The sequence below is a fragment of the Macaca fascicularis genome, chromosome 20, assembly GCF_037993035.2.
Source record: "Macaca fascicularis isolate 582-1 chromosome 20, T2T-MFA8v1.1".
NCBI classification, from domain to species: Eukaryota; Metazoa; Chordata; class Mammalia; order Primates; family Cercopithecidae; genus Macaca; species Macaca fascicularis.
The window spans coordinates 46,867,312-46,939,400 of NC_088394.1; the positions used below are offsets into that span (position 1 = coordinate 46,867,312).

Sequence of the window (72,089 nt, forward strand, 5' to 3'; positions counted from 1 at the left end):
GGCTGCCCAGCCTTCTGTGTGAGCCCACTCACATCAGCTTAGAGATAGATAGAACCTCTCCCAGCCTCAGTTTCCCTCTCTGTCACAGGGAGGCTGGGGAGGCCTCCCTCATGAGGCGAGTGTGAGGATGCAGGAAGACCTGGATTTATTCAAGCGCCAGGCCCTCCTGGCCCTCGCCCTCCTCCCCACTTTCTGCCGCTTTCGCCTGCGGTTTCCGTTTGGGGGGATTATCAGAGGAACCCAGTCTCAAAGTTAATTCTCTTAATGAATTGTAAATAACCAGGCCAGTATGGAAAATGCTAACGATCCCCTTTGAAATTCTAAGCATGTCTGGTTCCAGTTTACAGGCAATCCTCTGAAGAGGCTTGGGGTTGATGCTGTCACTGTCTTAGGAGGGGTGTGTGGAGCTCTGGCCGGCATGGCCCAGTGGGGCCCAGCAATGCCAGACAAGGCCGGGGCTTTGAAGAGCTCCGCTCAGTGCCCTGCAGGGGTGCGTGTCCATAGCTGGCGGGCAAAGACGCTGGGACTGTCTGCGTGGCCAGCCCACCCTGACCTTCCCTAATCCCCCACTCTTTTAAAAACAATTTTAGCTTTTATTTTAGGTTTAAGGGGTACATGTGCAGGTTTGTTACATGATTATATTATGTGATGCTAGGGTTGGGGTATAACTGAATCTGTCACCCAGGAAGTGAGTATAGTCCCCATTAGTTAGTTTTGCAGGCTTTGCCCCTCTCATTCTCTCCCCTATCTGCTAGTCCCCGGTGTCTACTGTTGCCATCTTTATGTCCATGAGTACCCAGTGTTTAGCTTTCACTTATGAGTGAGAGCGTGCAATATTTGGTTTTCTGTTCCCCCATCAATTCACTTAGGATAATGGCCTCCAGCTGCATTCATGTTGCTGCAAAGGATATGATATTGTTCTTTATTATGGCTGCATAGTATTCCATGGTGTGTATGTACTACATTTTCTTTATCTGATTTACCATTGATGGATACCCAGGTTGGTTCCATGTCTTTGCTGTTGTGAATAGCACTGTGATGAACATATGAGTGCATGTGTCTTTTTGACTGGACGATTTATTTTCCTTTGTGTACATACCCAGTAATGGGATTGTTGGGCCGAATGGTAGTTCTGTTTTAAGTTCTTTGAGAAATCTTCAAACTACTTTCCACCTTAGCTGAACTAATTTACATTCCCATCAACAGTGTATAAGAGTTCGCTTTTCGCTGCAGCTTCACCAGCATCTGTTGTTTTTTGACTCTTTAAAGATAGGTAGGCCCCCACTCTTTTCCAGGTATGTCACCCACCATTTTGGTATCATCTTTTTCTTTCCCATCAGCCTGTGAAGCCAGAGGTAGGGCTGGTTTTGGTCTTGAGTTTGCCATTAATTGGCCTGTGAACTTAGGCAGGTCATTTTCTCTCTCTGGAGCTTCAGTTTCCTCATCAGTACAAGAAATTAGATCAATGATTGCAAACTTAAAAGCCTCAGAGCTGGGCAGGTAATGCAGAATGATGAGAGCAGGCTGTGGGCCAACTGCCACTCAGTGAGAGTTTCATGGCTGTCACATGAAAATGCTGACCCAACAATTTCAGTTCTTGTGATTTTTTAAAAGAGAAATTGTAATTTTTATCCAAAATCTCCTCACTGAAAAATATTGGCAACTAATTTTTAAGCATTTGAACACCGCATAGGTCAAGCAAAACATGGGTGTACGCTGATTACCGTCTGTGGATCTCTAGTTTGAGACTCTGGCCCTGCAGCCCTGCCCATCAAAGGTCTTCGGATTTATTTTTAAGGCTGAGGCCCTCACTCTGCCCTCATAACCCCAGGTACCCCCAGCTCTATTCCTCCTGCTTGGGGCACTCTACTAGTTGTGAGATTGGTTTCAGATATTCGTTGGTGGTTTTTTTGAGACAGGGTCTGGCTCTGTTGCCCAAGTTGGAGTGCAGTGGCATGATCTCTCCACTCACTGCAACCTCTACCTCCCGGGCTCAAGCAATTCTCCCATCTCAGCCTCTCAAGTAGCTGGGACTATAGGCTCATGCCACCATGTCCAGCTAATTTTTTTTTGTTTTGTATTTTTTGTATAGACAGATTTTGCCATGTTGCCCAGGCTGGTCTCGGACTCCGTAGCTCAAGGGATCTGCCTGTCTTGCCTCAGCCTCTGAAAGTGCTGGAATTACAGGTGTTAGCTACTGAGCCTGGCTGGTCTTAGATATTTGGTTTCTACTTTTGCATCCTCTTGAATTCAGGTGCAGTCATGTGACTTACTTTGATCATTAACGGGAACAGATGTAACAAGTGCCACATAGAAACAGAAGCATGGAGAGCTAGCAGAAGCAACCTCATACTCTATTTCCCTCTGCCATAGGGCCTAGGATTGTTCCAGGTGCTGGCAACCCATCTACCGGGCTCCCAGACAACAATAATGCAAAGCAGAGCCCGTTTTGCCCTGCAGGGGACACATAGAGTGAATGAGAGTTCATGTATGTTTGTTATTGCAGCATAACGGATCCTATCCTGACTGTTACCATTTTCCTCTTACCCATAGCTGTTGGGCTCATGGTTGGCCTTCCAGAGGCCAGACAGACAGCTGGACAGTAGCAGCAGATGGCAATAGCAGCCCTTGATTTGACTTGTTTTGTTCTCTTCTGTGTCTCCAGTGTGTGACCCAGGGCTTGGCACATAGCAGGTACTCAATAAATATTTGTTAAATGAATGAATGTATTGGCACGTAGGAGGGTTTTAGCCATCTGGCTGGGTGGCCATGAAGGCCAAGGGAGGCTGCAATCAACTGTTGTGTATGGGTGGAACTTGGCTGGGTCTCTGACAGTCTTTCCTTGGTTATAAACATCTTCCAAAGTTCTGGGGAAGTCAGGCCCTGCCTTCAGGGTTCATGCTCCTAATCCCTAGGCTATGGGCAGACTGGAAAGGTCCCTGCATGTGATTCTAGGGCAAGCTCTGTTCTTTGCATGCCATGAGGCCCAGGACAAATCTCTTGTCCCTTCTCTTCTCTGCTTCCTCATCTCAACCTGCACTCATTTGAGTGCTGCCTTCACAACTACTATCACAGTCACGTGCCACCTTGATGACAATTGATTTAATGCTTTTTCTTTCTTTCCTTATACTTTATTTACATCCTAAGCAACATTTCTAATATGCATTAAAATAAATCTATGGCTGGGCAAAACTTTAGCACCATTCTTGAATCATTTGTCTCCTTTTCATTTTTTTTTTTTTTTTTTTTTTTTTTTTAGGATCAGAGTCTTGCTCTGTTGACCAGGCTTGAGTGTAGTGGTGTGATCACTGCTCACTGCAGTCTTGAACTCTTAGGCCCAAGCAATCCTCCCACCTTAGCCTCCTGAGCAGCTGGGATTACAGGCATGCGCCACCATGCCCAGCTAGTTTTTAAATTTTTTGTAGAGACAGGGTCTTGCTATGTTGCTGAGGCTGGTCTTGAACTACTGAGCTCAAGGGGTCCTCCTGCCTCATGTTGGGATTACAGGCCTGAGCCAACGTGCTTGGCCCATTTTTCTGCCTCTTATACCACATTAGATTCCAATGTTCTGTCAACACAGCCTCAAAAACATGTCCCTGCTCTCTGGCTGCTGTCATTCTTTGCCCTGCTGCTGGACCCACTTAAGGTCCTTAACGCCAGCCACACTGGCCTGCCCTATGCCCCTGAAACTCACCAAACTCCTTCCTGCTGTGCCCCATTCGCACAGCTCTTTTCTCTGCCAGTAATACCCTTGCCCCAAGTCTTCTCTTGTCTCGATCCTTGGCATTATTTAGGTTTTGGTTTAAGTGCCACCTCCTCAGCGAGGTCGTCCCTGATCTTGCTGTCTAAAGTAGCTTTAGAATCTCCATTTCACCTCCTTATTTTATTTGTTCATTGCCTTTATCACTGTCAGCTATTTTCTTCCACATTTATAGGTTAATTGTCTCTTTCCACTAGAACAGGATTTCTCAACCTCAGCTCTATCGACATTTGGGGCCAGATCATTCTTTGTTATGGAGGATTGTCCTGTGCATAGTAGGTTAGCAGCTTCCTCTAACACATTCTCTACCTCCAGAAGCCAGCAGCACCCCCTCCATAGTTGTGACAATCAAAAATGTCTCCTGCAGGGGTGTGGGTAGTATTATGCCTGGGTGTCAAGAATCACTGCTGTAGAATGTGAGTGTCACCAAGACAATGGTCTCCCTCGTTCAGCTCTGCACCCCCCATGCCCAGGACACTGCACGGTAAGTAATAGTGGAACTGAATAAATTGGTGAAAGAATCATTAAAATAGGGGGAAATAACTCGAGTAGCACCTGAAGTCATGTGGCTTGCCCCCAAGGGTCTGCAAGTCGCGTTAGGGGAAATGCAGAGTGTCGCCTCTAAGATCACGTCCAACTTAAAGAACAACTCTGAGATTCTCCCAGACCAAAGGTCTCCATGGAGGCCAGGGCGAGCCTGAGAGGGTTGGCTCTAAGCATCCTGACGGGCTGTCAGTTTTTAATGCAAAACTGAAAGAAAAGTTTGCAGCCACGACAGGGCACAATCTGAAGAAGATAAATCACAGTTACTTGCGGCCAGCTGACAGCAGTTTAAGCCGCTGCAATCATCGGGCTCCGAGGGAGAAGCTTCTTTTATCTTACTAAATGCAAAAAGTAGAGCTGAAATTGGCAATATCGTGGCCCTCTCAGCGGCTGGGCTTTTTACATAAATATCAGCAAGCAGTAAGTAAATTCTGTTGACGAAATGTAATAAAACAAAGACTGTTTCAAATATGACCATTCCCTGATGCATTCTGAAACCTCGTCCCACTCACTTATTGCACGCTGCTGAGATTATAAGGTTTGCTTTTATCTGTCAGAAATCAATATTTCAAACATCGGATAAAAGAGGAAATTGAACTGGGAATAGGCTGAAGTGCTGTAAAAACTACAAAGCACAATTATCAAAAAGCACTTAAAGTGCTTAATAGGACACACATATAAAAATGCTCAAATTAATGTCAGGGAGCCATAATGAGAACTTTTCCTATGCTTTTTCATCTCCACGCAGTGTAATTTGAAGGCTGGCCAGTCCATCAATATGGTTTTCAATTTCTATGATGCCCTGAGGACCCTGAGCTCTGCATTTGTTAGAAATGAGCCATTACATATGATTGGTTAATATTTCAGTTTATTGAAGATACATTATTTTGTATGGAGTGTTTAAGTTGTTGAGGTTTAACCATTACAAACAGTTATGACAAAAATAGATCCAGGGGTAAACAGCCTCCACAGTCATGCTTTTAATAAGCACAGCCATAACTAGGAAATTGGATTTCCAGGAGCTGGGAGACAGCAGGGGGAAAGTTGCAGAGACATGGGAGGGAATGGGAAGGACCCTCAGTTCTTCTCTGCACCCATAACACTTATCAGAAAATTGATGAGGATATCTTTTTTTTTTTTAAACGAAATATTGTTTGTTATTTTGTTGATTTCCTCTTAAAACAGAGGAACATTTCATTCCTTCTAGTGATCGTAAACATATTTGCCCCTTTCTAGAGAGGAATCTCTTCTCTGGTGTCTTTCCAGGCCAGGGATCTGCAAACATTTTCTGTAAAGAGCCAGATAGTAAATATTTTCATCTTTGTAGCTCAAGAGGCAAAATCAAGGATACTACGGAGGCACTTACATGAGAACCATTAAAAAATGGAGAAGCCAGTCTTTGCTCGTGGGCTGTATCAAGATAGAGGGCGACCCCTGTTTGTTTGAGGATCCCTTTGCTAGGCAGAAACGTGTGCTTACATAACTTTCATGATAGTTTGCGTCATTGTTGGGGCAGAGGCATAGGATAAAATAAATCTACAGCTGCTTGACCTGGCCTGTAAGACCCTGTGACCTGTGACCCGCCCTGCCCGACACCTTCCCCTCCACAGCCACACCCCTCACCACTGTGCTCCAGCCCCGGGCCCTTTGCTCTGCTGCTTGGTTTCTCTTCCCAAGACTTGCATTTTTTCTTCCTTCTGCCTGGAATATTCTCTCCCCGACACCCTCTGGGGTAGCTGATTCCTTCTGGAGTTTCAGATCTTGGTTCAAATGACCCCTACTTGAGAGGCCTTCCTAGGCTACCTGGTTCCGCCTTCCAATGCACTCCAGCGTGCATTCCCATTCAGATTTTATGTATTTGTTCAATTGTTTCTTATCTATCATCTCCCTCCTTCAAGAGCAGCCACCACATCTGATTTGTTTACCTCTGTATCCTCTGGACCAAGCACAAAATGGTTCTGAATGTGGTTTTCAATGTCTATTTCAACTGTTTCAAGTTCGGAGTCACCAGGCGCAATAACTATATGCTGAATAAGTGAATGAAAGAATGACAATTTATTATCCCTCTTGGGTAGCTGGTCCCACTTTGCTGACAAGAAAGACCATAGTCAAGAGACTTTCTCTCATTCCTAGGTGTGTGTCTCCCTAAGGAAGATAATTTATTGCATTTTGTTCATGGTGTTCCTTTTGCCTGGGGTCCACTTTTTGTCTCTTCCTTCCAACCCCAGCTCATCCATGAATATCCTAATTCTCCTCATTCCTTACCTGGATAAACGACCATTCCTCCAGGAAGCCTTCCTTGATCCTCCAGTCACGATGATGCTGGCCTTCTTGGGGCTCCTCATGTGTCCATGCCTCACACACAGCCCATCACGTGGCTGGGCTCACTTGGGGCCAGGGTCCTCTCCATTCCTCTCCCTTACAGAGCCTTGCACGCAGGGGTTGGGTCAGGGTCAGGACTAGCAGCTCGACAGCCAATGGGTGATGGCACCAAACTCCAGAGTCAAAACCTGCAGTCGGATCTGTCTCTAAATCACGCTGCCGCGGATTCATACAGCAAAATTGGTCTTGGAGCTCAAGCCATGATCTATGTCGTGGTGTCAATAAATGTTCTTCAGGCCTGCAGTCAGGTGTGAGATCTATACAGGGTTCTGCATGGAAGGGAGGTGGGAATGGCTAAGGAGAGTCACTCTGGAAGTTGTCTGGAAAAGAGGCATGAAGTTAGGGAACGTTTGTCTATGTGTTTGGTACCTGGCCTCTGACAGCTGAGCCTTTCTGTCTACACCTCTGCAAACATGCAGGTCTACGTCCTTAGATTTGAAGGTGTCCCTCTTAGCATGTAGACTGTGGAAGAGGGAGGCTCTATTGCTGCTGGAAGCAGGTGAAGGGGAAGGGTAGAGGTGAATCCTCTTTGCTCAGTTGTGTACTTGAACATGGGATGCAGAGCCTGTGTCTGCCTGGAACTCATGTCTTCTCCAGAGGAAGTTTTCTCTGGCTTGCGGGAGAGAATGCCGCTGTTCAGAAAGAAATTGCCTTTGGTGTGAGCAGAGAAAAGGGAACGATGTCAAATGTGAACAGGGGCTTTCCTCAGGAGGCTGGTGCAGTGTGAGCCTTACCTTTCCTTGGTGTTCCATCAGTCTACAACAGCTGGCAAGTCCTTGCATCATTTTTGTTTTCTTTAAAATGAGAAGGGAGAGGGTGAACCTGGTGCTCATAAGCCCTGCCTCGCCTGGTGCATATTTGCTGGCATGATGTGGAACAGGGTGGGTATTCACCTAGCTGCAATATCGGAGCTGTATAGATTGCAATTGGCAGAAACCAAAGTCCAACTACCAGAAGCGCAGAGAGGCTGAATCCGAGAAGGGCTGGACAGTCAAGTGCATAAAAGGATGGAGATACATCTGGGCCTCAGGACAATGAGACCAGGGGCTCAAACTCTGTCCCCCATTCATTCAGCAATGCAACCAGCACCTGCTGGGTGCCTTCTATGTGCTGGGCACTTACCAGGATCTGAGTAGACAGGAGTGGTGGCCCTCGCCCTCATGGGCTGACAACCAGCTTCTCTGTGTGCATCAGCATCTTTCATGCTCATTCCTTCCTGGCCAGCCTTCTGCACCCAGTGAAAACATGGCTGCAGACAGTGGGGACATCTCACAACTGCATGAAACTCTCTCATTCTGGGTCCAAACATCCGGGAGAAAAAAGGAAGCAGTGCCCATTGCGGGACCAATCCCTTAGGATCAGGGCTGAAGTCTCACTCTATGAACATGGAGGTTTCACTAGGTACTGTGGATAGAACCCCATTTTAGAGTTGGAGAAATCAAGTCTCCAAAATGTGATTAGCTTGCCAAAGATGACACAGTGTTAGAGTCAGGATTCAAACTCCAGTCAATCTGACCCCATACCCTGTGCTGTCTCTATAACAATATAATCAAGGACATTGGATGCTACTAGTCTGCAGACTTGGACAAGAGGGTTGGCTCCTCCAGTAGGAGGTGCAGGGCCATGGTGGAGGTGCGGAGGAGAGAGAGGAGACTGCTAAGTGAGGTAGCAGGGGCAGTGGCCGGGCATGTCTTTGTCTAGATAGGGAGGGGCAGGTTGCAACCTTAGGGTGGGTCAGAACACGGGTGAGAATGCCCCCGGGTGCCATGGGGCCAGTGCTCGCCCTCCAGATGAGAGACTTTCTGCAGCATCACACCCACCCAGAGAAAGAGCCTTGGCACTGCAGACCTGGGTCCCATGCATTGTTCCAAAGTCGCTCTGCCCCACAGCAGAGTGAGGTGAGCTCGTCCTGCGGGGACCATAGAATTGCACTTTTCAAAGCTGCGAAGTGCCTCTCAAAGAGGAGATAATGAAAGAAAGGAGATGTCTGCACCCACAAAGGAGAAGCATTACACTAAGTAGAGGATTTTGTAATTACATTCATTTGAAATAATCAAGCATTTCCCTATTAAGGGAACCTAAAGGAGGTGCTGGAGAAAGTGATCCAACCATTTCCCAGGGCTGCTCCTCATTGTTCGCATGAAGAAAAGGAGCTGCAAATATAGATTGGGCTCTCGGTGAAAGGAGGCGGAAGTCGATGGAGCAGAGGAGGAGGGAGGGCTGGGTCACTGTGCCCTGGCAGCCACAGAGCCTGCAACAGGCCAGGCGTTTGCTTGAAAGGGACGGTTGGGCACTGTGGTGGGGCCAGCAGGGTCCATGGGGGGAATTTAGAGCAGTGCTGTCCGAGAGAACTTTCTGGGATGCTGTACATGGTCTCTCATACTGTGCTGTGGACAGGGTGCCCGCTAGCCACCAGGGGTTGTTGAGTACTTGAAATTTGGCTAGTGTGACTAAGGAGCCAAAATTTTAATTGTATTTCAATTTAATTCAGTTAGTGAGTTAAACTAGTGGCTCCCGTACTGGACAGTGAAGAGGCGGAGAGAGTTGCAGGTGGTAGGCTCTGGTTGGTCATCTCCTAAGATCAGTACCTGCAGGGGCGAGGCCTCAAGTGTCCAAAGAGTCTGGACAGGTGATGTCAAGATGAGTGAGGTTATTAGGCAAATAAACAAAAATCTCATTTCTCTTGTAACATGCCACCCTTTGGGCCCATCTTTGGTTTTCCCATGTTCGAGAGACATCAGATAAGCAATAGGCCTGGTTCTCTGTTAAAAAGGGGCCTCAGGGCTACAGAGATCAGGCAGAAGTAGAGGCTCACACCACGAGGACTAACAGAACTTCTCTGTGGTCAAATCCAGAGCAAAAGTCTACCAGTTGCAACCTCTGCTGTAACAGTCCTTTCCGTCTTAGAGAGGAGGAAGAGGAGGGTCAACGTGGGTCAGAGACTTGGACAAAGTTGGTGGTAGACCCACGTAGGACTAAAATTCAGGTTTTTTTCATTCTCAGCCAGGGTGAAATATTAATAGTGAAAAATCATCACCATAGCACTAGAACGATTGTTTTTCACTGTGGTCTAAAAAATGGGAAGATTGTTTACTGTGCTCATGCTATGTGCCTGACCTTGTGCTAGGTGCCAGGAAATCAACCATGAATTAGAAGCATGAGAAGCTTGACAGGCATTCAGCATCCTGGATCCTCCTCCAGCAAAAACAAGATCTGGCATGAGATGAGAACTCACCCCACCCTTCCAGGGACCCTTCTTCAAGTGTGTCTTTTGGAGTCATAGCACTAGAATGAAAAAAAAGAAAAGCAAACCCTGACTTAGGTGCTTTTAACCTGTGTGATTTTGGGCAAGTCCTTTTATCTCTCGGAGCCTCAGTCTCCTCGCCTGGAAATTGGGATCATAGTCCTGTTTCATCAGGGAAGATCGAATGGCAAAACATATGTGAGAAAGCAGGTGCTCTATAAATGTTAGAGGAAAGGGAAGTTAGGACATGATTTAAGTGTATCCCATCAGTGGAGGCCAAGGCAAAATATTAATAGTGAACAATCATCATCATTATTAATATTTCTCTCTTTCTGGGGGATCCCCAGCCATAGCCCTCTTCATATGCTAGGAGATGCCACTCCATGTGACCCTTGGGGGACAGAGTCCATCACCCACCTGAGTGGCTGACACTTTCCTGCCCTGCTTGCAGGAGGCAGAGGCTTATAACCTGGTCTTGACCAATGACCTGCATCTGCCACAAATTTACCAGGAAGCGTGCCAAATAGAAGCAGAATGGACTGCTTCAGCAGCGCCCGCAGTCCTGGGTGGTCAGAGCCTGGATCCAGCTGTGGCAGCTGGTATTTTGTGGTGGCAGCAGGGACTACCCTACTGAACTGGGGAGACCTTCGCTCTGGCTCCTTGCACACACTTCCTTCCCCAGCCCTCCCGAGCAGTCTGGGATGCTTTCAACATATTTTTAAAAATTCTCTCTCTGTTTAAATCAGCCAGTCCATTTCTGTTGATTGCAACTGGGGTTCTAAGTGATACGCTTTCCTTTAAGGTTCAATCTGAGCAACCATGTGCATTAAGTGCAGGAAACAGGTTCAAGGGCACTTGACTGTTTGCCAGCCCGGGCCCCTCTGTCATGAGGTTGCATAGGTAAGTGGGCATTGCTAGAAGATACAGAGACGTTCATTACCAAACCGACCCCTTGTCAAACGGGTCCTCCTCAAACAAACAGCCCTCTCCTCTCATCTCGATTGATACCCATTTATTGTGTTGAAGAATCCTGGGCTCCCACACCAAGCCACTGGCCAATGATGGCCTGGTAGAGGAAGAAAACCATTGTTGGGAACAGCAATAGGCAAAGGGATTCAATATTCCATATTCAATAATTGATTGCCAAGTCGTTTAAATGTCACAGGTGAAGATTGGATTTTGGAAAACTGATGCAGCCTTTGAATAGTTTTCCCCAAATCTCCCTCTATATAACTGTGTGAAAATCTATCATGAGGGGAAGGATGATATATATTGCGGTGAAATAGTTTGGATTTAAAAAATAAACCCCAAATCGATAGTTTTCTTTATTCTAAGAATTAACACTACTGTATTACATTTATTGCCTATATTTTATTTCATAGAACATAAAATGAAATTTTTCTAAGTTTTACTTTCAGTTTTCAAGATAAGGCCTCAATTATTTATCTACTGACGACTAAGAAATGCTGGCTTCCATGTTAAGTAGCTTTTAACAGGAACCTGTTGCCCTTGGGCAACAAAGATATTTGGGAACAGCCTCTCTGTGCCTAACCCTAGCCAGCCCACATCCCAGCTGACCACAGCACCCTCCCAACTGTGACCTACTTGTCTTCTGGTACGTCATCCCCCTAATGAGGCCCATCCCAGCCCGGCTGGTGTCCCAGCAGATCTGGGCTGTAAAGACCAAAACGCTTGGCTCTCTGGCTGAGTTTGCCCCTGGCCCTTCACATTACCGCCTGACCCCTTCATCTCGAGCAGGAACTAGGCAGGGCGGCCGCAGCTGCTCAGCAGCCCCGGGCCACCCAGGAATTCTGGTCACTGTAGCTGCTCTAATTACTTTTTCCTCCTGCCTCCTGCTCAGGCCGTCTGCATGCTGATGGTGCAGGGCTGGGTCTCCACTGGATTGGAGTGGTATTTTTTTAGCATCCCAGCCAGTGTGTCCGGTTGACTGAGACATTTCGGGGAAGAAGCAGGTGCATTTACTTTTCAAGTATTATTTTACTAATCAATTGAAAAATTACCTTCATGAATGACAGAAGTGCAGACCTTTGGAGTATTTCATTAAAGGGAGCAAACATTAATTACGAATCTAGCCCAACCTTGCACAGACATAAATTATGGGCCTGATCTATTTTCTCTGTGCTTAATTGCAAGCAGTGACTAGTTCTTTAAATTATTATCTGCTAGGCCTCCAATGAAAAGAGAATTTATGGAGTGATATCCCGAGGCCTTGCTGGTGCCTACGCTGCTGCTCTGTGGGGATAGATGGAGAAGGAGAAGACCACATCAGAGGAGCCGGAGTGGCATAGGTGCCCCAGGGAATGTGTCACATCCTTTCAAAGAATGGAGAAAGGAACAATTTCCACCACTGTATTTCTAAGTCTCTGATCTGGTGTCTCAGGAGTTGGCCTGGGTCCCACTGAAATGGGTGAATTAGAGACAGATGCCCCTCCCTCAGTTCACTTACAGCCATCTGCCAGAAAGCAAAGGCATAAAAACTGTAGCAATCTAGGTTAACCATGCAGTAAGTGGCGCCCCCTGCAGTTGTGCAATGCAACTTGCACAGCTGTACAAGGTGGCCCTTGGGAATGGCCATTAGTCCAAATTAAGCTCTCTCTGCCTTTCAGATGATATCTCTCTTGCTGTAACCCCCATCCTTGCTTCACTGACACAACTGGTGGGTAAATATCCTTGAGTGGGCAGAAGTTTAGGATTTTTCCTTGAGGAACTGACCTCTACTTTAAAGGCATGACTCAAATCATAAAGACCTTTGAGTTTTATGGGAGCACCCACTCATAGGTGGGGCCTGGTGGTAGTGACTCCTGTCTTGGATGCTTTCTCTGGAAGTTAGTAGTCCCCAAATTGGGCACCCCAGACAGCAATATGGAGGATCAGGATATCCTTAGGGGAGAAATTTGGCCAGAATTGGAGATGAGATGGGGAGGAACAGCTGGCCTGGGCTCCTGGCTTTTGCTAGGGGAGTGGATGCTGGTCTCTAGTGGGCCTGGAGACCCAGGCTCCTCTGTGAGCCTGGATCAGGTTATTTGCTGTCCTAAAAATAGTCCCGGTGAATGTGAGTCCATTGATTGGGAAGCACACTCACAACCCCTTCTCTCTGAATGGGATGGGGGGCACGGTGAACAGTCTCAGCTGACTCCTTTACCACCGGCCTGAGGTCCCTGGACCACCTGGACTCACCAGAGAGGGCCCCAGACCACAGAACTGCAGGGCAGGACCAGGGTAGGATGAGACACTGCCTCTCACTTGTCTGAGCCTGGGCCATTTGCTATTGGGTTGAATGAAGAATGACCAATGGGAGAAACAGTGAGTGACCCTCTTCCATGTGGGTGTTCAGGCATCTACAGCCCCAGGTATGTCAAGAAGCCCTTCCAAACCTGAATCCAATCATGGCTCAGCTCTGGCCCTCTCATCATCTTGGTGCCTTTAAGGGTTTGGTGTCTCAGGCTATTTTTTAGCCCCTGGAGTGGTTGTTTCCATGACGTTTTCCCTCAGTCATTTGGTTTATGGCATTTTCCCCAACAATGACAGATCTAAGGCCAACTGGACAGAGCCCAAAAGTAGCCAGAGTACTGCAACAAGATTACCAGGTGCCAGGGGTCTACAAAAAAACCACAAAAGTTCTGGCACAGGTGTGTTTGACTGCCTGAAAAAATAGACAGAAAACACGATGGAAAATGATATTGCTCAAAATCACGATCTCTTAGTGGGATTCACATTTCCTTCTATCAGTCAGAGTCTTGGCTGGAACCAATGGCACACTCGGACTGGGCAACTAAGATAGTTTAATACAGGGGCTCTTTACAGAGGAATGGGCCCACCTGGAATGGAGCAGCACACAGGGCTCAGAATAGCATTGAACGACGACCTCTCCTAGACCTAACACAGTGAAGGAAGAGTACAGTTGCTAGATGCTGGAGGCAGAGAGCTGTGTGAAGAGGGCAGCTGGCAGGACCTTGGTGATCCTGGTGGGGGCAGGGATGTGGTCATGTCCATGACAACTCTAGGGGACAGGTCTGCTAGTGCTGCCCATCGGTTGAGTCCAGCTAGAAGCCAAAAGGCATGGGATCCCAGTTCTCCAGTTCATTTATGTGAAGGGGCCCAGAGCTGAGCAGGAAAGGGTGGAGAGAGGATTTGAGCAGCAAATGAAGATGCCCAGCATATTTGCCCTTGACTTGGTTTGAGAGTACCACTGATGTTCACATTGACATTGAGATGTTGAGCTCCACTGGCTCTTGACCCCACCTGCTGCCACACGGCCTCCCCATTCCTGTAAATCTCTCCCTCTCCAAGTATTTCAGAGAGTTCTCAGGGGAAGTCTCATGTGTGCTCACAAACAAGTCTTTTCTAGTTGGGTGTGACCGCTGCTCTGGGCACCACCGACAATGCATTGGAGCCTTGCTCTGCAGAGCTTCATGGTGATCTGCAAAGAAGTGAGGGAGAAGGCCTCTCCCACCCTGAGCTACACCTGCCAGAGGAGTCCCAAAGCAATGACAAGTTCTCCAACATCTTGAGTACAGTCTGGAGTGAAATATCCTTTGCAATTTTCACCTTCAGCTCTCTTGCTGTCGGGACTCTGATGCTAGTGCGCAAGGCTTTCCAGTAGACATGTCAGGGACAAACTGCTCCCGTCATCATATTCAGAATCTTAATTCCTTCCTTAATACCCTATAACCAAGGTTTTATTCCTTGATCGAGCTGGTCCTACTTGAATCTCTTTATCAGGATAGGCGCTCTCAGGAAGCCATGGAACTCTTAGACCCACCACCCAGTTTTCAAATTCATCTAAATCCTGGTGTGGTTTCAACCCAGGAACCTCACTATATAGGAAACTATCACATGATCCCTTGTCTTTTGTGTTACAAGATTTCATCATATCCCTGCTACATGAATTCACACAAATAAATTTTTTCTTCAGGACTCAGTTTCTTCATTTGCTAATTGGGGATAATAGTTTCTACCCTCTTGGAGTCATTGTGAGGATTACCTGAGATAATATATGTCAAGTGCTTAGCACAATCTCTAGAACATGTCTATTTTCTGTTTTGCATAAAATTTGAAGCATGTTAACAGTACACATTATCAGTCAGTTTCTTTCAGGGATAGAAGCCCATCTCACAGTGACTGTAGCATACATTTGTCAATCCTTTAGGCTGTCCTATGTTTGAACTCCCTTCTCATGTTTGGAAAATTTCCCACTTTTTGAAGCAAAGCCTGTCTTCCACTGTAGTAATGGGAAAATGCCCTTTGTTCACTTTCCCAGCCTCCATTGCAGCTAGAGTATGGTTCCATGACCTAAGCCTCCATCGGTAAAGATATAACTGCCCTAGACTTTCCGAAAGACATGGAGAAGCAGGGACTTTGTGGAATCCATTCCACAAAAGACAGTGACCGTGGTGGTAGCTATATTCAACCCCAGCAGCATCATCAGGGGTGCCAATGAGCAAGGTGAGATATGAGTGCTCAGTGTCACCTTCAATGGTGTCCCCCCATTCCAGTTTGATGGCATAAGTCTGGCATTGTTCTGAGCCATGTAGTCCCAGTCCTGGCTCTCCTGCCCTCGTGGAGTGTCTATGAGCATTTACTATCCTTTTAATGCATTCCTTCTCAGTTTAAGTTAGCCAGGGGTGATTTTTACTGTTTATGACTAAAAGCCCTGATTGAAACAATAGCTGAATTAAGGAAGATAATGGTAGCTGTTATTACGAAGAGGCTTCGGAATTTTGGTGGCTTAACATATAGGAAGTTTACTTTTCATTTACCTCAGTCTAAATGGCAGTGGACACCAACTTCCAATGTCATTTTCAGTATGTGACTCCCAAGATCATCCTAGATGTTTTGACATTTAATCAGTGGATGGAAGAAAAGAGTGTGAAATATTGCAGGGAAGGTTTTGGTGGAAGCGCTATACTTCACTTCTGCCTCCAATTGCATTGTCCAGAACTCAGTTGCCTGGTACCACCTAGTTGTAAGGATGCTGAAAAATATTGTCCTTAACTGGGAAATTGCTTCCCAGTGAAAACTCCACAAATCTCTGCTGGCTGTCTCTGCCATTGGGTAAACCAGTTATAGGGAATTTATTGCCCCCTATGACAATGAAAAGTGTAGAGGATTTAATTTCAGGAATGGCTGCATCTACAAGTCCAAAAAAACATATTCAGTCAAGACTCAGTGGCTCCTCAGCACTTATTTCCCTCCCCATCATTGTGTGGACTCATTAAGAGAAAGGCTCTCTAGCCCAGTAGCAAGATACCTGCCAGCAGCTCCAGAATAACATCTTACCAGCATAACAAAACCAATGGAAATACAGTGTCTCTTTCTCAATAGTTTCAGCCAAAGTCCCAGGACTGACTCTCATTGGATCATCTTGAGTTGCATGTCCTTCCCTGAACCAATCACTATGACCAGGGAGATGGAACAAGCTGATTGGCAGACATGTGCTTACCTCGCTTGGAAGCAAATAGATTCAATTGGTACCTAAACCTCATGGATTCAGAGTGGGAAGGAAGAGGGTGACCCCCCAAAGAGAAATGCGGATGCTTTTAGCAGAACAGAAAGTGGTGAAATCAATCATTGTCTACCGAATGTACATAGACATTTGCTCTTGGCTGTGGCCCTTGGAGGAATATTCCTGGGAATCATCCTGTAGTAGAGCCTTAATTAATAAATGGAAGATGTTTCCAATGTCGGGATTTTTACCATAGAGAATAATAGCCTAGGCATGTCTAGGCACCCAAAACATGTCCTTTTTTGTTGTTGTTGTTAATCTATCATCTGTGTCCTGGCTTTGGCTCTATCACTTTTCCCACATGTGACCTTGAATAACTTTTTCCTATTCTGTGAAGTTGGGGAAGATATGATGTGGTAATATCTGAGCTCCCTCCAACTCTGACATTCCAGGGATCTGTGGAAAGCAGTCTTTCTGCTGGTTTTTGTTTAAATCCAGCAAACCCAGCCTGTGTCTTATCTGCACAAACAGGAAAATTAAATGAACACTGGATTGGTGGTGGGGATTCTTGTTAATCCTTGCTTTATTTTTGTAGAATAATTCAATTTAGTAATTCAATTCTACAAATATTTATTGATTGACTATCAGAGTCAAGATAAGCCCAGCATTTGGATAATCATTTTTATGTTTTAAAAATCTGTTCTCTGTTAATTTCCAGTGTGAGCTGTGCAGGTGGGAAGGAGCTAGGGCAAGTGAGGAGACTCCATTTTACAGATAAAGACGCTGAGGCCATGTGTAATGTTAAATCCAGCTGGTACAACCATTTGTGTGCCTCTCCTGGGCATAGCTGTGATTTTACATTTTTGCATGTGATGATTTGATTACTGCTGGTCTTTCCCACAAAGGTGTTTGCTGTAGAAGGGGGAGGGATCTGGGTTGTTTCTGCACCTAACACAGTGCCTGGCACATAGCAGATACTCAACAAATGTTTGTTGAATAAATGCATGAATGGAAGAGAGAAGGAAGGAGGGATGGAGGGAGGGAAGAAGGAAAGAAGAGAAGAAAGGGAGGAAGGGACGAAAGGAAAGACAGAAGAAGAGAGGAATGAAAGAAGGAAGGTAGGAAGAAGAAAGGAAGGAGAAAAAGAGGGAGGATGGAAGGAAAGGAGATAGGAAGAAATCAAGAAACTATTAAAAGATCTGCTTGTATCTCTCTGTGGGATCTTGGTCAAACTTTTTTCCTCTGCGACTCAGTTTCCTTCTCTGTCAAATGAATAGTGATTTCCCAGCAGGCTTTACATCAGGGTTGTGCCTGACACTGAATGGCAATATGGCTGCACTGGCTGTGCCCCAGATTTCCTAATTCAGAACCACGAAGGGTGGGATCCAGTTCTCTGCATTTTTAGCAAGCTCCCAGGTGATTCTGAAACCATCCCCACAGAGTTGACAAGAATTGCATGCCAGCTTCTAGACAGAAATAGAGTTAGAATTAAGCATTCATCAGACTGTACTTTGGCTCACTTCCTTGTTGGTGAAAGTCATGTAGCACTAGATCCTGACCATTGCAACCCCATTGTTCCTATAGATAGGGTTTGTGACACTGGAATCCTAAGACTCTTTGAGAATTGATTTGCGTCCTCATTGTTCCTACAGGCAAGATCTCTGACATTAGAATCATAAGACTTTTGCTTAAAGATTGCTTAAGATGTTTTTTAGACCCCGAATTCCAGCAACCATTTTGGAGACCCTTCCAGAGGAAGGGGATCAGCATGAGAACACAGCCTCATCCTCTCCCAGCCCCATGACTTCACCTGCACTCCTCAACCAACCGGCCCACTCCAAAACTCTTAAAACCACAACTCCAAACTCCTCCGGAGATGGATCTGAGGTTTCTGCTCATCTCCTCATTTGGTGACCCTATGATTAAACCTGTTTCTCTGTTGCAACCGGTGTTTCAGTATATTGATTTGCTGTGTACATCACGCAACAAACCTGTTCCAGTTACAATTCTACTGCAGCTTGCTAGTGCCCAGACATTTGTAACTAGTAAGCAAGAAAGCCTCTCGAAACCCGTCCAGTTCTGACATCCTGGGATTTCCAAGCGATGCCCACACCAAGTCCACATGAGCTCCTCCCCCTCCCCTGCCCCCCACCTGCCATGCCGGCCTCTCTGTTCTACTGAGATGGTAGCAACCAGACTTGCCCTGGCTGCTGCCACTGCCTCATCCCCCTCCAGAAAGCACCAGGTAATTTGTGTCAGATTTTATTCTCATCTCTTTATCTTTCTCTTTCATCTCTGCGTTTTTTTGGGGGCAAACTCCTGAATCTCACCTTTAGATGACAGTAGTCTCATGCTTTGCAAATTATATGGGGACTTGCTCACATCAGCTGGGGCCCTGCCACCTTCTCAAGGAGCTGCACACTTTAATCAAGGTGCACAGTAGAGCTCAGCCATTTCCATAGCTGGAGAGAGACAATGGGGCCGGCGACTGGTGGGCTGCAAATACCAGGAAAGGGAGGAGAAGGCACAAAGGCATCACAACAAGCGCAAACGGCAGTATTTGTCAAGCCCGGAGTCTTCCCCTTTGGACAGACAAGCAGCCCTGGGAGGGATCATAGCTCAACATGTAGCAACACCTACCCTTTCTGAGTGCAGAACCTTCGGCTGCACTGTTCCGACGGTGGTGTGGGGAGTGGGAAGAACACTGCAGGGGGCATCGGCTGTACTCGGAGCCTCAGTTTGCAATCACACCCCTTGATCTGCCCACATCACGGGACACATGTGACAGCAAAAGAGAAAAAGATGGAAATGTGATCAAACCGTCCACGTGGTGCTCATGCTAACTTATCTCACCTTCCCAATCAGGTTGTACCCCCACTGTCCACAGCCCAGTGGTATGAACAGATGGCTATTGGTCCTCATGTTGTTCATCTATGTTCTCCCAGAATATGTCAGGCAGTGCGGAAAAAGTGACTGAGGACAAGGCTGAAAGTCAGTGGTCCTGCCGGCTGACTTTCTTCCAGGGTGACTGACTATGGTTCCAAAGTCCCGCATCTCACTCTCAGCAGCCATGAAGCAGACACCCTGGATTCAGGGAAAATTGACTTTGGATTGAGTTCAGACAAAACCAGGGAGTGGGGAGCAATGTTTCTCAGAACTCAAGTGAAAAAAACATACTGTAGTTAATATTAAATAAGGCGATTGGGCAACCCTGTCCCCCCGTTTCTTTTTTATGGTTTGTGCTGATGTGCCCTTGATCAGGGCCTGTTTTTCTTATGATTAATGAATGACTCACCTTGAGCTGCTTTCTGCGTATTCCATACTCATTATGAATTTGAAGCAGTCATGTCAAACTTGGCACCCAAAAGAAATGCTCAGGAATTTGGGGAAAACGTGTTGATAGCTCAGAAGCCTTCCAGGGGTAAAAGGATGTTGGGAGAGCACCTTCCCAGCCTGCAAGTTCCCAAGCTATGATCTCTAAGTTTGCACTTATCCCAAAGCCGTGAACTTATTGGGTGTGTATCCTATGCCAGTTACCGTTCTGTCCTCACAGAAGGCTTGAAATAAAGAAATGCAATCGCCACCAACATGCACACACAAACAAGTCACATTTTAGCTTGAGCCCTTGTTCTGCCTGGTACTCTCTACTTTCTGAGTGAACTTGGCAAGTTTTTTCCCTTCTGTGGCCTCAGTTTTTCTGCCTGTATAATGGGGCTTTCTCTAAGGTTCTTTCAGCTCTTCTATGTCCAGATTTCCTGAGCTGAAAGAATAAACAGAAGATGGTCTAGGTGTGGGCAGAGCTGGGCTGGCTCTCCTGCTGCTGCCCATCCCTTACCACTAGGCCTCGAGGGGATTCCATGAGTTTCCATCAGGACAGTCAGGGAATTGGATTAGATGGTCATGAGACTGAATCTGACCCACCAGGCACTTCGTATTTTGTTCAGCACTAAAGGTAATGATGACTGAATGCATCCAGTCTCCAGGTGGGTCCATAGGCCAACTACTCACTGGAGGCCAAACACTACTTGGTCCAGTCATCCATACTGCTTACCTGTCTGGTCCTGAGTGTGTGATCCTGGATTAGCCATCTCTTTGAGTCCCCACTTCTCTATCATTTTGTGGTTCTAAGAAAGGGTAGAGAGAGGTGTCAGATATGGCAGTGCCCTCCCTGCCAGAATGAAGGTCTGGATTCCAGCTGTCCGGTCCTCCTGTCTGTGGTCTCCATCCACCAAAGCTCAGGGGTACTCAGCAGCTCCCAGCCACCTTGCTCATCTCCTACCTGCCTGCTCTGGAGGACTGCACAGCCCGGAGACATGGAAAAAACCTGAGTTCAGAATGAATGGTGTGCAGTCATACTTGCTTTTCCAATGGACCTTCAGACTGGCTTCATTAGGGCAGAGGCTGGGCATAGGGAACCCTGAGGCCTGATGCAGGTGTGCAGCGAGGCTGGAGCCAGTCTCCAGAAGCAGCGTTGGAGCGTGATCTCCCATCCCTGCTCCAGAGCTCCCTTGATCTTATACAAGCCTCAGGGCTCTGTCTTCTGATCTGCTATAGAAAGGGCTTAAAATTGACCGACTCATTCATTCCTCTAACAATCCTGGAGTCTGAACGTCAAGGTAGGAGGGGCCTTGAAGGTCCTTCGGCTAAAAACCCTCTTATCCTGGAGGACCTAACACACCCCGCTGAGTGCCCACACAACTCCAACTTATTTATTAAGCACCTACTGTGTGCCAGACAGGCACAAGACACTTGGACTAAGAAGTTCCTGCCTCTCAAAGGCAAAAACCTATGTGATGTCAGGGAGAGGCATTCTGTATAGGACTGAAGTTTCAGAGGAGAGAAGAGCTCCATCTTCTTGGCAGATCAAGGCTGTGGCATTTGAGGGATGGGTTTTCTGATGTAGGTAGGGAATGACCTGAGCAAACGTATGGAGGCAGCCCTGTGCCCAGTGTTTGCCTGGAAGAGTGAAGAGTTCAGTGTGGCTGGAGCCCAGGATGTTTGGAGTGGGTGCTGTGAGGCAGCTGAAAGGTGATTTAGGGACCCGAGGGCTTGCATAATAATCTGCTGAATGGATAGAACATGCTCCAGTTTCCTAAGTTCTTCATAGATATTCTCTCATTTGATTTCTGAGGCAAGCCTATAGGATTTGGAGCTGGGCTGGCTCTCCAGTGGAAGGGATTCCCTAGAACCACAAGACTGGTGGTTCCTGGAGCCAGGCTGGCTCCTGCATGTGCAGGACTGATGGTTCCTGGAGCCTAGGGGCTGACGTAACAAGGGATGGCACACTTCCCTTTTTGTCGTTGTTGTTGTTGTTGTTGTTTTTCAGACAGAGTCTTGCTCTTGTCGCCCAGGCTGGAGTGCAATGGTGCAATCTCAGCTCACTACAATCTCTGCCTCTCGGGTTCAAGCGATTCTCCTGCCTCAGCCTCCCAAGTAGCTGGGACTGCAGGCGTGCACCATCACACCCAGCTAAGTTTTGTATTTTTGGTAGAGACGGGGTTTCACCATGTTGGCAGGCTGGTCTCGATCTCCTGACCTCAAGTAATCCACCCGCCTCAGCCTCCCAAAGTGCTGGGATTACAGGCGTGAGCCACTGCACCCGGCCATGGGATAGCACACTACTGGTGTATGAAATTGAGGTGATAGCAGGGCCATGCTCCGTCTGAAGGCTCTAAGGAACAATCCTTCCCTACCTCCTCCCACTTCCGGTGGATGCTGGCAATCTATGCATTTCTTGGCTTGCAACTGCATTGCTACAATCTCTGCCTCCGTCATCACATGAATTTTTTTTCCTCCTCTGTGGCTGTCTCTGTATGTCCTCTTCTCTTCTTTTAAGGACACCTCATATTGGACTTAGGACCCACCCTCAACCAGAATGACCTCATCTTAACTCCAGAGGATCCTCATTCTTCATGAATTCCGTATTTGCTATTTACTTCCTCACTAAAATTTGTATGTTAAGCTCGAAACCAATACATGTGGTCATCTGCAGATATACACAGAGCAATGAAAAATATGGGTTGCCCACTGTGCAAGTGCCCAGCTGAGGTCAAATAAGGTGGTGCTCTGCTTTCAGGGTTCAGCTCTCTCAAAAACAGGTGCCTTTCTTTCACTTTATTTAGTGCTGTGTTTTTTGCATGTTTGTACTTTTTGTTGGTGACTCTGCTGTTTGAAATGACCCCAAAGTGTAACGCTAAAGTGCTGTCTAGTGTGCCTATGTGTGAGAAGGCTGTGATGTGCCTTATGGAGAATATATGTGTTAGAGAAGCTTTGCCCAGGTACAAGTTATAGCGCAGTTGGCTTTGAGTTCAATGAATGAAACAACAATACATATTAAATAAGATGTCCTCAAGTAGAAGCACGCAAAAAAATACACATGGGGCCAGGCATGGTGGCTCACACCTGTAATCCCAGCACTTTGGGAGGCTGAGGAGGGCGGATCACCTGAGGTCAGGAGTTCGAGACCAGCCTGGCCAACATAATAAAACCTTGACTCTACTAAATATACAGAAATTAGCCAGGTGTGGTGGCACGTAGCCTGGAATTCCAGCTGCTCTGGAGGCTGAGGCAGGAGAATCGCTTGAACCTGGGACGCAGAGGTTGCAGTGAGCCAAGATGGTGCCACTGTAACAGCCTGGGCAACAGAGCTAGATTCCATCTCAAAAAAAAAAAATATGCATGGTTGGTTAGAGAAAACACTGTGACCGAGGCTTGCAGGAACTTCACTCTGTTTCAGCTAGGAGAAGTGGTTTAGAATTCTCTAACTCAGTGTTTGCAGTGACTTCATAGAGCATAACTACTGTAATAACAGAAACAGACTGAAATCACATTTCCAAAGGCCCTGAAATAGGATAAGTTCCCATTCTGAGGTTCCAGATGGTCATGAATTTTGAGGGGACATTATTCAATCCAGTCTAGACTCCAATTTTAGGCTCTGTCTCCCTTACACCAGTAATTTTCCAAACTGGCCAATCATCCAATTCTCCCTGGGACCTTGTTAAGAATGCAGAGTTTTAGGGCTCACACCCAAGATTATAATTCAATCAGTTTGGAAAATGCAATTGAAATCTACATTTTCACAAACCCCTGGTCAGTGTGATGACTGCTACTCAAGCCTGGGGACCCCTAGATGTCACTTACTCCTCTCTGAACTTCACTGTCTCTTTCCGTTTCCAATTCCTGCAAGAGAAGGACACAGGAACAACCCTCTCTCCTGGGGAGTCTCAGGACTCAGCCTCACCCCCTGAGTTTATGATGATGAGGAGATTCTAACAGTCCTTTGGACCCCACTGCAGCCATAAGTGGACACAAAATTATGAGCTTGAACTTGATCTCAAGCCTCCCAAGCCAGTCCTGCTATCTCCGGACAGTTGATGGCCTCGTTTTTGCCAGGGTGGCTTCTATAGGAAACATAGCCTGTGCTGAATTCCTCCAGGGGAATCTTGGCTGCTGACCATGAGAAACGCAGCAGCAAGTACTCCAGCTCTGTGACAGGGACCTGGTGTGCCAGTCTCAACTGAGCGAGCCCCTAGCTACTGCTGAACCGGCGTTTATTTCTGTAATATGAACATATTGAAACTAGCTGCCGCAGAGGGTTGTGTGAGGATTAAATTAAAAAATGCCATAAAATCTCCTTGGCAGCATCATGAGCTTGGGATAAAGGTTAAGCACTGGCAGCAGTACCATATTCTTAAATATCTGTGTCTTCACATTGCTGTGTTTTTTTTTCCCAATGTACTTTCGTGTTTATTTTCTCATTTGGTTCTCTTGGGAACCCTATGAAACAGGCAAGATGGTCCTTTCTTATCTGAATACCACCTCCTACCCGCATTTTAACTCTCTGGATTCACTTCCTGAAACCAAAAGAATTTGTAAAAAAGAAAGACCTCTGGAGGAATCAAAGGAGATTGCAACTAATTCACAAATGCCCCTTCTTGCTTAGAAACTCTTGACTCTCACTTTACACCCAATTTTAACAAGAATTGTTTCATGTTAAAAGTAATTAGAAGTGGTTCCTTAGAGAGGAATTGGTGTTAGGTGAAGGTTCCTGGATGACAGCAGCCAGGAAAGACGACTGAATATGGAGGCAGGGGAGAGGTAGATGATGCTTCAAAAATAAGACAAAGTGACTCAAGAATGACGATGTGGCTTTTTTGTTTAAGGGTAAGGAGTTTCAGGCTTGTGAATGACCATGAGGACCTCACTGCATGGTCACTTTTCGGAAGATGAGAACTTTGGAATATGGTGTAATTTTGGGAAGAGCATAAGCCTTCAGTTAGACTTACCTGGGATTGAACCCCACCCCTTCAGTGACTTCAGTACCAACCCTGTGATCTTAGGCAAGTTAATTGACTTCACCAGAGCCTTTGTTTCTCCATCTGTACAATGGGTGAATAGTACCCATGAGGCAGAGTTAGATGATTGGAAGTAATGATGTTTGCAAAGCATCTATCACAGTGCCTGGCACTAGCATTTTACAATGATGTATGACATTAATATAATATTTAACAATTTCCAAAGCATTTCCACACATGCTCTCTCATTTGATCCTCACAATAATCTTGCATCCATCTATCCACCCATTCATCTGTCCATCCATCTGTGCATCAGTCCATCTGTTCATCCATCCATCCATCCATCCATCCATCCATCCATCCATCCATCCATCCATTCAACCATCCATCCATCCATCTGTCCATCCTTTTATCTATCCTGTGATTGGCACTGTCTAGTTATGCAGTTGTGAACAAAACACACACGAAGTCCCCACCCTTGAGAACTTCGCAACTGGTAGGAGAGACAGACCACAGACAGATGATGAATCAATTTAATAGTTATATGTAAGGTGCAAATTTTGTAACACAACTACACAGAATGCTGAGAGAGGGAAAGATATAATGAATGGGGAAGCCCTAGTGAGAGAAAGTAGGCAGAGATGGCCTTGCCAAGAGGATCATATTTAAGCTGAAATCAAGAAGGGGCTGCCTTTTGGATCGCAAAATCAAGAAAAGGGCATTTTAGGTAAAGGAAACATATCCAAAGGCCCTCCAGTGGAGAGGCTTGGATTATTGTATTCATTAATCACCCAGCTACTTTGAATCACTAAGGCATAGCTGCTCTGTGAGGTTTTTCTTTTCTTTTGTATCTGAGGAACCCAAGAAGTTACATGTGAGCTCAAGGACGTAGGCCAGGAAATAGACCACTTAGTACTTGATGGGCTACTGCTTCCTAGATGGGCCACTGCTACTGGCTTCCTAGATGGGCCACTGCAGGAGATCAGGAGGGGGCTTTGAAGGCACCAAGATGCCTTCTATAATACCATAAGAGATTTCCATCGCTTTGGCTAGAAAAAGATGAATTGGGGCATCTGTTTAGGATACAAGATATCATTGTCTGGTGTATTACCTGAAGGGTATAAATGCCCCCCTCCCGATCTCCCCCTGGTATGTGATGTGTTGCATTATAATTATCCCCTTGCGCATGTGGGAGAAACTGAGGCCAAGAGAGACAAAGAAACTTGGCCCCATCACGTGGAGGATTTCAGATGGGGTCCAACCCTGGCTTCTGGCTGCTCTTCTAGGATTGCCTCCTCCACTGATCAAGTGACAGCTTACCTGTCCCCTTCATGAGAATCCCAGAAGGCCAGCCCCAGTTGCCTCCTGTCTCCAACCAGTGTGGCTTTTATCACATGTTCCTTTGTTGGTTTTCCAACCCAGACCAAACCAGGTCACTTAGGTGTTATTATGGCAAAGTACAATGGCCCGCATTCTTATTCTTTCTTCTAAGAACGATGCAACTGGGATTATTGATAAGCCAGGCTGCCTGTTGACCTTTGCTGATGCTAGTCATCCTGTGATTTCTAACTTTTCACCAAAGTTGTCCAGAACGATTTGTGCTTTGGCCTTTAATCTGTAACCAAGTATTTCCCTGCTGATTTGAAGAAAGTAATGAAACCTACTGTCTGTGCAAAGGGCTAACAGTAAAGCAACACATCAGTACATCACTTACTTGGCCAACATGCGGATATCAGCTGCTCATGGGAGCCTTTCCTAGCGTTTCCAGGGACCCTGCTCCTTTCTAAGAAGGGAGCCTTCAGGGACAAAGAAGTAGGAAAGGAACAGTGGTAATCTGTCTTAGTCTAACTTAGCCCTTGCAGCAGATGAATGCCAAGTTTTGTGTGTCCCTGACATGCCCGGCTGTGTTCCAAGGCAAGAGAGCAATGATGTCCTGACTTGTGGCCCAGTGGCACATCCACAGGCTTGGCATGCCTTGGTCAGGCCATTGCACCTCTGTCAAAGCGGTTGCCCTAGGCCCATCACTGCAGACCCCAGATCCACTGCCTCCTTTCTGACCAGAGAGCAGGGGGATGTGTAACTCTGGCATCAATTCTGATTGGATCTGTACCCAGGTCAATGGTGATTGTGACCATGGGTGAATGAGGTGCTCCTGGGATGAAACTTTGGGCTCCCTGCCTGGGCTGCTCACAGGGGTTTCCGAGGCTGCCCTGCAGGGATCATTCTTCAGAGCTGCTCAGAGTTGAGCTTCAGACTCAGATAAACCTAGGGTGCTCTCTCTACCACGTGATGGTGAGTGAGTTACCCCTCCTTCTGGTGTCTCAGTTTCCTCATCTGCAAGGTAGGAAATTTGTGGCACTCTGCTTAAGGCTTCTGTGAAATGAAATAACATACCCATTAGCTGGTATATAGTAAGTTGTAAGCAAATACCAGTGAAGAGTCTTATTTAAGGGTCGATTTCCCCAGCACCGAGCTCCTGGCCACTGGCTTTGAAAGGGACTATGAATGAGGGAGAGTCGGCTTGCCCTTGCTGCTGTCCAGCAGCCCATGGCCCTGGGGACTTGGAGCCACCCAGAGGACACACAAGGGCTGAACCCACAGCAGTGGTGATTGACTCAGTGCAAGATGCCCTATAACTGCCCCAAGTCCATTATCACAGCATCTCTCTAGCAGATTTTGTGGATGCCTCATCCTCCAGCCCCTTGGCCCATCTGAGCTGACTTGAAGTTGCAGATAGCTCTTGGTAGGCAGACAGCATCCATCCAACCCTGTCTTCCTCTTTGTCTTTCTTCTTTTTTTGGGCACCAAGGGAGCTTGCTTGGGTTAAATGCCAGCGTGCACCCAGGCAGTGTGTGCGTGTGTGTGTGTGTGTGTGCATGTGCACACATGCATACACAGGCATGCATGCACATGCTTCAGCCAACGGGGATCGGAATCAGTGGCTAAATGGCCCAGCCTCTCCATCCTCCAGGGGATGATTCTGAAGTGTTTTTCACACAGTTCCTCAGAGGGTCCCAGTGGCATCAAGCCCCAGTTGCTCACGGCAGTACCAGATCATGGACAAACCTAATATGGCTTTCCTCCCGTCATTGTCTCGGTTTCTCCCTGCCTTGCTTGTACTTCCTGGGATCACCTCCCAAATAAACCATCTGCATCCAACTAGGGTCTGTTCTTAGAGGAACTTAAGTTAAGACAGCCCTGAAAGGCCTGCCCCAAGTTTCTGGGACCCGGTGTCCCCTGGAGCCTCAGCTGAGGGCTTCACCCTGGCCCTTCTGTGGGCTGGCTGTGCCAGAGGACAGTGTTATGTCAGCCTCCTTCTGACGGGCACTCAGCATCTCATCCTTCCACACTGTGTACCACGGTTGGGCCTCTTGCTCCAAACCTGTCTCCTACCCATGCACAGCAAGGCCACTCTGTGACCTGGCTGAACCCTCAGGGTTGGCGCACAGGTCAGCAGACACCTGGTGGGAAGGTGTTACTTCTGCCCCTCTCACCAGGGGAGAGAGGGCAAAGACTGGAGATATGTACAGACTCGTGGATAGACGGGTGTCTTCAGAAGCCTGAATTCCTGGTTTTCTAAAGGACTACGTGAAGCATGGCCTACCTGAAACATTTTGAAGTATGCAGAGCTGCTCTCAGCCCGACAGCCTCTTTCTTATGCCTCCATCTAGCAGTGTTCAGACGTCATGTTACTCAGAGGAGGGTGGCCCAGTGAAATTGGAACATGTGGAGCTAAGAAGGCGTCACATTGGAGGGGCTTCTCAGAGACAGACAACACCTGTGGCTCCGGCTGCCACTCTCCAAGTCCACTCTCATGATCAACACAGCCCATTGATTCCCCCTTTTCCCCTCTGGGTCCCATTGTCACTTTAGGGTCTCCTTGGACAATGAATGGGAGGGCAAGGCCAGGAAGAGGCAGGCAGGGTTCTGGGGAGACAGGGATGAACAAAGACAGACGTGTTTCCTGCTCTGGGGCAGCTTGCAGACTAATGAGACTAGATAACAACGGACACACACACAAGATCATTTCAGGTCGTGTTGGCTCCCGTGAAGAAAATAACAGAGTAATGTGAGAGAAAGTGATGAGTGAGGGAAAGAGTGCTCTAAGTAAGCAGGCCAAGGGAGATCAATCCAAGGGGGTGACTTTGGGCTGTGGCCAGTGTGACCTGGTGCAGTCAGCCAGGTAAAGATCTTGAACAGTGTTCCAGGCGAGAGGCACAGCAAAGGCAGAGGCCTTGAGGCTTGGTGTGTTCCGGATCTAGAGAGTAGGACAAGGGGGACAAGGGGTGAAGGTCATAGCAAGAAATGAGATCAGGAAGAACAGCAGGCCAGGTGACCAGGGGCCATGTGGACAAGCTGCATAATTCCATCGAAGGACACGGAGAATTCACTGGGAATTTGCAGCAGGGGAATGATATGACCGGATTTGTGTTATTTACCTTTTTCAAGATTAAGAGTTGAGGTATAAAATACATTCAGGAAGTGTGTAAGTGCACACATCTTAGTAAGCATTCAATAAATTTCCATCATATGTGCACCTGTGTTGCCTTAGGGTTAAAATCCAGGACAGTTCTAGCACCCCAGAGACTAGTGTTTCGAAAAGATCCCTCTGGCTGCTCCGCGGAGAAAGCATTGCAGGGGGCCGAGAGTTGAAACGGGGACACCGGTTAGAGGCAAGGTTTGGTCATCCAGGCTTAAATTAGGGTGGATGCAGGGATACAAGGGAAATGGTACGTTCAAGACTTTTTTGTTGATAGAGCCAAGAAGAGTTGCTGATGGACAGACTAAGATGACTAAGAGCAAGAGGATTAGAGAAGACAGCTCAGATTCTTTTGGCTTCAAGAATGAGGTGGGCTCATGCACTGTTGTTAGGAAGGTAAATTAGTACAGGCATTAGAGAAAACAGGAGGGAGGCTCCTTAGAAAACTAAAAGTAGAACTGATTCAGCAATTGCACTTCTGAGTTGATACGGTTCGGCTGTGTCCCCACCCAAATCTCATCTTGCATTGTGGTTGCTATAATTCCCACCTGTTGTGAGAGGGCCCCAGTGGGAGATGATTGAATCATGGGGGATGTTTCCCCCATACTGTTCTGGTGGTAGCAAATAAGTCTCACGAGATCTGATGGTTTGATAAGGGGTTTCCCGTTTCATTTGACTCTCATTCTCTCTTGTCTGTCACCATGTAAGACGTGCCTATCACCTTCTGCCATGATTGTGAGGCCTCCCCAGCCATGTGGAAGTGTGAGTTCATGAAACCTCTTTTTCTTTATAAATTACCCAGTTTCGGGTATGTCTTCATCAGCAGCAGGAAAATGGACTAATATATAAGTATATGGCCAAAGGACGGGGAATCAGTATGCTGAAGGGATATTTGCACTCCCATGGTCACTGCAGCTCTATCCACAGTAGCCAAGATACGGAAGCAACCTAAGTCTTCATCAGTAAACGAATACATAGAGAAAATGTGGCGTATTTGCACTGAAATACTACTCAGCCTTAAAAAAGAAGGAATCTCTGTCATTTGCAATAATATGGATGAAGTTACAGCACATGTCAAGTAAAATAAGCCAGGCCCAGAAAGACAAATACTGCATGATCTCAGTTACATATGGCATCTGAAACAGTTGAACTCATAGAAACAGAGTAGACTAGTGGTTTCCAGAGGCTGGAGGGTGAGGGGATTGGGAAGATGTTGGGCAAAGGATACAGAGTTTCAGTAAGACAGGAGGAATAAGTTCAAGAGATCCATTGTATATACATGATGGATAGTGGTGACTGCAGTTAATAACATATTGTATAATTGAAAATTGCTAAGAGAGTAGATTTTAAGTATTGTCAACAAAAACAAAAGATGTGACGTAATGCATATGTTAAATAACTTGATTTAGCTATTCTACCATGTATGTATATATCAGAACACCATGCTATATGCCATAAATATGTATAATTTTACTTGTCTATTAAAAATAATTGTAATTTAAAATGGCACAGAAAACTATGGAAAACAGTTTGGCAGTTCCCCAAAAGACTTAAAAAGAAAGGAATGGGCCAGGCATGGTGACTCACACTTGTCCTCTAAGCAATTTTGAAAGCTGAGGCAGGAGGATTGCTTGAATCCAGGAGTTCAAGACCATCCTGGGCTACATAGTGAGACCCTGTCTCGACAAAATATTGAAAAATTAGGGCATAGTGGCACATACCTGTAGTCCCATCAACTCGGCTTAGGTAGGAGGATCACCTGAACCCAGGAGGTTGAGCCTGCAGTGAGCCGTGATCATATCACTGTACTCCAGCCTGAATGACAGAGACTCTGTCTCTAAGCAAAACAAAACTGAAAAAATAATAATAAAATAAAAGAACAAGGTAAATTGTGGGGCAATGAGGCAGATAGAGGAAGGAATGTGTTGGGGTCAGATGCAATAGCCTAGGTGGTTAAGGCAGGTAGTCCCTTGAACTGACTAATGCATGAGTGCCTATGGCCACCCTCTGCCTCCCACTGAACCCAGAGCAGAGTCCCCAGGAGATGAGCCCCAGGGTGGTGGGATCTCACAACAGAAGTCCCTGATGGCCTTAGGACATAAGAACACAGCCCCTGGCTAGCCTGACTGCATCAGCAGAGGTGGGGAGGACGGCTTTGAGTGGATACTGCCTCCCTTTCGGCTGTGTCCATTGGAAACCTGGGTCACTGGAAGGAGAGGTGGTGGGCAGGAAGGGACGTCTGCTTGTCACCCGTGAGCCATCTGCTCACTAATGCAAACAGCCCTGTTTGTCAGGTGAGGCAAGGAAAAATGACTGGGGCAGCCCCACCGCATAGCCCAGGGAGAGGGGTCTCTGGACCCATGAGGTAATCCTGCCGATGATGTATGGCCCGGAGAAGAGTTGGGTTAATGATCTTCCGCGGGACCCGGGAGTAAAACACAGTAATTTCATAATACAGCCCGTGATGGATTAAGGCATGTTAATACCAGGAGTATACATTAAGGGAAATGATCTCACTGGCATACTAAATGGCAAAATAAAAGCACTTTTAGAAACTTCCATGATTAATTAGTCTGCCCTTTTAGTTCTGTACCATGATAAAGTAAAGCTCACTTCTCCTGGTCACCTCCCAGGCAATTCCTCTAAAGCTCCCTGGCCCTCCCAGACCCCCGAGGAGGCCAGCCTGGGGTGAGAGCTCAGACCTGCAGCCTGGGACATGGCCTCACATCCTCTGCCTTGGATGCAAGTCGTCATCATCATCATCTTCATCATTTCCATTACAAGAAGTTACCAAGCTCTTCGTGTGCTGATCCACATGAAACTGCAGGTATTTGATGATTTGAGATTGATCTGAGATTCCACAGAGATCGCAGTTCAACCTGATCATACGGTTCGGTTTAGTACTGTGGGTGAAGCTCTTTGCAAAGGAGAGGCAGACAGAGCTGAGAAATGTGGACTCTGCTGTCATGCTGTCTAGTGTGGACCTCAGCTCCCCTACCTGCGAGCTGAGCAATCTTGGGCAAGTTATGGAACCTCTTTATGCCTCACTTTCCTCTACAAAATGGGGATAATATGAAACCTACCCCATGTGGCTATGGAGATACAAGGAGGTGATTTATTTAACACGAGTTCATATGGTATTTACTGAATAGCGGGCCCTGCAAATGCTTGCCCAGGGCTTTCAGCAGCCCTGTCACATAGTAAGTGTCCCGTCAATGTTAGCTTCTGATGTGCTGGCTCTATCAATATCACTCAGCTGCCCAGAGAGGCAGTAACCATTGATATCCCCATTTCACAGGTAGGAAAAGCTGAGGCACAGAGTTCATGGGTTGCTGAAGCTCCTATTAAAGGGCAGGGTCAGAATTAGATCCAGACAGGTTGACCTCTGAATCTTTCATCAGTGTGCTTCCTGAACACCCCTGTCCCCAGCTCCCTCTCCTTGGGAGGAAATGTCTGCTTTGGTTCTTCTCAGAGGTGGCAACTCTAGACTCTGAGTCAGGAAGAGCCTCAGAGCTTGCATTGAGGCATTTCCCATCTGGATACTGTGTTTGTTCTTGGAAGAGCCTCCTGGAAGCCAGATCCACACCATCAAAGATCCCCATATTGGAGGCAACTGCCAGAGACCCAGAGTAAAGGCTCAGCCCCGCCATTTACTCACTGGGATACTCTGGGTAAGCCACCTGCCAGAGTCTCCTCACCCTGCAGGGTCGTGGTGAGACATTAAAAAGACAAGGCAAGAGGAGGCTTTGCAGCCTGCACAGTAAAGAACAGATGTGAGGTGGGATTAACGATCCCTGCTGACAGGCCAATGGGGAGCCTTCCCTGCAGTCTTGCTGCCGCCCTCTGCTGCAGGAGCGCTAAGGAAAGTTCTTTCCTGAGCAGTGACGGCCATGGCAAGCAACTGGCTTCCGGCCAAGTCTACCTTCCATTTGGGCCTTCCCAGGCTCCCAGTCTACCTGGCTGGCATCCACAGGAGTCTTCATGCAGCTCGTTTCACCTGCTGAGACGCCAATACCTGATGGCTCATCAGACAGCTCACCTGTGTCACCCTGGAAACCGCCTGCATCTTATAGACCTCGTCAGCCTCCTTCTTATTCACTCATCCCTTCAACAATGAATGGGTGTCCACTCCTGCTTGGGCCAGCTGGGGTGCAGCAAGAATACAACAGAACAGTTCCTGGCCCGTGTGGAGCTTATATTCCAGTGGCAGTAGGCAGAGACTGGCCACCCATTTCAGGGCTTACTGAGAGAAGATGGGAACAGAATTCTATCTCCAGAGAATATCTAGGGCAAGCATGGTAAACTCCTACAACTCCCATGGCTGGGCAAGGAGCGGATGCAGCAGGTCAGATGGGATGCAGAAGGGAGTGGTGAGGACTGTGGTGCTCTGTGACCACATTTCTGTCTACAGGAGGTGGCTGTTGCTTAACTCCAGCCAATGGCTGCCACATGGGAATGTAGGCCCAGTGGTCCTATCTAGAGAATTTGGAAATCCTGATATTTTTCTGGAAATTTTCTGATTTTTAAATATTAACAATTAATTCAAAAATGTTTTAACATCATTGAGTTAAGTGAAACCCATCTGCTCATCCAATCTGGACCACAGCCTGGCAGTCAGTAACATCTGGTTGATAGCATCGTTGTGCACCACTGTTGGTGTACCCTTTGCTTGTGTACAGCACTCTACAGTGTACAACACTTTCCCAGAGAAGACCTCATTTTGTGTTCGTAACAGCCGGGGGAGGAACACTGTCACCAGGTGTCCCCTCAGTGAATGCGATCTGAGACCAGCCATGCACCAGTCATTCTACTAGGCAAGGGCCTATTTGGCAAATGACACATCAGAGAAGTTGAGCAACTCAAACGTGCTGTGACCAGCAGGGAATTCTTCCCGGTATTGAAAGGAGTTTCTGTCTTATCTCCGCAAGACCCAAACATAAATCCTGTAGCTGCCGCTGAGATTGAGAGGCCCAGAGCTTGACTCCCTGGGTTCACTCCTAGCTCTAATGTTCCGTAATGAGCATGCAAAGTGGCAACGATAACAGCAACAGGACCTACGTCATAGGGCTGTTACAAGGATCCACCGCAACGATGCACTTAAGTGCTTCCTTCACAGTCAACACTCAGTGAGTATTGCCATTCTCATGGGGGATTTTACATTTTTGGAAATGGTATTAATTGGAAATTTTAATGATATGAGCCAATGCCTATTATGCAATGTTAAATTTTTAAAAAGCAGGCACCAGACAGGCTAACTTTATTTTTGTATTCATAGGCCAAATGCTGGAAAGAAGCAGAAAGAGAGATACATAAAAACAGGAGAAATTTGAGGTACTAGCATTCTGGGTGATTTTAATTTTCTACCTTATAACTTTCTAAGTTTTCTATAGTCAGCATGAGTTGATTTAAAATCAGTGCAGGATAATTTATTTTTTAAAATTAGGTTCCCAGTCTTCCAGAAAACAAAAAAGTTCAGCATTAACCTTTCCTTCCCTACCCTGCCAACTGCTTTCCAGAGAACCCCCTTACCATCAGAAGTCCCACTCTATCTTGAATTCCCAAGGCCATCTGAAGGGTAGGTTCCTGGGCACCATTCTCTCTAGGATCCTTGAGGAGACAGGTCCCATGACTTTCTGACCCAGTCCCCAAACCAGAACATACACAATCCAGTCCCAAACCCAATCACCCTTGCTCGCCAGTAGGTCCCACCAGGGCAGGGGTCTGTCAGAAGAAGTCATCCTGCCCCACCCTCCACAAGCCACAAGACAGAGGAGCCCATCGCAGATTCTTCCTTCCCACTGCCCGGGGCAGAGGTACCAGAATCGACCTGTTCACCTTAATGTCTCAGAAAGTCCTTAGATTATTTGCTGGCATAGACTGAATACTATATAGTTTGATTATTTATTTCCTACTTTTTACAAAGCTCCTAGGAGTGCCAAAAAAAAAAAAAAGGAAAGGAGAAAACCAGGAGCAACCTGTCTCTCTTTCTGCGTTCATGTGCACCAGTGAATGAATGAACGGATGAATGAGTGATGCAGGCTGCTGTGGAATCTCCGCCTTTGCGGTGAAACCATGAGCTCCTGAAAGTAAATTCATTTCCTCTAAATCACATACCTGTTGGGTGGGGAAAGAAAAATGAAACCACAGTCTGAATGTGCTTCTTTGAAAAATATGGAAGATGTGCAGATTGTACAGACAGGCAAATATAACTTTTAAGAGTGTAAAGTTCTGGCCTAAAATTACATGTAATCACTGTTACCTTTTAGACTTTGTAGGAAATAACAGTGCAGAAGTGTGGCTTTCAAATTAGCATTTGAAAGTGTCTGTGAGGTAGGTGAGGGTTTTCACTAAGTTTTTTTTTTCCTGAGCCTTGAACTGCATGCCAAAAGCCATGGGGTTTTGAGCCTAAAATTGTATGACGTTTATTTGAAATCAAAAAATTAGGTTGATTAGTTATTATTCAAAGTCATTGGTTAGACTTTGAATACAAATTTTCCACCCACCCACCCCAAATTTAGTTTTTTATAAAGGGCAGGCAAATTTTGAGCTCCCCTCCTCGTCTTGACCTATCACTGGTGTTGAGGCGCAAGAAGAAATGCAAAATATGATGGAAGAGTCATTCACCTCATTATAGGACAACATCAGTGGTGCTTCCTTAGCCTCTTAATTCATTTCCTCTAGTTTTTCTTGTCACTTCCACTTGCTTTATAGCTTACTAACTTGCAAGTTATAGTTGTAATTTATGGTCAAAATTGAGTGGTAGCAAATCAAAGAATATTTCCATTGATTACCCTAAATTGTCTAATCTCCTGTATGTTTTTAGAACTTGATTGGGTGGTATTTACTGATTGCCTTCATCTAATTTAAAAATCAATCAATAGCAACAATAAGTGCTGGGGGATAAATTGAGTCTAATGCAGCCTAACCGCGGCAAATATCCATCAGCCAGCTACGCACAATCACATCTGCGGGCGGCTTTAATACATAAACCAAAACGGCCTGGAGCTGGGCGTCCCGGGCAGATGCTCTGAAAATTTCTGCTGGCATCTCATGCCTCTCCCGTTGTCTATTTAGGGTGATTACCCTCTGTTAAAATGAACATATTTCACTACAATAAAGCTGTAGCAAGGGAGATAAAAACGAGATCTGATTGCATTTCAAGGCTCGCTAGTCCATCTTGTTCCCCCACACCCTCTGAGGATATTAATGGGAATTAACATAACTCCAGCCTTTTCTTGTTAACTGCACTATCCCAGAGAGAAACATTCATGTGCTTGTGCGTTAATTCATCCCTTCGACACTCATGCACATCTGTTTTTATTTTCATCCAGTGTTTTCTGGGCATTTTCTATGGGACAGTCACGGTGCAGGGCAGTTTGATCTGTTACAGCATTTAGTACTTACACATAACCATGGGAGGGTGTGAGTGAGTCCTGTAGTACAGATGAGCAACTGAGGCTCCAGTGAATTCAGCAGCTGGCCCCAGATCATGTGGCCTGGTAAGTGAGAAAGCTGGGTCTTTGGGCTATACACCTAACCATGTCCTAAATGCAGGACATCCTGGAGAATGAAAAGGGGACCAAGTCCAAGTCCTCTGAGGAACTTACATCTAGTTGGTAGCCAAACCTGCACAAAATTCACAATAGGACAAAGTGGGATGAAATTGTGCTGCAATTGTCATGCGAGTCACCAGTCATGGGGCAATAAGGAGGCAGAAAGAATAAATTGTAACTCAGGGACTGAAGAGTCGGAAATATTATATTATGGTTTTTTGGACTGTCTAGAGATGGTTGGGCCCTAGTTAAAAAAAAAAAAATCAGGCCGTCCAGCAAAGGCAGATGAAGCATAATTTTTCCATATGTTTATCTGTGTTGATGTGCAATGCAATGTGGCTGAGCCCCATTTGACCCCTAGGCCTGGGAATTTGCTCTGGTTCCCCCTGCCACACTCATCCACCCCTGGGGAAACCTGGGAGGTTTGTGTGCTCGACCTGTTCTTTATAATGGTGAACACCTTTAACCACGGGACTCTGGGGGGAAGCCCTCTGATGTTACAATAAACTTAGAGGGGTTTTGAAGACAGGAATTTAGGAAGACTCTCACCTGCCCATTCCTTAACTGAGAAATGCCACTTGGCATCACTGGAAGTCTTTATATATAAGTGCAAGCAAATACATCAAAATGCTCAATTTTACCCTAAGTAAAAGTTTACTCATACTTAGAGGGAATTCCAGGTAATGCCCATCTGCCTTGGAATCAGAGTCAAACTAATTTCCCAAGAAGATGACAAGTCCTTGAGAACTAGGGCAGCACTGGGCGGAATGTGCATGGGATTAGACCTGCTGCCTCCTTGAGAGCCACTTCCCAGGCCCACAAAGCTGCTCCAGCCAGCTGGTGAGTATCAGCTTATCAGGCTCAAGAAGATGGCTTCATATGCATTAACATTAGATACCAAATGGGACATCCCCACAAGCCAGGAGCTGTCCTGTGCTGTAGTTCAAAGAGAATGAGTGACTTTGCAAGTGAAAAAGCTGACCTAACTTAAAGAATGATTCATGGATCTTGGAATTGGTAGAAACGTCCACAAGCTTCCACCCTATTCCATTGGATTGTTTGAGATCTCAGAACACCACACAACTTTTTCTTCTTCAAAAATATGGTTAGACCCTTATCATGGGGCTATAAACCTCAGCAGGGCCATGGTTCACACTTTGTTCCCTGAGACACTCAATATGTCTTTTTGAATGAGTTGTTCAACATTTTCCCACCACCAGGCTCTGTTTTATAGACCCAGGGATGATTGGCCAGGCTTTTCCTGGTACCCTCAGTGGCAGGGATTGGGTACTTGAAATTCACTCTTTCCTTTATACTTCCTTGGTACTGTCTGCTTCTTTCCCTGTTAAGTCCTCTTGGCTGAGACTGCTGGTTGTCTGCAATATATCTTCTCCCTCTTCTTCTGTAGTAAGAAAAACCTTACATTTTAGCTGGGCATGGAATAAAGTCTACATTTACCAGCCTCCCTTGCAGGTAAGTGTGGCCAGGTGAGTAAATTTAGTTTATAAGACAGAGGTAAAATTTTGCAGTTGTCTCTGAGAATCTTCTTTTCAAAAGAGTTGGCATGTTACATAAAAACATGCATGTGTTTGCTGCAGCTTCATTCATAATTATTGGAAACTAGAAACAACCAAGATGTTCTTGTGATGAGAATGGCACTTTATCCCTGTTGTCTCCTTCCCCAAATCTGTAACTCCAGTCTAATCATGAGAAAAAGAGCAGAAATTTCCAGTTGAGGGACATTTTGCAAAATACCTGATCAGTGCTCCTCAAAACTGTCAAGGTGATCAAAAACATGGGAAGTCTGCGAAATGGTCACAGTCAAGAAGAGACTAAGAAGACATGATACCTAATTGTAAAATCGTATCTTGAATGAGATCCTGGCACAGAATAAAAGGACATTAGGTAAAAAATTAGGATATTTAATGAAGTGTGGAGTTTTGTTTATAATTGTGTATCCATCCTGGTTTATTAATTTTGAGAAATGTACCATATGAACATAAGATGTTAATACTAGGAGGAATTGGATTGTGGATGCTATGAGAACTCTCTGTACTATCTTCACAACTTTTCTATAAATAAAACTTTCAAAATTAAAAAAAAATAAGAGTTGGTCTGTACTCTGTCCCAATATCTCTTGTCTATTTCTTTGTGTTACTTCCTGGAACATTGGATTTGTTGGCCGCCATCTTGGAACATGCAGACAATGCAGCCCCCACGACCCCAGTGATGGTGGAGCAGTGAGCGGGAAGGAAATTCGGTCCCTGGGGACTTCGTGCAGCTGAGCAGCCACACCAGGCCCGGACGGCTGACTTCCCGGCTTTTATGTAAAAGAGAGATAAAGTATGACCTTGTTGAAGTCTTGTTATTTTAGGTCTCTGTTTCTCACAGCCAAATCCAATCCTTACGGACACTGTGCTTGTTTTTCTTTTGGACACAGGTCCCTTGGGTGGAGACACAGACTCTTCTGTGGGGATGGGGAGCTCAGGGCCTAGCCCACTTGACACTCTCCACTCGAGAGGCTATTGAGGCCCTTCTGCATGATGCACAGCGTGGAGACCACCACTCTGTGCCATTGGTGTTATGACTATCTGATTTTATGGGAGTCAATGGACCATAGTGCCTTAGAGAATCTGAGAGGTGATGTGTCATCACCTGGGGAAACCGAGGCCTCAAGAGAGGAATAGACCCAGCATTTTAGAGCTGGAACTAGAAGCCGGCTTCATTGCCATGCCTACTGACATCATCATCTGTCCACTGTGCCAGTAGTTTCTGGATTGGTTCCAGAGAGCCCTAGGGCTCCAGAGACACTAAATGGTGGAAAGGGTGTGTGACCGGGGGTGGGTGGCCAGTTGGGCAAAACCCAGGTTCTCAGCCTTCACATAAGGCAGAGCAGCTGATTTTGTCTATGTCACATATTAGACTTCTGCTAGGAGTCTGATGATAAAAGTAAAAATAATATGTAAGTAACAATGTGTAAAACTCACCGCAGTTGTTATGTTGATGTTCAATGTTTACCGAGCATCTACTATGCCTGTATAGATTGTCGAAACTTCACTGCCACGCTGCCAAAAAGTCATACTAATAATACTTCAACCTGCATTATTTCATCAAATTCTCATCATGAATATGCAAGGTAGGTGTTAGTAGCCTTGTTTTAAACATTGAGAAACTGAAGTTCCAAGAGGTGAAGTAACTCACCAGCTGCAATGCTCAGATTTGCCTGATCCAAAGCCTGTCCCAACCACTAAACCACACTGCCCTCTCTGTTGTGAGACATTAGGAGACCTGGGACCCTACCAATAGCTGGCTTGCCATGTAGCCCCATGCAGGATCCTTGCCTTCAGTGCCCTTCAGAGTCTGTTAACACCTGTTACCAAAGGGGGTGGCATCTGATGGTCCCTCCATCAGTCAGTGACCAGAGGCCCAAGAAGCCAGCTTGCAAGGAGCTTGGAGCCTTCCCTGCTGTCACCTCCTCTTCTTTTCTGCCCCAGCCACAGTCCCAGCCACCAGCCTTCTGGGTGGCACCCACCCTTCTGTCTTCCTCACAGAAGCCTGGCAGGAGGGGTCACCTTCTTGCTCTGCTAAAGAGTCACCATCAAGTGTGAACACTTCCAGGTTGGGGGAGGGCTGTCCATTACCAGGACATCCGTCTATCTGCCATCGAGAGGCATATCCATCACTTACATAAACTCACCCCCAAGATGTTGGGGTGGGCGTCATTTTTAAAAAATTGCAATAAGGCCATTACCATCATTAGGCCCACCTGAGAGAGCCTCTCTTGATGATGGAAGAGGTTTCAACTCTCCAGCCTCCTCCACGGTGGGTCATTAGTTAAAAGGGGAGGGTGTGTGGGGGTGTGGGGAGGGGCTCTGGGGTGGCAGGCCAGGTCCGGACCACAGGGCTCCCTTTGAAGAAAGGAGCCAGAGACAAATGATTCGAGTCTGAATTCCATATACACCGGAGATTGCTTATCGATCCACATCAGAATATGCGGGCTGGCCCCAGGGACCGGCTGAGTATTTTCCCAGGGAGTTAATAACGTGGTGGCCGAGCTGTCTTGTCCAATTCACTGAAGCCAGGCCTCTAATCAGGACCGAGTTTCTTATTTTGAGAATTCTTGCCACTTGTGAGTGCTGCCTCCCTTCCACTCTGCTGGCCCCTGTCAGTGATTGAAATGACAGCCCGTGGATGGGGAGGCTAATCAAATTGTTTATTATCGACCTAAATCAATATGTATAGATTGTCGAAACATCACTGTCACACTGCCAAAAAGTCATACTAATAATTCCCTGCCTGCAGATGTAATCCAGCAGCGATTTCTCCTACTTGAATTACATCTGAATTTAGGGGAGTGAAAACAATTATAATGGGGAGTGGGATGAGGGGGGCGCGGATGGAACCCTGTGCTAGGCAGCATGTTTACACAACTCAGTAGAAATGCATTAAGTATTAATGATCAAATGTCACTTTGGCCTGCTTAAATATGAGTCCTCAGCTGAGGAGAGAGTCAAAGAAAACCTGCAAGAGGAAAGCAAGAGAGAAAGAGCTAAGGGAAGCGCTCTCCAGGGGCCAAGGGCTGTGCTCTGCAGGGAAAGGTGGAGGGTGTGGGCTATCAAGACACTGTTATATATATTGCATATATGTGTGTGTGTGTGTGTGTGTGTGTATCTATATATACACACACTTACCTATGGGCTATCTACTGGGGAGACACAGCAGTGCAGGCAACAGCAGCTACATGAACACACTCTCCTTTTCTCTCCAGATTCAGTAAACTGGCATGGCTTTACTGCTTCCCAGAGGGGAGTTTGAGCAGGGAGACTGGGAGAATTCAAGGGACTAAACACTACGCTAACTGAACACCTTGAATGTATGTGCTCTTTAGAACCAGGCCACTGCTAGCCAATGCGAGTCTTGTTAAGAATTGGGCCAGCCACCATGGCTCATGCCTATAATCCCAGCATTTTGAGAGGCCAAGGCAGGAGGATGGTTTGAGGCTGGGAGTTTGAGACCAGCTTGGGCAGCATAGCAAGACCCTGTCTCTACAAAAAATTAAAAAATTGGCCGGCCATGGTGGTGTGCACTTTTAGTCCCAGCTACTCTGGAGGCTGAGGTGGGAGGATTGCTTGAGCTCAGGAGTTCCAGGCTACAGTGAGATATGATTATGCCATTGCACTCTAGCCTGGGCAATAGAGCAAGACCCCACCTATAAAGAAATAATAAATATGTAAACAAAAATAAAAAAAAGAATGGGGAAAGGTGCCCCTCCAGGTGGATGCATTAGTAGGTTCCCTCTCCGGGCTGGTATAAGCACACAGATGCAGGGCCTGACCCTCTGAGCTTTGTGGAGGTTGCAGCCTCCTCACCTGGAGAGGTGCACGACACAAACAGAGGAGTGCCTCCAGGAGCCTGTCTATGCTGGTCCACAGGGCTTTCCCTGTGTGAGTTCTTTTAATTCTCATCATGATCCCATGAGGTTGATGGTGTTATTTTCCTTGATTTCTACATAGGGAAACTGAGGCACCACAAAGTTAGGTAATCTGTCCACAATCATGACTACCAAGTGGCGGAGCCAGGATTTGAACTCTGGGAATTTGCTGCCAGATCCTGGTCTCTTAACTAGGACAGTCTGGGTCAGGGCTGGCTGTGGGGAAATTGGTTAAGCAGGCAATGTGGAGGGTCTACCCTAGTTGGCTGTTGCCCTTGATGGTATGGTCTCCCCTTCTCTGCCTTCCTCAGCCTGCTCCCCACCCAGGAGGGTACTGAGACGCTCGCTAGACATTTAGCTGTGGCTTCAGGCCAATTGTTATTAAGCCTCCCATTTTCCTCTCTGTAAGATGGGAGGAATTGTCCTGAAGGCTGCCTGCCAGGCCTGTCAGGAGAGTTGAAGGAGATGAGACGAAACGCCATGCTTTGCAATCCCCGGAAACTGCAGGACAGAGGGAGGCTGTTATGAGCATCGTGGGACCCTCCAAGGGAAAGCGAGTTCCTTCACTCGGAGGTAGGGAGAGGGCAGCTCCAGGGCGATGGCCTCACCCATGACCACACACGGGCCCGGCAGGCCCCGCTGCCTTGCTCATCCATTAGAGGTTGGGATGCTCCCCAGAGCTGCCGGTGCCCACACCTGTGTGAGGTGGGTGCTCATAAACTCTCCAGTCACTCTTTCAGAGGATGCCAATTGTCTCCCGCTGGAACTCATCCCCACTGGCACATACAGCATGTCCCTTGTGTTCCAATTCCATGGTACCCACCCTAACCAGGGCTGTGAGGTGTCACAGCACAGAGAATGTCCCAGGGCCACATACGACTGGTCTATTCCACCCCCACCATGTTCCTTGAATCTGGGCCTGGTGTCCACATTCCATCTTTGCTCTGGGAGCCACTTCCAGTGCAGGCATTAGGTGGAGGCATCGGAATACATTAGGAAAGGTACCCCCATGTGTAGGTGCGAGTGTAGAAAGAGCCTGATTAAGGGAAGCTCAGCCTCTGTGCTCCTTCGGCACTGTGAGTTGCAGGAATAACATCCTCCTGCTTCCTGCCTTGGCTGCCACTCACAACTGGAAGGCTGGAGCAGACAAGCCAGGAACCCCAGTCTGAAGCTCACTGCCACATTCTGTGCATAGGCTGGGCTGTGCCACATAAAACTTAATGTGGGCTGTCCCCCTGCATGGGCAGAGTTTGCATTCAGCAGCAGAAAGAAACACAGGCAGATTTTCAGAATTCTTTTGGTACCCTGACAAACCTCGGCCATGACATAGCCTCTTCAAGTCTTAAGAAGTGACCTGTTTCTGGTTTTCCCATGCCTGGCTTGAACAGATGCTATTTGCCCAGATGCCATTTGTGTGTTTGTTTTTTTATTGAAACATGGAAAATCACCTCTAGGCTGCCTCGCGCTCCACTCCATGTGGTCCAAAGTAGCAGAAGGGCAATTTCAGACGCCAGAAAGCCCGAGTTCACTTTGCAATTTCCCAGCCTTTCAGGTTCAAGTGGGTTCTAAACTTGGCAAATGCATTTCCCCTGTCCCTAGAGGGAAAAAATAAAAACCACCAGCAAAAATACATTACACTGGGCATTATATTTCTGTGACGGAAATAACTCATTTTCATGACACACTATAATAATAGCAAATTATGGTACACAATGAATCCATTCTCATTAAAGTCTGTATGGAGAAAAGCAAAGAATACAAAATGTATACAATTGTTTAAAGGAAAAATGCCATGTAATATAAAAGATACTCTAATCGCTATTTCTAATTACAAAGAAGAGAAAATCACTAAAAAATTTTTACAGCATCTAATTACCAAAAAAAAAAGCCAGAACCACAAAATAACTCTCTATAAAATTAATAATGAAGAAGGACTTCAAATGACTGTAGTTTCTCAAAATTGCTCTTCCTCCAATTGAGAAATGTACAGGGAATAGTTGGCAGATCTGTGTGTGACATTGACTTTCAAGCAGTTCTTTGTGTGCAGTTAGTTGTGATGACCTCTCTGTGCCAGGTGCCCGGCTAGGTGTCTGCCTGCACAGGACCTCGTTTCATTCTCAGGCAACCCTACTTGTTAGGCTTGGCTGTCCTCCTTTATCTTTGGGTAAACTGAAGCTCAGAGAGATTTAGTAACTTACCCAATGTATAGGGTATCCCTACATTGTGGTCAGTCCACCACAATGCATGATATGCCTATTGTCCTATGATGATAATTACAAAGGCATCTTTTTTTGTCAGGTGGGACAATACATTCCATGGTCACCCAACCACAGTCACTCAGCCAAGAAGGCTGGAGGTCAGGACTTGAATCTTGGACCTTGGCTTTAAAGGTCTAGAACTTTAAAGGTCTAGTACCGGTCTAGCCCTGTACTACAGATGACTCCCTCTGAACCATGTGACAATGCAGGAATACCACCTAATCTTCCTTGAGCAAGTCTTTCTGTGTGACACCACCAGCTGAAGGAAGATACCTGAAATGCCCCCTTGTAGCTTTCATAACCATCCCCCAAGCTGCAGGATGTGCGGTGGATCAGAAGGGATAAGGCCAGGAGCAGGAAGCTGGCAAGGAGGCCACTATAATCAGGTGGACACAAGATGGTCATGAGGACAAGATGAAGGCTGCTGGGAAGAGGACAGTGGAGATGGAGAGCTGTGGATGGTTTGGGGCGCATGTAACAGGCAGAAGTCTCATGACTTGGTGACACTTTGGAGTGTGATATTGTCCCCAGAATTTCTGCTTGGTTATCTGGGTGAGTGGTGGGACCATGAACACAGATGTGGAAACAGGAGGAGGAGCAGGCTTGAGTCCAGAAAGCAAAGGGTTGAGATCTGGACACGGTGAGTTTGAGGATGCAACTCTCCATGCAGCGGTCACTTGGATGGCAACTGAAACTTGTGCCCAGGCAGACTCTGGAATCACTGCTGTCCACCCCACCACAAACCTGCCCCAACCCCTTTGGTCACTAGCTCAGTAAATGGCCACACAAGTCTACCTGGATGCTCAAGTCAAAATGTAGTGTCAATCTAACAGTTATTTCTTGCCTTCACACATGACCTCTGCTCCATTAGCAAATTCTTTCAGCTCCTCCTTCACAACACATGCAGGATGCAGCCACCTCCCATCTCCTCCACTGCTCCCTCCTGCTGCAAGCCATGGCCATGGAGCACCTGGTTCCTGCAACAGCCTCTAAGTGGGCCGCTGCTCCCATCTCCAACTTCTGGAGTCTACTCTGCATGTAGCAGGTGAAATGATATTTTTACAACATAAATCAGATTATGTCATGACATTGTTCACAACCCTTCCCTGGTTTCTCATATCACCCAGTTTTGTGGGTTTAAATTGTGTTCCCCCTAAAGCTATGCTGAAGTGCTAACCCCCAATACCACAGAATATAATGTAGGGTAGTTGTAAGTGTAATTAGTTAATATGAGGTCATACTGGAGTAGGGTGGACACTTAATCCCATGATGGGTGTCCTTAGAAGACTTGGACACACAGGGAGAACCATGTGATGACAGAGGCAGAGACTGGAGTGAGGCAGCTGCAAGCCCAGGATTCACAGTCACCACCAGGAAGAGGCAAGGAAGAAGTTTACCTAGTGCTCCACAGGGAGCATGGCGTAGTGACACCTTGACACAGGACTTCCAGTCTCCAGAAGTGGGAGAGAACAAATTTCTGTTGTTTTAAGACATCAGTTTGTGATACTTGCTACAGAAACCCTAGGAAATTAGTATTCCCAGAATAAAATCCAAAGTCCCCTGGCTCCTAAGACTTCTTGTGAATTGGCCTCTGCCCACCCATCTGCCAGGAGCTCCTCCCACCACCCCCTCCCTCCCTCCCTCTTTCCAGATGCATGGCTCCTAGACAGAGCCTGATCCTGCCTGGGGCTTCTGTGCTCCTGCCTGGGATGATTGCCTCCACCTCTCTTCAGGGCCCATACTCCCTTACCTCCTCCAAGTCTCTGATCTAATGGCGGCCCCAGCCAGAGGCCCCTGCAGCCGCCATGTCTAAAGCTGCCTAGGACAGCTCCCAGTTCTACCAGCCTTTAGATGAACTTTTCTCTTTCTCACAGCAATGATTACTTTCATAGTCACTATCACTACCTGAAATTATATTTTTAAAGTCTTCATGGAAATATGTCACCCCCATTAGAACGTAAACTCTTGAAGAGCATGGTTTTTGCCTGCCAGGACCTGGCATACAGGGGTGGTGATCCATCAGATAGTGTGGACTGTGCGTGTTGTCTCATTTAATCCTCAGAACATCTCTGTGATGAAAGCAATTAAAACTATCAGTTACAGTGGTTTTATTCCATGTCAGGTGGTGTTCTAAGTGTGTTCATTTAATCCTCACAACAACCCTATTAATGTCCTCATTTTATAGATGAGAAAGCTGGAGACAGAGAAATTGAGAAACTCACCCAAGATCACATAGCTACGAGTACGTGGTCAAGTCAGAGTTTGCATGGAGCCAGCTGGGACACACCATGCCCTTCACTTTGACCTGATCCTGACTCTGGGAACATCAGGGATTTGGCTCATGTCACAGCAGCACTAAACTACTAAGACCTCAGCACGACCACGTCTCAATCCCCAAAACAAAATAAACAAAGCACCCACAGCATTTTCTCTTCCTCTTTTTATTTCCATCTGCATTTGTCCTGCTGGAGAGCTCCCTAGAAAGGGTCTCACAAAGGACTGGAATTTTCTAAAGGAATTCTGACACCAGAGGTGGGCACTGGGGAATGGAGTCCAATAGCCTCAGCCCTGATACACAGAATTTGTGTGTATACACAAATACACAGAATTGTACTGACCTGTTCTCTTCCATCCTCTATCACTATTTCTTTCCCCTGCCTTTTCTCCACATATCCAGACTCACATCCTGGGCTGATGGGCCTGGAGCTCACCTCAGCTGAGACCTGTCTGTTACCATTAGGAAAGCAGAGACCAAGGGACCATGCATCTTATAGCTAATGTGTATGTGTAATGTAGTTGAGAATTGTTATGTACCTTATTCCTGCTGAAGAACTGTTATGAAGTTGATAATTATCATACAATGAAACAAAGCTACCTGGTAGCTCAATTTGGCCATTTAATACAGTTGCTTTGTTTTGCACAGGCTTCCTGTGTCTTCCCATTTAGATTGTAAACACCTTGAAAGCAGGGGAAGGGACTTTCGTTTCTACATCATCCACCAAACTCCACGTTAAGAGCAAATGCATTTCCCCTCTAATGTGGCAGCCTGGAAACTGGCTCATTGCTTACAGCCTGAAAAACAGCTCCTCTGGAAAAGCCCCACTCACTTGTCTCAAAGACCTTTAAGTGTCTTTGAAGCCCACTCTCTCAGCCCATTCACTGCTGCCTCCAAACCTCCCCACTCCGTGTGCTGACCTGATCTTTCCTCATCAACATGGGTGTTTCTGCAAGATGATACTGCCCATTGCTCACTGCTTGGTGACAAAATATTGTTTTACAGTGATAAGTATCTCGTAAGACAATATTTGGAAAGTTATTATCTCAATGTCTCTGGTTGAGGACATGGAATGATATCATCCAAAACCAGATCTGCTCTGTTTGCAGCCAGCAACTGGGGCGTCTGGGGACAAGATATACGAGGTATCGGGGGGCTTGATCTTCCAGTGATTCGCCATGGATTGGTGCCCACATGCCTGATAAGGTCTTTTCAGAACCTAAAGGGGAAGCTCTGACACTTCGCAGGGATCCAGGGAGGAGAGAATTTGAGTGGCGAAGCTTGGGTAATGCAATCCCCAGTGACAAATGAATTTCTTCAGAAAGCTGTTAATGTTTATATGGCCTGCTGCTCAAGTGGAGCAGATATATATACACACACATTTTTGTTTTTTTTTTTTTTCAGATGGCGTCTCACTCTGTCACCCAGGCTGGAGTGCAGTGGCATGATCTCGGCTCACTGCAAGCTCCACCTCCTGGGTTCATGCCATTCTCCCACCTTAGCCTCCCGAGTAGCTGGGACTACAGGTACCAGCCATCACACCTGGCTAATTTTTTGTATTTTTAGTAGAGACGGGGTTTCACCATGTTAGCCAGGATGGTCTTGATCTCCTGAACTTGTGATCCATCTGCCTCGGTCTCCCAAAGTGCTGGGATTATAGGCGTGAGCCACCACGTCCGGCAGAGAAGATATTTCTTTTAGTGACCAGGGCCATGTTTCTTTTGCCCACATTCAACAAGTTCTCTGGACTCAAACTCTAGAGAAGATTCAGAGACCTTGGGAGTCTGGAATCTTCTCTTGTCACTTCACCTCCCAGCCAGAGCAAAGTCCCATCATTCATCACCTGTCTCAGGGTACCCACTGACAGCTGGCCTTGTCTAAATCACACATCTCACAGACTCTAGCACAGGGTTCCTCAAACCCAGCACTATTGACATTTGGGATGGATAGTTCTTTATTGCGTGGGTTGGGAGGGAGGGGCTGTCCGATGCATTGCAGGACATTTAAGCAGCATCCCTGGCCTCTACTCACTAGATGCCAGTAGAGCCTTCCTCTAGTTGTGACAACCAAAACATGTTTCCAGATATTTCCAAGTATCTCTTGGGAAAGGGTGGGGTGGGTAACAGCATCCCCGGTTGAGAACCACTGCTGTAGAGTGACAAAGCGTCCTCACTCCCACCATTCCATCTGAACAGTGCAAACATTCTGGCAGAGTGCTTAAATAAGGATCATTTTCCTTTTTTAAACAGCATGTTCTAAGTTCAGGGAGATTGGGTGAGCATCACTAGGTCAAATAGCAGTTGAGCAGAGGAGCTGAGTGCAGAAGCCCAGCCACAGGCTACTTTTGGTATGACTCTAATCCCTCTTTCAGTAACAGGCCTCTGCTGGAGTTTGAGTGCTTGAGGTCCCACCAAAACTCATGTTGAAATTTGTCATTGTGATGGTATTGGGAGGTGAAAACTTTAAGAAGTTTATCTCCATGCTCATGAATGAACTAACATTGCTATTGCGGGAGTGGGTTTGCCTGTCTCCCCCTCTATTTTGTCCTTGTGCCTTCAGCCACAGGAAGATGCAGCAAGAAGGTTCTCACCAGATGCCGGAACCTTGATCTTAGATTTCCCAGCCTCCAGAACTGTGAGGAAATACATTTCTGTTCTTTATGAGTTACCCAGTCTGTGTATTTTCATTACAGCAGCACTGAAAGGACTAGGACAGCCTCCCTCACTGTCTCGCCAATGCATATTCAGCTTACCTGTGCTCATGCCCCATCTTCTCACAGATGCTGAAAATCTACCTGAAAAGCTTCATTCACCCTTTTGATGCAAGAGCCATCGTGAAGACAAAAGTAGGAAGTGAGGGGAGACTCTAACTCAGGGCACTTTCTGGAGGCTTCCTTGTGGCCTTCAGTTAATGATTCCTAAGCCAATTCCTCCAGAGCCTAACCTTTACCCTCACCTTTTCTCTGAATGAGGGGTCTAAATCCTAGAGGAGGGAAAAGACCACAAGTTGCCTGGAATCCTAAGGGCACTGCTTGATCAATAAAGAAATGGAACAGAAAATAAAATAGGTGTCTTCTACTCTTAGATATATTTGTTATAACCAAGAATGTTTCTGTAACTTGTATTGCCCAGGTCCTCCCAGCTGAGGTCACCTCCTCAGCCATTACCCATGTTCTGCTTCCTCCTGATGATGCAGGACCCAGCCCTCTGCAGAGCTCCACTCCCCCAGGTGCTTCTGGAAGGTTGGCAGGGGGTGTATCACTCATGCTCATGAATCAGTGAGCCCATGTGCCCACCTGACACCACTAACCTGTCGTTACTACCACTTCAGAGCCCTGGCTCATCCCAAGGGTCATGGAGAAGAATAGGTATAATCTTAGAAGAATATGTGAATTATAGATTAAACATCTATCTTAATTGGGATAGTCATGCATGTTTCAAGGAGTGGTTTTCAAACTGGGTTCAGAGAAACCCTCAGAGTTCCCAGACATGCCTCAGTGGTTACCAATTAGGCCCCAAATACAGAGAAGATGAAGAATGGATACGCTCCAAGTCTCTGCTTCCTGTGCACTCAGAGCTCTGCTTTTTACACACAATACATCCTGGGGGGTCACAGAGTGTTTCACTTGAAGACAGGTTTCTGCTGTTTCTAGAAAGTAGGAAAACCACTGTCCTAAATGATAATGTCTAACTAATCAATCAAATAAGATTAACATTTAAATTAAAAGAAAAACGGTGAGATATAAGAAATCAAAAATTATAAGAAAAAATGTTGGAGTCCATCAGAAGTAAATTGAGTCTAGTGGATGAGAAGGTGCACACATGGGCTCTTGGGATGCTATAACCTTTTATTTCTTGAGCTGAGCAGTGGTCACACAGGTGTGCTCATTTTGTGATAATTCACTGGGTTATGCCAGGGATTAGTGTTCTCCTTGGTGTGGGCTGGTGTAACAGCACACCATAGACTAGATGGCTTAAACAACAAACGCGTACTTCTCAGAGTCCTAGAGGCTGCAAGTTCAAGATCAAGGTGCGGCAGATTTGGTGTCTGGTGAGGGCCTCTTCCTGGCTTATAGGCAGTCACTGTTATGTCTGTAAACCCCCATAGCTCATATGTCGAGACCTATGATGTATGTGTACCCCATAAATTTATATGTTGAAATCAAATCCCCAACATGATAATGTTAAGAGATGAGCCTTTTGGAGGGGATTAAGTCATGAGGGATCCACCATCATGGATGGGATCAGTGCCCTCATGAAAGGGGCCTGAGGGAGCTTATTTGCCCCTTTGGCCATATGAGGACATATATGGAAATGGGCAGGTATCATACACATATAACCCAGGGGTTGGCTTTCTTTCTGGAAAGAGCCAGGTAGAAAATATTTTCTACATTGCAGGCTGTACAATCTCTGTTGCAGCTCTTCAGCTCTCCCTTTGTAGCATGAAAGCAGCGATATGCCATATGTAATGAATAAGCATGGCTGTGTTTCAATAAAACTTTATTTGCAAAAACAGGCAGCTGGTCACAGTTGACCTCCTAGCCATGGTTTTCCAACTTATTTATCTCCCAAAGGAGATAAATTGTTCCCAAAGGAGATAAATAAGGTTAGATTTGATCTTGAGGCTGAGAAATTTATGATAGGATTAATATCCTTATAAAATAAGAAAGAGGCCAGGCGAGGTGGCTCATGCCTGTAATCCCAGCACTTTGGAAGGCCAAGGCAGTCAGATCACCTGAGGTCAGGAGTTCGAGACCAGCCTGATCAACATGGTGAAACCCCAGTCTCTACTAAAAACACAAAAATTAGCCAGGTGTGGTGACACACACCCATAATCCCAGCTACTCAGGAGGTTGAGGCAGGAGAATCGCTTGAACCCGGGAGGCAGAGGTTGCGGTGAGCCGAGATCACCCCACTGCACTCCAGCCTGGGCAACAGAGCGAGACTCCTTCTGAAAAAAAAAGAAAAAAGAAAAAAAGAAACGAAAAATCTAGAAAGGAAGCAAACTCATTTGCCTAAGACCACGGCAAAATCACTAAGACCATCTAGTACTTTCTCCAAAGCTGCATACTAGCAACATTGAGTATGCTATATTCATTGAGTATGCTCAATACTCACAACTATTGAGCATGTAGATCTGGGAGACTCTAGGGATGTCAGCAAGCTCCCATGGGCTGGTGGAGACCTAGGTCTGGCTCCTCCTCCTCTGCTGTAAGAGTTGTAATGGGAAAGTTCTGCCAGGGAGGGCTGGAGGTAGGGGGTGAGGGCTGCAAAAGGACATTCCTCACTATGGACAAGGGAAATAGCCTGTGAAAATTCAACCCCAGAAGTTAGGACCTCTGGGAAAATGCCAAGGTGAGGTTGACCTGGGTCAGCCCTTGGGAATAGACAACATTCTGCTCACAAACACAGGGCCACTGGGAAAGGGTCATGCTAGGTGCATGCTTGAACTTTGTCAAGGAAAGTTGGAGACTGATAGGTTTTTCCAGTGGCTGGTCCAAGCTAGCCTAGTGGGGAGTGGAGGTCTGTGGCATGTGGCTTGCTGTTTGGAAAGAGGAAGCCCACATTGTGTGCCAGGACTAGGCTGGAAGCTTCATGTACCCTTCCTCAGTCCCTTGGGTGGGGTATAGGAGCACAGCCATCCTCATTTTGTCCATTTTACAGAGAGGAAATTGAGATTCAGGGAGGACAAATATTTCCCTGAACAGTGCAGCTGGAATTGAAAGCCTGCCATAAAGCTGGAAGAGTGTGTGCTGAGATCCTGCATTCCTGTGAAGAAAATAAGAAATTGTGTGTTAAATGTTCTCTAAGTATTTGGACCCTGCAAGGTGCAGTTTTGTTGCAAAGGCTGGAAGAAGATGGCAGCCCCTTCTGTCCTAGTTCCTAAGCCTCTGTCAATTGTGCTTCCAATTTCTCAGCCAATAGAAACCAAAGAAGTTCTTCTTTGGGATTCTCTCAACAAGCTCAAACTCTTCCAAAGAGCAGTGAGAAGACTCAGTTTGGATGTGGATTCCTCCCTGGAGAGTTCTAGACCAAGAAAGAGGAAATAACAAAGTACTGAAATAGTGAATTGGGCAGATGGACCCTCTGCATCCACTGTACCGGAGGAAGGTGATGGAAGACAGAGTGAGCTAAATTTGCTGTCTGTGAAACATTAGGAAAGAGGAACCTAACAGAAAGCTGGGTCACTTTCAGAAGATACAGACCTCCTTGGGCTTAATGAAAAAGCATATTAATTAACAGAAATCTAAGGCACACACACATACTCCCATCTGGCAATAATCAAATGCCTAAAATAGGCTTATGTTGCTGCCATCTGGCCATGGAAGGTGGTGATTCTCACTGCCCAATGCAGAGCTGCCCCTCCATCCCACCTTGAAATCCTGGGGCAGACTGGGGAGCTAAAAGTGGGCAGCCTGAGAATCCCCCAGGCACAGAAACAGGGGTAGAGGGCTTGTCTGCAGAGATGGCAGCAGGCTGGGACAGAAGCAACCTGTGCCTTCAAGTAGTGAGGAAGGAGACTGATTTCCCATTTATAGCAATGTCATAGAGTTGCTGACTCCAATCAATGAATTTAAAGTTTTATTTATTCAGAACAAGCGTCTTCAAAAAAATTCAGTATTATAGTACAGGAGGCACGTGGATATGAAGAAAATTGTGAGGATAGTACACAAAGAAAAATGGTGGAAGTTTGGGATTCACATTTATAAGTTAGAGTGTACAGAACAAGCCAGGAAGATGAAAGGATCTAGGAGTTTGCAAAACGGTGTGTGATGCAACAGAATTTCTGACTTCTTCAAGTGGTTTCCTGGGCAATGAAGTTCAACCAGTGCCCAGCAAATTGCCTTTTTGCATAAAAGACCCCAGAGAACGAGTTAGACCTTGGAGGCTTTACAATGAGTTAGGAACTATAAACTTGATAGGTCTGTGGTTTCCCACCCCCCAACCCCCACACCCTTTTCCTTTTCTGAACTGCATGGCTTCTCCCTGGCCGAAAGAAAGAAAGAAAGAAAGAAGGAAAGAAAGAAAGAAAGAAGGAAAGAAAGAAAGAAAGAAAGAAAGAAGAAAGAAAGAAAGAAAGAAAGAAAGAAAGAAAGAAAGAAAGAAAGAAAGAAAGAAAGAAAGAAAGAAAGAAAAGAATATTTGTGTGTAGTTGCATATTTTTCTGGAAACCTGTTTCTGAACTGTATCATAGCTTCCAGTAATAACCCGTTCCTGTGGTTCAGAGATCTTCTATCAGCCTATTTTAGGCATTTGATTATTGCCTCACAAATAATAATAGGGACTCATTTTGTCAAAGAGCAGGCTGGAAGATCTAGTGTAAATCGTAGTGTATAATTGCTCAGTGACTACCATTGAAAATTCCTAGTTACTGGAGTAAAAGAGCATCTCTCTTAGGTGCAAGAAGCCAGTTTTTCATGTAATAATCATTAGGCTGTGAGACAGCAAGCAGAGAAACCCACCCAGAGAGCAAACTTAGTGTAAAGAAAAGGGAGAAGAAAGAAAAAGAGAAGGAAAAATCGTGAAAACACCTGTTGGGCTCCTTCACACTGCCTGGGAGAGAAGTTCAGCCAGAATCTAGGAGAAGCCTTGGACTAGCTGCGTGTCCAGTCTGCAGCCAGTGGCCCTAGTGGCAGGTGGCAGGTAACTGCGGGGTGAGCATGCAATCCCTTTGAGACAGGCAGTGAGCAATGGGCCTGGGGTCCACTCTGATGAACGTTTAGAGAATTTCAGTATTCCTCCAGCCTACTCACAGTGCACGTGCACACACACCCAGACCTAGAAGGTTTTGGAATGGTCCGTCCTGTGGGGCTCAAAGTCATTGAATGTCTGGGGGAGCTTTCTACCTTCTGGTGACCAAGGAGCTATTGCCTGTGGGAAAACTCCCTAACTGGAAACACCCTTTCCAGCCCAGTCACTGTGCTGGATCCCTTCTGAAGGACTCACCATTTCCAAATAATCCGAGTGATGAGGGGCATGGGGAAACATTGTCAAGGCCTACACGGTATGACTTCGGGATTGCCTGAAGTCTACCCAGGAGCGAAATTCTCTATCCCCTGCCTGGTCCTGGAGCCTGAAATTCTGAACATTTTGGGTTAGTTGTGGATATTTCTGTGACTGGAGACTGATGGTTTTGGACGTTTCATTCCGATAGATGAGAAAACTACTACTTCATGTTTGTTCCTGTGTCTTGTAAAAATAAATCAAGAACTCGAGACATAGATGCTAGCACTTAAATTGTGCTGAAAATGTGCCCACAGTGTTGTAAGTTCTTAACGTGTATTAATTCATTTAACTCAACATCCGTGAGCCGAGAACTATCATTATGCTGACCGTACAGACAGGAAAGCAGAGGTCAGGAGAGATGAGGCAAAGTGCCGCTGCCTGATAGGTGGCTGAGAAGGATTCAAGGTTGGTGGCGGGGCCTCAGCATCTATAGGCTCGCCCTGGCACAATACTGTCTGGCTCATCCTTGGTTTCAGAAGTAAACACCACATCTCCTCATTTTCTCTTTCTGGACAAAATATTCTGGGACCAGAGCTAGGGGTAGGAGGGGTAGATGTGGAAGCGTTGTTCCGGCGTGTTGACCCTGTAGGTAGAAGGCTGCTATGCATAGTCCTCTTTTGGGCTGGCACTGCACTTTACAGTGTACATTGCCCATCCTCTCACGTCCGTGACTTTATTTTATTCCAGCTCAACTGTACCTAGCAAGGATCTCCAAGAAATACACTACCTGTCTCTCTTAGTTTCTCTTTATTATCAAACTGTGTATGTCAGGAAACTTCTGCAGGCCTTTTTTTTTTCTTCTTTTTCTTTTTTTCTTTTTTCTTTTCTTTTTTTTTTTTTGAGACAGAGTTTCTTGTCACCCAGGCTGTAGTGCAATGGCATGATCTCAGCTCACTGCAACCTTCGCCTCCTGGGTTCAAGAGATTCTCCTGTCTCAGCCTCCCGAGTAGCTGGGATTACAGGCACAAGCCACCATTCCCTGGCTAATTTTCGTATTTTTGGTAGAGATGAGGTTCACCATGTTGGCCAGGCTTGTCTTGAACTCCTGACCTCAGGCAATTCGCCTGCCTCAGCCTCCTAAAGTGCGGGGATTATAGGCGTGAGCCGCTGCACCCAGCTCGCCATAAGCTTTTTAAAGAGGAACCAGGCTTTATGGTTCAAAACCAGGACAACCAATAGGCACTTCCAGGCCACTTATTAGGAGTGGGACCTTGGGCTGATCCTGTAACTTGTCTGGACCTCGATTTGTTCTGTGACATGGGAATGAGAAGTCTCCTTTGCTGACTGGAAGAACTCACATGCCCAACTCATCTCCTCATCTTACAGGACTCAGCCTGAAGGTGCCCCAGGCTGGTTTGGGACCCCCCATGGGCTCCTATAGCCCCCTTTGTTTCCCCCAGAGAATCTAGATGTCGCTCATGTTGTCTGCGCTGTCGTTGTCGGATGCCTTCCCCACTGGACTGCCTGTTCCTGGAAGGTGTGGCTCACTTTTGAACTTGAACAAAGTTTTATTCATCTTTGGAGAAACAACTACGAGCTGATGGTCATCTTTCCTTTGAGATTTAATTACAATTGATTGAATTATTCGTTCCCTCATTGGTGAGAAAGCTAGCATAACCCTCAATATCTTGAAGGATTCTTATGTCTCATCTACTCCTCTCTTATATCCAAATTCTTGCTTTCCACTCTCTGTTTTGCACCTCACTCACTAGCTGAAGGTTAGCCAAGATTTAGCAAAAATAAATACAGGAAAAACAGTTAAATTTGAATTTCAGATAAACAATGGATTTTTTAAGTATAAGTATGTCCCATGCAATATTGGGGACCTTCTTATGTTAAACAATTATTGACTGTTTATCTGAGGTTTATATTTACCTGAAAACCCTATATGTTACCTGGCATCCCTCTGCTGGCCTATCTCCACATGACATCACCTCTCTAGGAATTGTTCTGATATTCTCATTCCTTAAAGGACCATCAGCTCAAGACTGCCCATCTAACGTGTGGTACTGAGGTTGGGAGAAGTGGAGGGTGGGTGAGATGACAAGGAGCAGAGCAAGCAACCTCCTGTCGGAAGCTGTGCATCCCTGTTCTTAACTGTTCTTGGTTATTCCAAAGACTGGTAAGCCTTTCCTTGGCGGTGTTTTCTAAAGGGCTCCAGCCTCTAATCGTGCTGTAGGGACGCCATCTCTGTGCTTCACGTTCTGTGTTCAATGTCTGAAAACCAAAATATCTGTTGTCCTGTGATGCGGTGGCCCACTCTGCAGCCCATGCCCCAGGTAAACTCCAGGGCCAGCTTGGCACCAGTGAGACCTCACCAACCAAAGTGCTTTGTGGGACAAAGGGGTATTAATGCTGAGACTTCAGTCCATACAGTAGCCACAGAAAAAGAGATTTTAATGAGAGGAGTCTGGGGTCCGTGTTATGGGGGGTCCTGCCCTGCCTCACAGAGGCATGGCTTCTTTCCAGAAAAATGATGCCAAGGAAAGCAAGTGACATGTAAATGCTTCTCTTCTTTAGGAAAAAAGAAGTAATGCTTATCAAGCATCTTCTATATACCAAGCATGATATTGCAAAGAGACAACCAATAGACTGTATCCAGGTAGCACATGCCTTCTTCTTAGACCTGTTCAGTGCTTAAGAGTATTTGAGCCAATATTTAAATTTTATGAATTTCATGTAAAAGTCTGAATTTCCAGCCTCCTTGAAAAAAATCAAAGCTGTGGCCACAATGGGAGCACCATTGGTTGGATCTGAGTAGAGCTGGTCTTTAGGCTTTATGCTGTGTAGGCCACGTACTCTCCACTTCACCCCACTCCCCACCAGTCCCTATTATCCTGATGCTTCTGCCCTAAACATGTTCTGGGTGCTTTACATATTGATCCAGTTAAATCCCCATCATCAATTATTAGACGGTGCCATGAACTGAATTGAGTCTCTCCAAAATTCATGTGTGACTGTATTTGGAGATAAAGCTCCCAAGGAAGTAATTAAGGTTAAATGAGTTTATTAGGTTGGGACCCTGCTCTGATAGGTATTTAAAAGAGAGAGATAGTGCACACAAAGAGATCATGTGAGCACCCAATGAGATAGCAGTTCTACCTAAGAGAAGAGGCCTCAGAATGAAACCTGCTGACACCTTGAACTTGGAGCCTTCAGAACCATTATGAGAAAACACATTTCTGTTCGAGTCACTCAGCTTATAGTATTTTGTTATGGCAGCCTGAGCCAACCAATACAGATGGGTATATTATAGTTCTCTTACAGATGCAAAATTAGAAGTCAAGAAGTTGAATAAGTTGTATATGTAGAAAGTAGCAGAACCAGGTTAAAATCCAGGTTTTTCTGACCAAAGTAAGATATAGTCTGAAGGCTAGAGCTTATAAGCCACAGGACCTCTCCTACAGTGGATCACTGGTCTGTCCCCTGACCCTTTACATTCCCCGTCTAGCCTCATAGACTTATTATCCTAAAAGGTCCTGCCAACTCCAGTATCTATTGGCTTCTGGGAAACTGCTTCCCTTGCGCAGCCATTGACCTTGTAACCGTCACCGAATGCATGGCTTAGCGCCCCTCCTCCATGAGATCTGCCTTGACCCCTTTGTATGAATGCTCATTCCACAGCCTGCTCAGCACTTTGCAGCACTTTGTCTGTGCTCCTGCCCTGCCCTGATGGCACTTCCCATGGGTTGCCTGATAGTAGAGATGCGTGTCAAGCATCGGTCCCCTTGAAGGCAGGGCCAGCTCTCAGCCACCCTAGTATATAGCTGAGGTCAGATGGTAGAATGCCTCCCAATGCTGGGCAGGGCCCCTCAGTGGGAGAAACTGGTCGAGTCCAGAGATGAGAGTGTCGGGGGGACTGTGGTTGGTGGGAGCGTTCAAGCCCTGTCTATAGGGAGCTTCTGCTACTCGGTTCCCAACGTCTGTTGCCATGAGGGCGTGTGCCTGGGGTGGACAAGTCTGGCTTTTTGTAACAGCAGTCAGAAATCCAGATGAACCTGTTTCTAATGCTTAAAGGTTGGCCATGATTTCTTATTTTTCTGAACTCTGCACAGATCAAACACAGTACATCTAGGATCATGTTACAGATCGTCATGGATTCGGACCCAGACTGTGGCTCCTGCAGTGATGCCTGGGCTGGTTCTCAACAGTAGGTCTGCGGGTGGGAGAAGGTGACAGAAAGTTGCACCAGACAGTCAATGTCCAGCACCCGGCTGCTCTGGGAAAGCCCGCCCGGCCTTGCCCTACATACCCGGCCAAGCCTAGAAAAAGAACAGAGTTACGGACTGCGCTTCCTACCCCAGCTGGATTTGTGACCCAGTAATTGACTTTTTCTCTGGATCCTCCAGTGCAGCTCCTGTTGCTTCTCCTCCGAGCCAGTGAGGCAGGAAGCCAAGGCGTCTCTGGAAGGCCCTGAGATCCTAGTGGAGGTTGCCTGGGTGAGGCTTCCAGGGGGAGCACTTCCAGCCTGAAAAGCCAGGGCTCTTTCTCTGTTGAGTCACTGCTCTGAGCCTCCCATGGTCTCCCCCCTCGGAGCTCCAGGCACTGGACATGGTAGATTTAGGCTCCTATGGACAATTTGGGTTTGCAAGGATTTGGTGGCCAGATCTACACAGTGAGCCTTTCTATAGAACATCGCAAATCTGATGCAGTAAAGAAAGGCATATAGTATATATAGTATATATATACTATATAGTATATAATATAGTTATGTAGGGCAATCTGTTTGCCCTGTACCCCTAGGCCACCCAAAGCAGGGAGTCCTCAGGCCACAGGGCTTCCTTGGCCCTGGCCTATCCAACTTCAGAAGGGGTGGGGCTTAGCTTGGAAAGCTGCCAGGGAATGCCAGGAGGTTCCCCATGCATGAAAATCTTTTCCTCAGGGCACTGCAAAGGCCCTCCTGGTTCTAACTCTCTAAGAAGCTGTTTTTCCCTGATGTCCCTTGAGCTGTAAGATTCCGAAGTACCTTGGAATGGAGAAGCATGGAGAGAGTTCCTGCTTCCCCACTCCAGCTGTATCTGAGCCAGCATGGCCTCTGCCCACAACTAGGTGGGGCATGTGAAGAGCACTGTGCCCAGGTATTGGTGCAGAGGGCAGGTGCCAGGGAGAGCGGGCTGGACCAGGTCACTACAGCAAAGCCACAGGGCAGCAAGCAGTTGAAAGGAGAGGCTTTGGGGTCAGGCGGATCTGAATTTCAACCTCCAGTTGTTCCATTGTGAGACTTTGAGACCTAGGGTAAGTCATCAAACTGCTCTCACTTCAGTTTTCAGTTCTGTAAATCAGAGATAATGAACTACCTACCTCGCAGGGGAGGCTCAGTCCACAAAAAGTGCTTAGCACAGTGCCAGGCACACGGTAAGCACTTAATACATGGTGGCTGCTACAATTAAAACCCATTCAGGCCAGGCACGGTGGCTCAGACCTGTTATCCTAGCACTTTAGGAGGCCGAGGCGGGCAGATCCCTTGAGGCCAGGAGTTCGAGAACAGCCTGGCCAACATGGTGAAACCCCATCTGTACTAAAAGTACAAAAATTAGCTGGGCGTGGTGGCGCACACCTGCGATCCCAGCTACTCAGGAGGCTGAGGCAGGAGAGTCCCTTGAACCCAGGAGGTGGAGGTTGAAGTGAGCTGAGATTGCACCACTGAGTGAGGCTTGGTCAACAAATAAACAAACCCACTCAGTGAGGCAGTTTTGAAAGACTGATTTGGTTATATTTGCAAAATTACCAACATCATACCTTTCGACTCAGCCTATCAGTTTAACTGGAGCCGAGAATTAGTCCTAAGGAAATAACACAGGTTGAGTATCCCTTACCTGAAATGCTTGGGACCAAAAATGATTTGGATTCCAGGTTTTTTTGTTTGTTTGTTTGATTGATTGATTTTCAAATACTGGCATTACACTTACCAGTTGAGGATCTCAAATTTGTAACCTGAAGGGCTCCACTGAGCATTTCCTTTGAGCATCATGTTGGCACTCTAAATGTTTCAAAGTTTGGAGCATTTCGGATTTTGAATTTTCATATTAGAGGTACTCAACCTGGGCAGGGCGCAGTGGCTCACACCTGTAATCCCAGCACTTTGGGAGGCCAAGGTGGGCAGCTCACCTGAGGTCAGGAGTTCAAGGCCAGTCTGGACAACATGGCAAAACTCCGTCTCTACTAAAAATACAAAAATTAGCCAGGAGTGGTGGTGGGCACCTGTAATCCCAGCTACTCGGGAGGCTGAGGCGGGAGAACTTCTTGAACCCAGGAGGCAGAAGTTGCAGTAAGCTGAGATCACACCACTGCACTCTAACTCGGGCAACAGAGAACAAGACTCTGTCAAAAAAAAAAAAAAAAAGAAGAGGTACTCAATCTGTACTAAACATGAAAATTGTTTTATCTACAAAGATGTTCATCAGAGCATTCTTTGTGGTACTGAAAAGGTGAAATAACTGAAATGTTCAACACTAAGGGGATGGTTATCACGAAAGTGATAATACATCTCCCATTTATTGAGTGCCTTCCATGCAGCAGACACTAAACTTACATTGTTTCATTTATTCCTCATGATAGTGATGCTTTCCCCATCTAAGAGATAAGAAATGGGACATAGGAGGACATCCTTAGCTGGAGGTCACAGGCTGAGGTTTATCATGACCCAATCACAACGCATAGATGAGTGGCTGCTGGTGGTTGTCGAGGGTGGAGGAAGCTGAGAAATAGAAGCGCATTCTCCCCAAGAGAGAAGGGTTGTTAAGACTAAGATGGAAAGAAGTGGGTGGGATGTGATCAACACCTCTGTTGTCAGAGCTGAGTCTTGGGAGGAGGAAGTCAAATGTTGGCATCTGTTTCCAGGGCTTGCCTGTCCACCAACCAATGATGCAAATGAGCTGACATCGACCAAGAGAGTAGCAGAGGTGTCTGCAGGGTGAAATGAGTCAGCAAGGGATGTGCTGGACTGCTCCCCATACCCAGAGCTTTGCCGTGTTGTCACCCCTAGGGCTGAAGGGGAGAAGAGAAAGTAGTGCTTCCCTGTGAGAACTAGAATTGCAGGAAGGGCCACCTGGTGGGAGGTGTCACCATGCAAGGATTCAGCTCCTAGCAGAGACACAACAATAAAGCAAGGAGGGACCCAGGGAGAAATTATCCACCTTATCTCTCTGCTCACCTGCTCATCTCCTGCTTTATCAGCCAAGCCTGACCAGAAGCCAGAGGGTAAGGAGGCTGGATATGTGGTCCCCAACAATTAACCTCAAGGCCGAGAACAGAGCAGAGAACAAGTCCAGGAGGAGGGCTAACAGAATAACCAGTGTTGCATGACACCAGGGTGCCTTTCTGGGGAATACATGAGATAACTGGATAACTTTGAAAAGTTAAAAACCGCAAAGGTGAGGTATTTGTGTTGAGTTGGTAGGACACAATTGTATCATCTTTTAGTTTTCATTACTCAGCTAACACCGAGACTGTGCTGACCTGAATCTATTCACTGGGGACAGATGCTTGACATGGTCCTTGCTATCAGATGTTTATAATCTAGTTGGGGAGAGAGAGAAAAAAAAAAAGATAAAATAAGGATATTGCAATGCAAGTAATGAGATGAATACTAACATCGGAGTGTGCACGCCAGCATTGAGGACTGGGAAGGGGGAAGAGGAGCAGGCCAGTTGCCTGGTGGTGGGTTGCCAGGGGCAGGGTCCAGGAGAACTGGATTCTAGCCCTGTGGGCCTTTGGGCAAGTTACTCCTTCCCTCTGACCTGCAGTTTCCTCATCTATAACATGAAGAGAAGTCTTCCCACCACATTGCTCTCCAGGATGAGGTGAGAATAAGTGATGAGGTGAGTGTCCTGCCACTTTAGAAAGATAAAACTCAGCTTATGATGACCATGGAGGCCTAAGCTCCCTGTGATGCCATTATCCTCATTCAGTTCTGAGACGGTTTCAGGGCTCTCTGTAGAATTTGTTCTCCAGATAGAGGATGAGAGGGGATCATTAACTGGAAGACCTTGGCTTATTTTCCCTTATGGTCCCAGATGTGTGAGCATGACAATGATTTCTCTTAATTTTTTATTTAAAAACTTGGCCTAGGGAATATGAGGGAGTGAGTTACATGGCTTCAAATTTCTTCTAACTCTGAAACTCCAAGTTACTCCACTTTGGGATCCCTGGCTTTCTATAAACAACATCAAAAACAATCATCTACCCTTCTATGCAATCTTTAAAAACGCTATCTATCCATTCATCCATCCATCCATCCATCCACTCATCCACCTATTTCTCATTCATTCATCTATTCATCTGCTCATTATCCATCCATCACCCATCCATCTATCATCCATCTATCCATCCGTCCATCCATCATCCACCCATTCCTCATCCATCTCTCCATTTATACACACATACATGTGTCCTTCATATGTACATACACATGCCAAGTCCAGTGCCAGGCCCCATGAGTGAAACAAGGCAAGAGTTCTGCCCTCAAAAAGCTTCTCATCTGGCAGAGGAGCTATGAAAAATTCAACAAGAGGCAAAATCCACCAGAAAGCAGGGTGAATATAACTGAGTAGTTAGTGACATAGACAGGAAAAGTTCAGAAAAGAGTGAGACCACTGGAAACTTCCAGAGAAGAAGTGGCCTTCCCAGACCACTGGTGTCTGGACACAGCCCTAAAGAAGAAGGGTTTCAACTTGATCCTGGGCTCCTGAGGCCAGGGACTTCTCATGCCCCATGGCACCCCATCCTAGGCTGGGCCAAAGGACAGTGAGAAATCTTGTCTTCAAAGGGCATGTTCCTAAGCTGGACCCAGCTTCCTTTCCAGCCAGCAACTCTGATCGTATCTTTTCTTGGGCTGGACTTTAAGCCTCTATTCTGCTGACCAGCCCCAGCACTGCAAACATCTTTTAAATTCTCTTTGGAAACAAGGGGATGCAGATGGGAGTTGGAAGTTGCAGGACAAGAATCCAGCCCACAGTACTTCGACCTGGAGGTGCATTCACAGAGTAGCTCCACACACTGAGGGCTGACCCCCATTCTGCCTGGCAAATGCACTTTTTGCTTTCCTGGCTTGGCCATAAATAACCCGGCCACCTCTAATTTGGCCTCCAATACCCTGACCAGCCGTGATTTATTCACAGACCAAAACAGGCATCTCTAATTTGCCAACCAATCGCTGCAATTCTGGCCTCTCCAACCAATAATTCTGCCATCTCTAATTTGCCAATAAATAATTCTGCAGCCTCAAATTTACTAACCAATAATGTGACCAATTTGCTGACCAATGGTTGTGTCAAGGCATAATGGTGCCCCTAGCAGATGGTAATTTGCTAAGCAATATTCGGACCTTTCCCCCTTTAGCAATAAAGAATCTTCGTGATCTTTGAATTCCGAATCCATTGCTTTGCTCAGAAGGATGCTCCAGGCTGCTGAGCTGCAGAAGGCTCCTCCCCAAAGCTTGTGCTTACCTATACATTTTCTTTCTCCTTTTCTCTCTCTCTCTCTCTCTGCCCTGCAATCACAGTTAGTGTCTTGGAATATGAGAGATGTCTTGGCATGTTCATTTTACATATGGAGCTGTTGAGACCCAGAAAGAGATAGTGACTTGCCCAAGATCACACAGCAAGGTCATAGTAGAGCTAGGATTAAAACGCAGGTCCCTTGGCTGCCAACCAAATATCCCAGCTACACTATCCCCAGAAGCAGACTTCCTTCCTCAGGGAATCTGCACCAAGGAGCAGGTTGACGCTGGCTGGGCCAGCTGCCATCGGACTTCGGTTTGTCCTCGGCCAAGTTCCCCTAGTGCCAAGAGAGGGAGGAAGTTGACCCTGCTGACCCCACCACCTAGGGGGTCTGAGAACTGGACAGGAAGGAGATTAGCTGTGCCACACAGAGGTCTTGGCCCGATTTCAGTCCCAGGAAATGCTGGCTCTCAGCAGAAACCAAGAGCCAAATCCCACATCCCTTAAGAGAGTTGGCATCCACATTTCCCAGAATGAGTAAGAACAAGAGTTCAGAAAAGTAAAGCAGATATCCCTCCCCCAGTAGGTCCTGGGGACAAGGCACGGTGGCCCCATGAAAACACAGGAGATGCCTTAGCACAGAAAATCCTAACCATGTCTGGGGCCAAGGGGAGCCATTTAGAGGAACATCCGCTTGGTCCCTTCCCCACTTCCCAGGTGAGAGGTGAGCCTAAGCTGGCCCTTCCCAAATATTTGTGCAGTTCAGAAAGACAACACCTCATTTGACTGTTTCTGCCCTTTCATCTGAAAAGGTCTATGTGGCTCATTTTTATGCTCATGGCTCTTTTCAGAAGTTAAAGCAGAGTAAAACCAACAACAGTGCTTTGAGAATTGGAGGGAGGATTCCTAGGGATGTCAGAACATGCCTGGACCCCCTCTGAGTGCCACTGAACCGAAGGGACTGCATTTTGAGAGCAGGGAGGTAGTGATGAGGGCAGGTAGGCCTGTGATCTATTTTGGGACACTGAGGGTTTTCCCCGTAAGGGACACATCCCCTGCAGTCCTGATTCCCTCGGGACCAAGTCCTCTTCCAGTGCTGTGCCAAGTCTGGGCCAGCAAGGAGAATGGAACCAGGTGGAAACAACAGTGGAAGAAATGGTGGCAGAGAGAGGAGAAGAAGAGTAGCTCAGTGTCAGCACTGAACCTCTTGGCTGTGAGGGGCTGTCTGGGGATTGCATTTTATTCTTTTAGGTCTGGGAACCTGCTGCTCTCCATCTCCAAGGCCTGAGCAGGAGAAAATGGACAAATTGGAGCAAGCAGGCTCTGGTTAGACTCTCGGGAGAGCTTTCTTGAAGGCAGATCAGCAGATGCTAGTATATTCTAGAAGGGATGACACAGTAAGTTATATTCATTGCATGTATCCGATTTCTGCCCTCCTAGGGTGGACTTTGAAAACTGAAGAGCTGATTTGGATTTTGTCCTGGTCTAGTGACAGATCTCAGCTCAGGTGTCACCTCTTCTGGGCAGAGTGGATTGGGTACCCACTCTGTTTCTTCTGATTCTGGCATTTCTTAGCCTTCAAAGTGTCTGTTGGATCATGAATCCTTTCCTCGCTGCACTGTGAGCTCCTCGAGGCCAAGGCCAGGATCTGTAACCCATTCATTCCCTTGTCTGTTGTTGCATCTCTGAGACTCAGCATGTGCTGGTCCTGGTGTCAGAGCCAGCAAGCATTTACTGAATTATTGGATGGTTCTTTCACCAACTTGGAATCTCAGGTGTCTTTTGGAGGTTCTCTAAGCAGGTGAAGTTTCCCCAAAGCAGAGCCTGAGACAATGGCTTCTGATCAAGAAGTTTATTAAGGAAGTGACACCAGAGAGCAAGTGTGCAAGACAAGTGGCAACAAACAGAGAAGGCAGGAAGGCCCATGCAGAGCTGCTTTATGCTGTTGGTCACCAATATGGATGACTGAACTTGATCCCCTGGCGTTCTGGCAAGCCTTAGGACATGCATATCAGAACTGCCGACCAGAGGAGGGAAGGGGGAAGCAAGGACCCCTCGATGTTAATGCTCTTTGGTCAAGGACATGAACATCCAGGTTGTGCATGTGTGAGTGCTGCATATCCCATGAGATGGTGGGAAAGAAACTTCAGCAGGAAGTGAGACCAATGGGGCATGGTGCCAGGTGCGTGCTGCCAGATGGCACCTGTGCCAAGTGATTGCAGCCTGCATACAACTGGGTGCTGCAGCAGTGTCTAGAGAGGGAGGTGAGACCGAGGCGTCTTGAAGTGTCACACAAGCAGCATCTGATACATAGATCTTCCCCTCTTTAGCAAAGGAGTAGATAGGGTGCACTCTGAGAGACAGAAAGGAAGGTGGGAGTGGCCCATCACCAGCTTCCTGTGGGGTGCTGCTGCTGGGCACTCCACCATCTGCAGGTTGGTGCTTGACTGCTGGCCCCATCTTATAGATATGAGGATCACATCTGGGGCCAGCACCCCTGCCAGGTGCTCCTCACCTTCACTTCTCAGGAACACATTCAGCCCCATGGAGACTCTCCCAGGCCCCTTCCCCACTTTAGCTCTCCTGCACCTGTTATTCATCACTGGGTCCCTAGCATCAGTTTCCTTTCCCTCTTAGAGAGAGAGAAAGAAAAAAAAGCAGCAAAGGTGTGGTCAGCTCAGCTAGGAAACCACTTTGAACCTTCACCCAGGCCTGAGCACTGATAATAGTGTAATGTTGGGGTCACCTTCACAGAGCACTTCCATAGGCATAATTTAATTTTTTTAAATAGGGAAACAAGATTTCAAGGCTAAAATTGGGCTGGACAGCAGAGGAAGGGAGTGGCTGGGTGCCTCACACTTGCAAAGGGAAGAGGTCTGGTTTCAGCTCCGCTGCTAGACGTGTCTGTTCTCACTAAGTGATGCAGCGCCTCGAGCATTGTGGTAACAGAGCCACAAAATGGCAGGAAAAGAGGCAGTAGACGCAAAAGGAGGAAAGGCTGTCATGCAAAGGGTGTGACCAGAAGCAGGGGAGCCACAAGGAGAGCAACTTGGGCAAGGACAGGGAAATTCAGAAACCAGCTCTAAGGACACAAGCAGAGGCCACAGGGCAGGTGCCCATAATGACCACATGGGCACCGCAGGGCAGGCTGGGCTTGGTGCACCAGGGACAGTAGAGAGCGGTGGGGACAGTGGCCAACTGCAGAACCCAAGCCTCCTCTGAAGGGGCAGACGCTGACCCACTCCAGTCAATTGCTGCCATGAGCAAATGTGGATGATGCCGAATCTTCCCATTTCTAAAGAGAAGGTGGAAATCAGATTTTTAAGCAAAATCTCTTGCTTTAAAAATGTTATCCATGAATTTTCAGAAAATATTATGCAGGACAGACGAAACACCCCCCAAGGGCTGATTTCAGCTCTCAGGCAGCCAGTTCTTAACCACTGTGGGAAAGAACAGGCCCACGACATGCCCAGTGTCTTTCCCATCCTTCACCCCTCTGACAAACCCAGTCTGCAAATGGGCCAACTCTGGGACTGGGGGGGCTGGGTGTCAAGCTTGCTAACAAACTGTGTAATTATTACTCACAGGTTTGGGGCTATCAATTTTGTCTTTCCTGGACCCTCTCACCTTTGATAACTATGAACTTCACAGGACAGTTTTCTTCTCTTTTGTTTACTGATGGATCCCGCACACCTAGTAAAGGGCCCAACATGTAGTAGATGCTAGGTGCACAGTACGTGTCTGTTTCATGAGTGAATGACAGAAGGAGGCAGATGAGTGTCATTTCTTTTCTTTTCTTTCTTTTTTTTTTTTTTTTTGAGACGGAGTCTTGCTCTGTCACCAGGCTGGAGTGCAGTGGCGCAATCTCAGCTCACTGCAACCTCCGCCTCCTGGGTTCAAGCGATTCTCCTGCCTCAGCCTCCTGAGTAGCTGGGACTACAGGCGTGCACCACCATGCCCAGCTAATTTTTGTACTTTTAGTAGAGACGGGGTTTCACCATGTTGTCCAGGATGGTCTCTATCTCCTGACCTCGTGATCTGCCCGCCTCAGGCTCCCAAAGTGCTGGGATTACAGGCATGAGCCACTGCGCCCGGCCTGGTGAGAGTCTTTTCTAACAAGCCTGCCAGGCAAGTTCTCCTCCCGCAGATAATTCTACTCTCCCCGGTGCAGGGAACTGTACAAACTCAGGATAAACGGACCATGAAAGTTCAGGCTTCCCTTTTTCCTCTTCAGCCGGGTGCTATGGCTGGCGGGAGGTGGGACAGGACTTCAAGTCCCCAAACCTTAGGCTGGGATTGCACAAAGCCTATCTGCCAGAGTCTAAGGAGAGAGGCAGACAGAGGAGTGGAGGAGAGAAAAGAGAAAGAAAAATTGTCCCATGCCTGCAACGGTCAAAATGCGTTATTAGGGTGTCCAGGAAATTATAGCTTATGTCTATTAGTTCTTTCAGGGTTAATATTGATGCAGATATTATTTCTATCCACGGCCCCATTTATTTGAAATATTATGACTGGGAGTAGCTGCTGCCGTGAATCAAATCAATTGATGGAGTAGTTAGCTGTGCCACCAGGGCAGCCTGCCCGCCCCCTCCCCCTGCCGCGAGCATGAAATATTATGGAGATGGTTCCTTAAAGTGAGCACTTTATCATCATTTGTCTGCAGGCCCCCGCTAGGACAGCCTTGCCCAGCTTCCCGTTGGGCGCTAGGAGCTGTCATAACTCAATCAGGCGGCTAATGTCGCTCCCAGAGCCTCCAGCCCACAGCCTCCAGCAGAGCAGCCTGCTGACAGCCGGGGGTCCCGGCCCGGGGCCTTGCTGCTGGTCACACGCAGGGCAGGGGTATTTTTGGAGGTGGAAATGGCAGTCCTGTTTCCATTTGCCACTTATGGTTCTCCAAACCCAATCTGTCATTTCCCGCCACTGCACTTTTTCTCATGCTGTTTTCTCGCCCGGCCTGGAGTCCCCTCTCCCATGACTCTATCTGTCAAGATTCTATACATTCTAAGACCTGGGTCCATGGCTCACACCTGTAATCCCAGCGCTTTGGGAGACCGAGGCAGGCGGATCACTTAAGGCCAGGAGTTCGAGACCAGCCTGACCAACATGGCGAAACCCCGTCTCTACTGAAAATATAAGAATTAGCCAGTTGTGGTGGCCCAGGTCTATAGTCCCAGCTACTCAAGAGGCTGAGGCATGAGAATTGCTTGGACTGGGAGGCAGAGGTTGCAGTGAGCTGCGATCATGCCACACTGCACTCCAACAGAGTGGCAGAGCAAGACTCCGTCTCAAAAACTAAAAATAAGATAAGATGCTATACATTCTAAGAACAGGATTTGGGACATGGAACCCTGGATAGGTGCAGGGAAAGGGGCCACATCTGATTCCCCATTCCCTGATGCCTCCAGTGACAGCATCATTTAACTGTCGTCTAAAAATAATAACAGTAAAAATGATTTTATTAAGCTCACTAGGGTTCAGATCATCTATGCAGTGCTTTGTGCTAGTGGTTGGTAAACTTTTTTACAAAGGGTCGGATGGTAAATATTTTAGGCTTTGCGGGATGTAGTGTCTCTGTTGCAGCCACTCAATGTGTCCTTTGAGAAGGCAGCCATCAGCGATGGAAAAAATGGTCATGGCAGGATTCAGCCATCGTTGGCTTGACCCTGGCTTGATGCTGTCAACTCTTCGAAGGTCTTTGTTCTAATGTCACTTTCTCAATGAGGTCTTCCCTGACTATTGAAAAGTGAACTGGGCCAGGCGCGGTGGCTCAAGCCTGTATCCCCAGCACTTTGGGAGGCCGAGATGGGTGGATCACGAGGTCAAGAGATCGAGACCATCCTGGCTAACACGGTGAAACCCCATCTCTACTAGAAAATACAAAAACCTAGCCAGGCGAGGTGGCGGGTGCCTGTAGTCCCAGCTACTCGGGAGGCTGAGGCAGGAGAACGGCATAAACCTGGGAGGCGGAGCTTGCAGTGAGCTGAGATCCAGCCACTGCACTCCAGCCTGGGTGACAGAGCGAGACTCCGTCTCAAAAAAAAAAAAAAAAAAAAGAAAAGTGAGCTAACCTTTGGGCATCCCTCAGCTCACAGTCTTGGTTTATTTTTCTCCATACCTCTTATTGCGTATTTTAAAATATGTTTTGGGCTGTGTGTGGTGGCTCACGTCTATAATCCTGGTGCTTTAAGAGGCTCAGGTGGGTGGATGGCTTGAGTCCAGGCATTTGAGGCCAGCCTGGGCAACATCACGAGATCCAGTTGCTACAAAAAAAATTTAGAAATTAGCCAAGCACAGTGGGCATTCCTGTAGCCTCAGCTACTTGGGAGGCTGAGGTGGGAGGATTGTTTGAACCCAAGGAGAAGCAGTGAGCCTGATCACGCCACTGTACTCTGGCCTGGACAGAGCGAGACCCTGTCTCTAAAATAAATAGATAGATAGATAGATAGATAGATAGATAGATAAATTAAAATATGTCTTTGCTTTGTTGTGTTGTTAATAATACCACCACCAGCAGCACACACTTGCCAGTAGAATGTCAGGTCCATGAGGACAGAGAACTTGCCTGTTACGTGAATCACATTTGCCTTTCTAGTATCAAGCCAGTGCTCGGCCCCATAACTGGCACTTCCTTAGCCTTTGATCAACAGGCAACCCTGAAGTCTGCACTGTTAGGATCCCCATTTTTCAGACTGAGGACCAGAAAGCTGCAGGAATTGTCCCAGGTCACCGAGCCAGTAGATGTTCTTGATCTCACACTTGAGTTTTCGCTGCAGTTTTCTTTATTTCGATGTATGAATTTATCAAATCCTTCTCCTAGTCCTGTAAGATAGGCTGGATCTGTTATTTTTCCCCTGGTGCAGGTAGGGAAACTGAGGCAGATGTGGGGTGGCTAGCAAGCGGTGAGGTCAGGACTGGAATCCTGTTCATCAAAGTCCGTTTTCTTACCACTCTGGCATTTTTGTCATCCTATTTTTCACAAGCACCAAGAGCCTGGGGCCTGGGATGTCCTGGCTGGGAGGTGGGAAGCCCTAAGCATGCTCCCCACCAGCCTCTGACTTACCTGTGACCAGGAGGAAATCACCATCCTCATGATCACATCTTATGGGACCCCCAGGGCTCCAGGGTGGCCATAAAGATGCAACTAAAGAGCCTGGCATGGTGCTTCCAGGACCAGCTCTCCTGTTTGCCCCACCCTGGCAGTTTCTCCCCACACAGCTTCTGCCTGCACCAGTCTCTCCACCTAGACTGCCTTTTCCCCACCTCTTCTCATTCAGATTCTTTGTATCCTTGAACAAAGGCTGGAAAAAAAATTTCAGCCTTTTAAACAGGTGTTTTTCAGGGGCTGCCCTTTGGCAGTGAGAAGCAAAGCTTGAAATCCTCCTCTGGGTCTGTGCCACTATAAGAGGAAGGAAGAGTTGAAGACTCCTTAGGTCAAGATCCCTCGCACCTCATGGGAAGCCCTGGGGTACCCAAGGATGTATAAGACAACAGAGCTTGAAGTTTCTTTGCAGATAATCCAGAATTTGACCCACAGAACCCTAAGCACATTAGAAACCATAATGATTAACTTTATGTGTCAACTTGGCCAGGCCATGATATCCAGTCTGGGGTCAAAACTTTTGTCTAGATATTGCTTTGAGGGTATCTTTCAGATGTGATTCACATTTAAATCAGTAGACTTTGAGTTAAGCAGGTACACCTTTGTAATATGGGTGGGCCTCATCCAATCAGTTGAAGGCCTCAAGAGAAGATATTGAGGTTCTTTACAGAGGAAGGAATCCTGCCTCAGACTGTCTTCAGACACCAGTACAACATCAGCTGTTCCCTGGGTCTCCAGTCTACCAGCCTGCCCTGCAGATTTCGGACTTGCCAGCCCCCACAACTTCATGAGCCAATTCCTTAACATAAACCTTTCTTTCTCCACACACACGTTGTATTGGTTTGTTTCACTGGAGAC

General features: G+C 46.8%; 1 long non-coding RNA gene across 1 annotated transcript; it reads left to right on the forward strand.

The window, feature by feature from the left end:
- The first annotated feature begins 18,589 nt into the window (after positions 1–18,589).
- LOC141409290 (uncharacterized) lies at positions 18,590–19,835 on the forward strand. The gene is made up of 2 exons (XR_012429117.1): positions 18,590–18,640; positions 19,261–19,835. It is a non-coding gene; the product is annotated as an uncharacterized lncRNA (long non-coding RNA).
- Positions 19,836–72,089: the final 52,254 nt, after the last annotated feature.